The 72,089-nt window shown below is 49.6% G+C and overlaps 2 protein-coding genes and 1 pseudogene across 2 annotated transcripts; 2 read left to right on the plus strand and 1 right to left on the minus strand.

The window, feature by feature from the left end:
* Positions 1-5,716: 5,716 nt before the first annotated feature.
* LOC115329633 (uncharacterized protein K02A2.6-like) lies at positions 5,717-6,451 on the plus strand (the record flags this gene model as incomplete). Its single annotated transcript, XM_040212196.3, has 1 exon — positions 5,717-6,451. A coding segment is annotated over one exon (735 nt), but the record flags the coding sequence as incomplete, so codon positions are not given.
* Positions 6,452-10,125: 3,674 nt separating this feature from the next.
* On the minus strand, positions 10,126-10,968 carry LOC115323288. The gene has a single exon (XM_029983685.2). The coding sequence runs from the start codon at positions 10,966-10,968 to the stop codon at positions 10,126-10,128; it is 843 nt and encodes a 280-aa protein (XP_029839545.2).
* A 22,857-nt stretch (positions 10,969-33,825) lies between these two features.
* Positions 33,826-37,522, plus strand: LOC120837889 (annotated as a pseudogene).
* Positions 37,523-72,089: the final 34,567 nt, after the last annotated feature.

The following is a 72,089-nucleotide window of genomic DNA, read 5'->3' on the forward strand; positions in this document are numbered from 1 at the left end:
GTCGCGACCGGACGTTGAGTTGTTTTTGCGTGATCGAATTGAAAGATGATGCGCAAATATTTCGTGGCTACTGCTCGTTCCCCGAGTAACCCGAACACTAATGAGGAAGTGGCATAAATCGGTCAGAAGCTCAAATGTCGTTAGAGGTCCCTTTTACGCGTTTCAGCAATGTGCTTTTTTCGCTTCTACCTCTACTTCTCCGGTGCACTGCGTATTCCCTATTTTACAAGAACACGGTGTGAAGTAAATAAATGTGTTTGTTTTTTTGTCTTTGTTGTTCTTTTTCAAGAAAAGCAGTTGAGTCGTTACATAGTGACATGTTAGTAGCAGGTTCAAATGTGTCCAAAGACACCCAGATGGCAGCTGCAGGATATGTCACCAAAAAGACAGTATTATATTTGGAGAGATGTGAATGGAAGTATAAGCTTTAACCTACAATAAATATCCTAAACTCGCGAGCCCAAACGCACGCCAGGACCCCCACATCAGGAGAGCATAGCCTACAAGGTCAACTCAAAAATGGCCTCTGTGCGAGGTGCCAAAGTGCGAGGTACCAAACAAATAACAAAAATGAGAATAAATACTTTCAAAGTCTAGCTTATGTAAAGTTTAGATAAATTCTAAAAACTCGAAACACTATTAACTTAAAAAAAAAAAAAGAATCGTTTCACCGAAAACGTTAACAACACTTCATTGTGTGTTGTGTATGTGTGTGTTTGTGATTTGTCTGTATGCATGCGTGAGTGTGTACAGTAGTGTGTTAAAAAAACGCACACCCGGATGCACACGGCGAGTATTTTAAATGCGTTAGCATTTAAAACATTGGCAAAATGTTGCTGAGCGCCCCCTTGTTTAAATGCTTCTCCCGCGTGCATCTCAGCATTCATCCGTGTCTGTTACAGCACCCGCTCACACGATGGCGCTACCATATCCGCTACCAAAGGCGCGGGTCCGAGAGCGCGGATTTTCGAAGGCGCTGTTCGCACGTACATAATCGGAAGGGTGCTTCCCCGGAGCTTAGGGAAGCCACACGCACGCAGTCGTACGTTCGCTGGAACTGAAAACAACCTTCAAATAGACTTGATCTTGATAAAGTTACCTACGTCCGCACGTCACAAGTGCTTGTTATACAAGCGCTATTACCAGGGCGTCATATATGGGCGCTGTGAATGGACGTATTTATAGGAATGATCACAAACATAAAGTGTGGGTAAGGTGTTCTATAGAAGAAACTTTTCTATCAAGTGGAATCAACGCAGAGAGTGAATTTCGCGATAAATTCGACAGTTAAAGGTACACTGCCACCCCGCAAAATGATTTTTGTTTTCATTTTTTGCCAGGTGATTCACTATGGTTGTCGGAAGACTATCCAATTAATATTTCGCAAGAGTCACGTACATTTTTAATAAAGCCAAAAAACGCAACTGCTCGAAACCGAAACCGAAACCCGCGCACGGAAGTTGGAGAAGTGGAGAGGAGAGTGGGGGAGTGGCAGAAATCACGTGGTTACACCCGACCGCACGCTCCCCCCCCCCCCCCCCCCCCGCCAATTTTTTTTTTTATCTTTTTTTTTTTCTTTTTTTTTTTTTGCGTGCGCAGCTGACGACATGCGTGGCGGGAACAGTTTCCAGTACGATTCCTTTGCAGTTACGTTTGTTCCGCTCGCTGTTCTGTACTTCAACATGAGTTCTATATACATTAAATGGTTGGGGATGAGTAGTGAGTGCCCGTGGTGAAGTTCCGTGATCGGCTCCGAAAAGGAAGATGATGCGTGAAGAGCTGCCTCACATGTCCTGCCTCCGAAAAAGAGTGGAATTGTGCGGCAGAGTCTGCACAAGTTCCCGAAAGATCAAAGGGATCGGGACCAATGGCCGGCTGCAATGCCTGTAGAACATTTACGGGCACCTCGGAAAGCGAACGCTACCCGATTTATATGCTCCTTGCATTTTCTGCAAAGTGATTACATTGAGTTCGCAGGTGTCAAAAAGGAAATCCCATACCAATTAGTTCAGCGACATTTCGTCGACAATATATCTGTTTTTAGTGATAATGGTAAAAAAAATGTAGATATCGCAAAATGATTGAAAAAAAAAAGGCACGCCTACATTAGGGATTGCACCTGGGCCCGCTGCGTTTGATGCGGAAATCTTTCCACTGACTGCCGATGAATCCTTCAGTTTTGTGATGTATCTACCGACACACGGCCGGCGGGCAAGTCTGCGAGCGCTGCGCACGAGCGCGTGGGTTTGTCTCGAGAGCTGGCTGCGCTCTCGTGAGCCACATAAAAAGCAATCTCAACCGTTTCGGATGCTTCGAATGTCTGTCTCGTCATTACCCCAGCTAAGGTCGTATACCTAGCTAAGGTTATTCCACACTGGCGACGAGGTAGTGAATGAACGAACACGCATCTTCGGACGTCTCCACGATGCCAGCTACCAAGGGTAAGCTGGAAGAATTCGACGGCGCCGGGTGGTCATCGTGGGCAGAACGACTGAACTTCTACTTTGAAGCAAATGGGGTGACTGTCGTTACGAAGAAGAGGGCACTTCTCCTCACCTTGTGCGGCGCCAACACCTATGAAACGGTGCGAGCATTGGTGGCACCTAAGAAGCCTGGCGAAGTGGCATACGACGACATAATGAGCATGCTGCACACCCATTTCGACCCGCAGCCGTCCGAGCTCTTCAGCAGAAGCAAGTTTCAGCGGAGAGACCAGGAGACAGGCGAGTCCATCAGCGATTATGTTGCGGCACTAAGGAAGCTCGCCGTCGATTGCAACTTTGGAGTTCCGACAACCGCAACTGCCAGCACCAGCGCCACCACCAGCACCAGTGCGAGCGGCGATGAGCCGGTCACCGCATCGTCCACAACAATGCTACCACTGGAGGTGATGCTACGGGATAGGTTCGTATGTGGGATTGCGGATGAACACCTTCAGCAAAGACTATTTGCAGAGCCGGACCTAACATTCCAGAAGGCGTATGATTTCGCATTGAGAGCAGAGAGTGCTGCAAGACAGCAAAAAGACGTCAAAGCTCAAAAGATCACCATTAACGCCGTAACCAAGGGTCGAAAATCAACAGTACGTGAAAACCGGAACCTAGGCAAGCAAAAGAAACAGGACTTCGTATCAAGTGAACAACGATGCCATCGCTGTCACGAACAACACGTCGCAGCTACATGCAGATTCCGCACGGCACGCTGCAATTTTTGCCCAAGGACCGGACACATTGAAAGGGCGTGTTATCAGAAGACTGAAACAAATCAACGGCGGCGATCAACACACGCGGTTAGTCATGATGAGTCGGCACCTTCGAGTGATGACGAGGATACCCAAAACTTATACGAGCTGAACAGCGTAAATTATACCACGTCGGTGAAGAAGTTCATGGTCTCACTCAAAGTCGAAGGACGACCCATGGAGTTCGAAGTGGACACCGGAGCTGCGTGTTCCATCATCAGTGAAGACACATACAGGAAAACCTGGCCTAAGAATGCCTTTTCACTGAACAAAGAACATATCACGCTCCGACCGTGGGCAGGAAAACAACTACAAGTTCTCGGGTCGGCGGAAGTGCGCGTCCGACACAAGTCAAAAGACTATCTGCTCCCGCTAATCGTGGCCTCAGGTTCGGGCTGCAATCTGCTTGGGAGAAACTGGTTCCCGGCACTCAATATCAGAGTCAGCGGGATATACCAGCTTGACCAGGGCAAGACCCTTCATGACGTGTTACTGACACACGAGGAAGTTTTTGATCCAGAGATAAACGGGCACAAGGGCCACGCGGTACATCTGGAGCTGAAGGAAGATGCGACACCGCGCTTTTTAAAGGCTCGACCGGTTCCTTTCGCAATGCGAACCGCAGTGGAGGCAGAACTGCGGATGCTCCAAAACCAAGGCATAATCGAGCCGACGCAGCACTCCGACTGGGCAACACCGGTGGTGATCGTACGAAAGAAGGACGGCACTATACGGATGTGTGGAGACTATAGGAGCACGGTGAACGCGGCTGCAAAACCAACGGTGTATCCAATGCCAACGGTAACGGACCTTCTGGCAAGTGTGCAGGGAGGCACCATATTTTCGACGCTGGATCTCACTCAGGCATATCAACAGCTCCACGTGACAGCAGAGACAGCAGATGTGCTCACCATTAACACTATCAAGGGACTATACAGGGTTAAACGAATGCCTTTTGGAATTTCGGCTGCACCAGCGATTTTCCAACGCTACATGGAGACAATCCTGGCAGGACTACCCGGCGTGGGAGTCTACCTGGATGATGTTATTATCAGCGGAACCACAAAAACAGAGCACCTTGAGCGTCTCGAGGCAGTTTTGAGCAGGTTGGTGAACGCCGGGCTTCGCTTAAAAAGGGCAAAGTGCCATTTCGGTGTTGAAGAAGTGAAGTTTCTGGGACACAAGATAAATGCAACGGGAGTACACACAACAGAAGAAAAACTGAGAGCAATCAAAGAGATGCCGGAACCGACCAGCCGGGCCACGCTTCAGTCTTTTCTAGGACTCCTGGCATTTTATGACCGCTTCATTCAGAACCGAGCATCAATAGCCAAGGTGCTGTACATGCTACTTGAGAAAGACGCTCCATGGCAGTGGGGTGCACGACATCAGCAGGCGTTTCTGCAACTGAAAGAAGCCATCGCGGAACGTACAGTTCTAGCTCATTATGACGACAATAAGCCGCTGGTATTGTCGTGTGACGCATCACCATACGGCATCGGTGCGGTACTGGCGCACCTAGACAAAGACGGAAACGAGTCTCCCGTAGCTTTCGTTTCTAGAACATTGGGAAAGGCCGAGGAAAACTACTCCCAGTTGGACAAGGAGGGTTTAGCTATAGTTTACGCTACAAGCAGGTTCCACCGCTACATTTCCGGTCGACATGTTACCATCACAACGGATCATCAACCACTACTGGGGATTCTAGGTCCACAAAGTCCGGTTCCACCCATTCTTTCGCCACGCATGAAAAGGTGGTGCGTTAAGCTCACGGCCTATAACTACGATCTAGTCTACCGACCAGGGAAACGAAATCAGAATGCAGACGCTTTGAGCAGACTACCTTTACCGGCAAGCGACGACGAGCCACAGCCTCCCGGAGATGTGCTCATGCTGGAAGCGTTGACCAGGCCACCGATTACTGTCGAGAAACTAGCAGACAAGACAAAAGAAGACGCTATTCTTTCCCGTGTGTACGACGCAGTTCAGAGTGGAAATTTCAGGAACCTTAAGGAAGACATCTTTCAATTATTCAGGAACAAGCACACTGAACTAGCGACACAGCGAGGATGTTTGATATGGGGATCACGTGTGGTGATACCAGCGTCTCTGCGGCCTGAGTCCTTGACTCTTGTACACTCAGGACATCGTGGAATCGTGGCCATGAAAGCCTGTGCCAGAAGTTACATGTGGTGGCCAGGAATTGACAAAGATATTGAATTATGTGTGGCGGAATGTGCCCAATGTCAAACAAACCAGAAAACCAAGATAAAAGTACCGATGACAAATTGGGAACGACCATCAACAGCCTGGGATACACTTCACATGGACTTTGCGGGTCCAGTGGAAGGGAAAGTATTCCTGGTCGTTGTAGACGCATACACCAAGTGGCTGGAGGTGCGAGTAGTTAGCAGCATGGCATCAAGCGCTGTAATCAAGGAGCTGCGGGGATTATTCGCCACATTTGGAGTGCCAAAGAAGGTTTGTTCAGACAACGGGGCTGCGTTCATCTCAGAAGAAATTGCAACGTTTTACCGCATGAACAACATCATCGCAGTCACGAGCGCACCTTACCACCCGGCAACCAACGGGCAGGCTGAGCGGATGGTACAGGAGCTCAAACAAGCTGTATCTAAAAAAGGAAGGGAAGACCTGTCGTGCGTGTTGTCACGTTTCCTATTCAAGCAACACACGACAGTGCACGCAACAACGGGCAAGACTCCTGCGTGGATGATGTACGGCCGAGAATTGCCTTCTGCCCTGGATCGACTCAAGTCATCCCTCTTCAAGCAGTTGCCTGAAGAAAACAGCGATATCCACAAATTTACTCGTGGACAACCCGTGTGGATTCGACAGTTCCCGAACGAGCGAAAGTGGATGCCGGGGTCCATCGCACGCCGCGCCGGACCACGATCCTGGATGATTGACACAGAGCGGGGTCAAATCAGACGACATCTAAACCATATTCGACATCGCGCTCCGAATTCGAGCTGCTGGGAGACACAGCCGCCACCACCAGTTTGGGACATGTGCTTACACGATCGACGGGGCACACATTCGGGCGCGAATGGTCCAGAGCAAACAACTAAACAGCACAGCACAGACGACGACGTTCGCCCATTACCAACAGTGGGATCTGCCTTGTCAACCGCGACGCGGGTGAGCTCCCGGGCGTGTCGACCACCGGACAGATACGGTGCCCACGTCTAAGGAGGAAGGGGTGTGATGTATCTACCGACACACGGCCGGCGGGCAAGTCTGCGAGCGCTGCGCACGAGCGCGTGGGTTTGTCTCGAGAGCTGGCTGCGCTCTCGTGAGCCACATAAAAAGCAATCTCAACCGTTTCGGATGCTTCGAATGTCTGTCTCGTCATTACCCCAGCTAAGGTCGTATACCTAGCTAAGGTTATTCCACAAGTTTCACCCACCCGTCACCATTCCACAAATTCTGGCCCCAACTCTTTCGTTAGTAATAATGCAGCCGGTCAACTGTAGGTTGAATAGTTTGCTGCCGATTTTCCTCCAGCAAAAGCCCTCCCGGGTCGAAGTCGGGCAGCACCGCGCATTGGCCACATTCACAACTAGTAAATAAATCGTACGTGTGCATATTCAACTCGAAGTACGCACTTCGCGCTTGACGTTTGCGCGAGCGATGTCTTCAGCCACGAGAAGGGGGTGACGGCTCGGCTACGTCTTCGTGCAAATCAGTTTGGTGGTCCGGCGTGTTGTACGGGATAAATACCAATTATTTTGATCGGTCCAAATTTTTTTTTCTTTTAAAGGAACACAGAATTCGCCAGTACCGCGAACGACAGTTCTGAAGCAAAGGTTCCACGCCCGTCGTCTGCTGCCATCGACGCCCCCCGCGAGTCCCACAATACGCGAAACGACGCCATGTTGAGAATCACGCGGTAAGCGCACAGAATGCTTCCAGTTTTCTGTGCAACTTTGTTTTCAGTCAACCTATTTGCAGCTTCTTGGAAGCCACAAAAAAAAAATGGTTTCATTTTTTTTTTTAATATTTTAATATTGAGTGTGTGCCTCCAATGATCAACGACTTTGATTACATTTGGTGGTTGAATCTAAACCTTAGAAAACGACCCGTGACCACGGAAAAGAGAGTGAGCGAGACTCAAACCGGCCAGTTCTTGATCGGCGGTTTCGGGCGGAAAGAAACCGAACTTCGAGACGCAAATTCTGTTCTGGGTAGTTGGGCTCTCATATGTCACGTAAAACTAAAAACCTCGGCGAGCATTCATACTCTGTCAGTGTCCCTTCAAGGCTAACATGGCATTGGCGCTTTTCTTTTTTTCTATTTTATCGCTTGTAAGAGGTCAGGACGAAAGTCAAATTATACCGCTTGTTGTATAAAATTACCAAGGATGGGCATATTCAGCCATGCTATTCTACTGGTTTTCACCTTGAAAACCGTAGTAAAAAAAAAGTGTGGATCCCTGCGGGGCATTATTAATTTCCCTCTTTACGTAAAGAATTAAGATATATGTAGGTGCATTTTAGGTTAGATGCATGTTATCTTATCAAGATGTACATACGCTTCAAACACCAAAAGCCTCGCTTCTCCCTCCGAGAACCATATCGTAAGAACTACTTCCTGCGGTGCCGGAACAATGCCCAAAACTTGCTCTTCTCTTGAGGTGAAAACGACTAAAGTAGTCACGATGACGTGATGTGTGATGACGAGTGATAATAAAAAGTCACTTTTTGTCCGTGGTTACCGCTTCTGTAACTGTCACGAACGCAAAATAACCATTATTATTATTATTATTATTATTATTATGGCATTATTTAAAACTGAGGATAAACAGAATAATAAAAATTGCAAAGGGCCTGCTGTTTTTTATTATTATCTTCTTAAATTATTCGATTTGATCTCTGTATCACACGTTGACAGTACACCGGACGTGCCCCACTATTTCTCACGTATGTTCTCTGTTCTGGCTGGATTGCTAGCATCATGGAGTGCACTTGTCACCTCGCAGGAGTGCACCGCGCTGAAGCGGCAGCCGCCTAGTAGACGTCGCAGTTTCGCAATTGTGGCTTCACTGCAGCGCACCCGTGTGTTACGGAGAAAGCCCTTTACCAGAGCGGGGCGTTGCACACGCTTTTTGAACAGAACTGCGGCTAGTGTATACGATAGACTGTAATATTTTGACGATATCTTTTTCACCTTCGAGATTCATCGAGAATACTTGAGTGTTGCGAGAAAACTTTTATTAACGGCTCTCTCTCTCTCTTTCTGTCGCTCTGTCTCTCTCTCTCTCTTTCTCTCTCTCTGTATATATATATATATATATATATATATATATATATATATATTGTCAGGTTTCAACGTCTCTTAAACACTTGCTCTAAGACACCCGCAAATCATGGCCGCTCATTCCAACCACCAGAACCAACTGCCCCCGAGCTACCATGCACTTCTTTCTCCTCAACCCGGTGGCTCGGCTGTGCGTGGCAACGGTCGACGAGTCTCGTCGGCCAACCCGATACATTACAATCCTCTTCCCTTAGATTAAATGTTCAGCCGGTCTTCACAAAACTTCAGCAGCTGGTCAGCATGTGCCAGTCCTGCTGGTCGTCCAGTATTGCGGTCCTTCAAGCGATAGTCGTTCAGCCCCACTTTCCCCACCACCACGAATGGCCCCGAGCGTCTCGGTGCCAATTTTGCCGCCACGCCCTTGCTGGCATCGCTTAGAGTGTGTAGATCACGGAGAACTAGATCACCGATCCTAAAGTTACACTGTCGTCGATTTCTGTCGTAGTAGCGGCGCTGCTGCTCTTGAACTCTTCTCTGGTTCTCCAGCGCAAACTCGTGTGCGTCTTGCAGCCTAGATGTCACCTCTGCCACAAAGCCTGGAGCTCGGCTGTCTGGTGTAGGAAGTTGACCGGGGTTTTGTTCCCATGGTTTGCGGAGCTGGCGCCCATAGCACAGAAAAGCTGGCGTGTACCCTGTGGTCACACTTTCGCAAGTTCTCATTGCGAATGAAACTTCAGGGATACGTTGGTCCCAGTCACGATGGTCATGGCAGTATGCCACGAGGCACTGCTTCACTGTTGCGTTATGCCGCTCTACCATCTGCCCTGCAGGGCGGTACGGTACCGTGCGGCGGTCTTTGATGCCGAGGTGCTTCATGACGTTCTTCCACAGCCGAGAAACGAAGACTCTTCCATTGTCACTGGATATGCTTTTTGGGAAGCCATGTCGACAAAACACGTCAATCATTTTTTCCAGGATGGCCTTACTGGTCGGAGTTCGAAGGGGAAATAGTTCAATAAACTTCGTGAACTTGTCGATGACCACGAGAAGATATCTGTGGTGGCGTTTTGATATAGGTAATGGCCCAATTATATCTACGCTCAGGTGTGCCATAGGTTCCTCTGCCCAGGTACTGTCCATTAGTCCCCCCAGCTTTTGACGACGAGGCTTCAAAGTCTGACAGGACGGGCAAGATCGCACATAGCGGGAAACGTCAGACCTCATACCGATCCAAAAATACCTCTCCGCGACCCGCTTCAGAGTCTTGAAGTACCCCAAGTGTCCGCTTAAAGGGTTATCGTGTGACAACTGCAGTACCGTTTGGCGTATTTGTTTTGGAACCCAGATGAGCTTTCTTTCCCCTGAAACCTTTAGTAGCTGTCCGTCATGATCGATTTCACTATCATCAGAAACATGTTGTATTCGACGTGCTTCTGTTTCGTCGGTCGGCAGAGTTCGGTCTTGGAGGTAGCGAATTACCTCGGAGATTTCAGGATCTTTCTGTTGTTCATCAGCCAGCTGGGATGCATTGAGGAACAGTGATATGTCCGTTTCCTCCACTGTGGCATTTTCCTCGAACCGAGGTCGGTGCTCTGGCTCCACCGTCTCTATGGGGAACCACTCATAGAGGGGGTACGTATATGGAGACGTCGCCACACGCGCTCCATTAATCCATCGGCAGCGTCGGCGAGTTCCTTGAGCGTGGCGAAGGTCCTTCCTTCAACGAGATCAAAGAACTGCGGGTGCATCTGTCGGAGTACCCTCTCCACCTTCTGCGCATCTGTCACAGGCTCGCCGATCCTGTCGTAGTAACTGCTGATGACATATATGAACTGCTTCAGGTTTTCCTCGGGGTGTTGAGTTCGTTTCCGCAATTCCTCTTTCAGTCGCTTCTTCTTGTCCACCGGCGCAAACTGACTATGGAACGCGGTGACGAAGCTGCCCCAGCTCGTAAACTCCCCCGCGAAGCGAAACCACAGCTTGGCACTTCCGTCGAGAACTGCGGGTACGACACGGCTGATGCGATCCTCTGGCTTGACACCCTGGATTAGGCAGTAACTCTCGAGCTTCTCTATGAACCCTTCTGGTGACTGTAGATCTCCAAAACCAGAAAACCTGGGAGGCTGGGTGGAGATCCACAGGGCATGCATGGGATCTTGATCGGGCGCTCCGTTGGTCGCAGTGACGGCTGGCGTTACCAACGGAGAGGGTAACAAGGGCTGCAAGGGCTGAAGCGATAAGGGCTGAGGCGACAAGGGCTGAGGTGACAAAGGTTGCAAGGGCTGAGGCAGCTCAGGGTCGAGCTCACCTTCTGCAAGCTCGATGGGCGCGGCAATCAAAAGCTCGCGTATGTGGGCGGCGATCTGTTCCCGATGGAGCGCTGAACCATCCGTTTGCTGCATCATCGTACGGAGAAAGTCTGGCGGCACGAAAAGCGGTCGATGAGACATCTTATTATCCCGGACGAGCCCCCACTTGTCAGGTTTCAACGTCTCTTAAACACTTGCTCTAAGACACCCGCAAATCGTGGCCGCTCATTCCAACCACCAGAACCAACTGCCCCCGAGCTACCATGCACTTCTTTCTCCTCAACCCGGTGGCTCGGCTGTGCGTGGCAACGGTCGACGAGTCTCGTCGGCCAACCCGATACCTTACAATATATATCTTATGTTAAGTTTTGTTTACAGTTTTGCCTTTGTATAGGTTCCGTCCTTTTTGATGGAACAGTAAAAGTAATAAAATAAAAGTAAATTAGCTGAGCAGTAAATGCAAGGTGAAAATAACAACTTCGTCTCTACTGCTGTTGTTTTTGGTTTTAAGAATGCATATTTATTGTTCACGGGCTGATCTTTGTTATGATAAACTTCTGCTTATAAAATTTCATTGATGTCTGTAATCAAATAAAAATACTACAATTTACAAAGATTAATAATTTTAGTTTTATTATAATATTTAAAACGTAAATGAAACGTTTGGCTGCTCACAATCGTTATATTCTAACATTATTTCAGTGGGATATACTATTTGGTTGGCGTTTCATTCAGCGCCTAAAATGACCACGCACAAGACTGTGAACTGTCCTTCATTGGTTATAATCAGGTTAACGTGCCTTGTGCTTCTAAGCTTAATTGAACTGCCGGCTATGGAATCAAACCTGTCGTGCTGTTGATGTCATCGAAAGGATGCACAGAAGCAGCAAGGCAAAGTAACCAAAGACGTAAATCTAAACACGATATTTGCACTGGTATGAATGACAATGAGATGTGGGGTTACGCTCCAAAAGTAGGTTTCGTTGCTCCAAAAGGTGCTCGAAAATGACTCAGTCCAATCACATCAGTGCAATCATGCTTTACCCCAACTTCAAAATTTTGAAAAAGGCGCGAAGATTAGATTTTTACGTGACGTCACAATTTCCCCGCTAAATTGAGCGGCGAAATTCTCCACGTGACGTAACGTGAAGTGACATCGTGACTTCACAATTTAGGCGTTAAATTTAGCAGGGGAAACGCTTCGCGAGACGTCACAGCGTCCTTGCTAAATTTACGGGAGAAACATAAATATCGTTCTAAATCTGGCGTGTAAAGAAAGCGCTTCTCGCATCACTTCCTATTTACTCCCGCTGATACATCTCCGCGCAACTCTTGACGGCCCACAAAGCAGGCGTAGGTGTAAGATACACGCTGAACTATGATATAACTTGCAGGTGAGAAAATGGATGAACACTTAGCCTTTCTATTTCAGTCAAACACTCTTTTTATGCGTTGCAGACAGGATTTTCTTCCATTTAGTTTCGCCTTGCTCGCGCCTTTGTTTTGGCGTCTGCACACTGCAACGCTCCGAGCATGCACATGCACATGCACGCACGCATACGCATACGCACACACGCGTGCGTGTGTGCGTACATACATACATACATACACATACATACATAGTAGATAAACTGTCACGGGATAGGGGCGGAGCAAAACAAATTTTATTCCTGGGAATGCGAGTTTTCAGAGCGCAGCTGGCTCTACAACACTGTGTTTGGGTCTGCCCTGTTTTTCAAGATCCCTGGATATGTGATGATCGATAAGATCGGTAGAAAATAGAGGTACTTTTTTTTTTTATTTCTCCAATTGTGCAATGGAGTGATAAGCACGTTTTGATACTCTTTGCCCGTACCGACATTTAGTTTCCTTGGGGACTTTCTTTTGATACCAATGGGGATGCGATTCGTAGAAGTGTCATGATTTTGAAGCACAATTTTGACGTGCAAACTTGCTATCTTCCGTCTGATTTTGATTGAGTGTGTTTCTCGTACAAATGTATCCTCAACCCCATCCCCCCCCCCCCTTTTCTCACGCTGCAATAATGTGGAGTAACATGTAATTTATACATACATACATATGCTCATTGCGAAATAAACGAGTACAAAAATTAAACAGGCCCGGAAAAGCACGCGCCTGCTTGTGCGCGGGACACGATAAGAAAATCGAAGGACGATGCAAGAAGCGCATGGACATTTTAAGGCACGCCCTGCTTTTTGTAAACTCTCACTCCAGTGTTCCGTCGTCACGTGGTAGGGAGCGACGTGTCTCATACAAAAGATCCCTTCCTCGACCATACGCTATCACTTTACAACCATGCCCTCGCTCCTACTTCCCCGCAGGGCACGTGAAGAGCCAATCGGCGCCGTGTACGGAGAGCTCTCGGCCAACGACACGTCCGAAAACATTTTTCAAACTCGTAAGCACGTAAAGTACCGCCCTCGTATTTTGGCCGATCGACTAATTACACGCGGTGCAAGCGGTTCCACCTCGTGCCTCGCTGCGCAGGAGCGCGCGCTGAGTGACACCTGACGGCGGCGAGGCCCACCCAGAACCAAACGAAGAGCATTTTCTTCGGACGCGTTATTTACGAGTTGCAGTCGTCGTCTGCTTCCGCCAAACGAACAAACGCCCTCGAGCCCGTCTCGACGAGTCACGTTCGCCGACGTTATTTAGCGGCCATTATTTTCGAGAACGCAGCGGGCAGCAGCGCTGTGGTCAGGCGCTGCAGCGACAAGCGTGCACGCCACCTGGCGCCTGCGCAACGCGGGCTCGCGGCAGCGCATTATTTCGCGTGGAAATCGGACTGCCAGAGCGACCACGCCGAGAAGAGCAAGTTGGGAAACGTTGGCTATCAGGAGTACGTAAGCCGTGTCGCGTGCTACAGAGACCCCTATTATCGCTCCCCATGTGAACGAGATTGCGGCCGCTAAGAACGTCGAAGAATTCATAACGAAGCTACAAGTGTAAACGTGCCACATTCTGCGCATTTCTAAAGAGCGACACGCGGTAACGCCTTCGTCGATGCCGCCGAACTTCGCAATCTTTGTCTCTCTTTTGAAGATTGAGCTGGCCACTCTCGCGCCCTTTTGGATTGGTCGGGTCGTACCGCGTGATCGCAGTTCAATTTTTCTTGGGTGCACCTCGGGAACGACCCACGCAGAACGAGTCAAAAGGAAGCATTCAAAAATATATATCCAAAGGGCGAAACAAATATGTAGAGCGTTTCAAGTGCCTTCGGAAAGGACTAGAGCAAATAGACGAGGTAACCAGTTGCATAAGTGGGCGGCTAAGATTCGACCACTCGGTCCCTGAACTTTGCCTCGGTGATTCTCTCGCGTGGGTGTTTTAAAAAAGAGACTTCTTTCCTTCTCTCCTACACTCGTACTCCGTATTTACTTTTTTTTTTTTTTTTTTGCTCTCAAATTATTGGTTTAGATTACCTACCATGGAGGGCTGTCAGGTCTGGATTTGTACTGGTTATAAGTATCAATGCTATTGCATCATGTTACTACGCGTATATATATAGCGTGTCGCAAGTCACCAGGCTCGATCTAAAATTGACTGTAAAAATCGGCGCCTGCACGTAGCAATCCAAACTTTTTGTCAAATCTGTATTTTACAGGTCGGTTTTTTCTTGTAAAATTACAAAGCGTAGCTCTCTTTCTGTAAAAACTAAGGCCAAGAAACTTGCCAGGGTCAACTGCGGACGGCGACGCAGATGACCGAGTCGAGTTGCGGGGTGTGTTTGGCGCGCGTATTGATAAATGGCGTCGGACCCGAAGGTGTAGCCGACCAGCGAAAGAAAGCAGACGACACACAGACGAAATCCGTGGGCAGCAAACGAGACGTTGTTATGCAAAAGCGTTTTTTTTTTTCTTTTTCTAATTTTACTTTTCGTTGTGATTCTATTGCTCGCATTTATTTTTAAACCAAAGGTATATTATACAAAAGGTTATGTCCGTTTTAACACACCACGGTGGTCGCGAGCAGTCTCGATAACTTATCAATACGAGCGCCAAACGCGTCCCGCAACTCTACTTGGTTGTCTGCGTCGCCGCCCGCCTTTCACCCTGGCAAGTTTCTTGGCCCTATTTTTTACAGAAAGAGAGCTACACTTTGTAGTATTGTGCTTTTCCACCTGGTTTTATTAACAGTTTTCTTCATTTGGTACCGAAAGTGTTAAACTTGTATTGTATGAACCTATACATTATTTCTTATTAGAACGAAACTGCGTCCCTAGACACTCCCATGCTGCCTGTGACAATGTTTTATCTGGGGGCGCCCAGCACTATGTTGGAAATAAAAAGTTGATTGAATCGAACATAAATTAAAAGGAAGGGTTTTCAGTTATGCAGCGTAAAATACTGCAAATATATTGCATTATATAGGTTAAGGTGAAATTATGGTTCCCACCAGAGGGACAAAGGACGTTTGCGAAACTCTCAAGTAAGCTTATTTTAAACTTTCATTTTGCGTCTAAACATCGCCAAATATCTTCTTTCTTTCCTTCTTTCTTTCATTCTTTCTTTCCTTCTTCCTTTCTTTCTTTCTTGATTTCTTCTTTCTTTCTTTGTTTCTTTTAAGAGCGTTATACACTGCTGAAGGGCGGGTCACATCGAAGAGCGTGTGCTTTCTTTCTTTACGTCGCCAGGTAAAATTTGGTGCTTGCGGCGCAGGCGAGCAGGCTACGATAACACCTGTTATTGATGGACGAAGAGGGAATTGGTGCGAGTCAGATCTGAAGAGAGAATAAACATGTTAGGCAAGATTGTGTTGCCATTGACTTGCATGCGTATTATTTCTTCAATCCTAATAGTACCTTCTTTGGAGTCGGGTGTCGGGAATATTTATTTAATTATCAATAAAATATAGAACTGAACACTCAATTATTTATCGAAATGAACAGAGTCCTCGCAATCGCTTTTGCACAGAGTAGTTGTAAAGTTTATCACTCTCATTTATGGAGGAAATTCAGCTAAGGACAAGACACTGACGCAGTTTATTCGGTCTGTACTGGCTCATCTCATCAAGAAATACCCTAGCTGTTTGAGGTAAACAGAAAGACCTATATTTTTTTTCTTCGCGTTCAAACTACAGGGCATGCGCACTGCTCACAGCGCTTGCTCATACCGAAATCACACGTATCATAGTAAAAACACCCCGGTGCCTTTTTTCACGTTGTTTCACTACCACCAGCTCGTTTGCGCCCAAACCTTCTGTTCCCACGCATCATTTGCTAAGGCGTGCACTTTGCGGCCGTGTTACAGCTGGCTCGCTTCAGCACGTGCTCAAAAACATAGATTATATACAAGCAGAGATGAACCAAGCCCTTTCGTAGCCACGCCAAGCCGTGACACCGGAACGTGTATTCTACAGGATTCAGGGGGTCACCGCCGCAGATTTTGCAGACGACTTGTGCTGTACAGTGCATGACACAAGATGAGCATCGCCGATATCTGCGCCTATCTACAACTCGGTTTTGTCTACCTCTTTGCGCGTTGACTATGCAGATTAAAGCGAACAGAAAGAAGGTCGCTGGCACCGAGCGGTATGTAGTCCGAGTTGTTTTGTTTGCGGGTAGCGTCGACACGCGTGCATGCCGCCTCGCTTGGCTGGATTCTCCCGTTTTTATCTCGTCCAGACATCCGAGGAAGGACAGCATTCAAGAGAAGGGGAAAGGAGGGGAAGGGGGGAGGATCTCAATTCTCAAGTGAAAATAAGTCTAAAGAATAAGAAGAGTAAAAAGAACGAGGACTCTTTCTTAGGCGTCACGCGTTTAGATTTTACTTCTCATATGTGTTCCTCCGCGGTGCTTACATCTTTTTGTGTGTGTGTGTGTGTCTTCCAACTTTTTTTTGCAACAAAAAAAAATTGTTTGTCTCCTCATTGTTCATATTTTTTTGCGGTTCATTATTTTACAGGGGGATCACGACGCATAGCAACTTTGAGTCAGCTAAAAGCCTGCAGTGTATACACGTTTGCAAGTCCGGTTTCAAGGCGCCGCCATCTTGCTCAGTTGGGGCGCGCTTTAGCGCAGCCATAATCCGATTACGACGCCTGAGGAAGGCTTGGTAATCGGATTATGACGCGTCCAAGCGCACCCCAAACGAGCAAGATGGCGGCGCCCTAAATCCGGAGTTGCAAACGCGTAGAGAAATTATGTTGCGATGGTTTACGAACCTAAACTCTCGCAAGACTTCTCGTCGTGTGAGGCCGCCCTTCGTGTGTGTTTCGCTGCAGAGCACGTAGAAGGCCAATCCCAGTTTGTGGACCCACCAAGCGAAGCATGAGGTATAAATATGCTCGAAAACGGGATCTGCTCGAAAGTCAGCGACCGCGCCCTTTCGCAGAATTGTTTTCTGCCTATGCCAAGATGAGGAAAATGTCGGCCTTATAATTTGCCCCACAGCTTATGCGTGTAACATTTCAAGAATTTGAACACCGCTACTTATGTTAAACACGCACTTACTGGATGGTATCGCCATTCATTCTTGTCGTTCTCTCGCAAACCGGAATTTCCAAGAATAAGAATTTGTTAAGTGTATTTTTATTTAATTTTTGGAAGTCGCATGTTGAAGGCTAAAAAAAAGACAATAGAATATATTTGTCTAAGAACACGGAACGCCTCGCCTGTTCAGGGTGCGTTTACGGAAATGTCCACCCACGCATCGGCGCTCAATGGAAACTCTGATCAGTGGAATGCGCCTCAACTGCATTCTGTTTTCAGTGAAGGCCCAATTCTATCTCGGCGCACAGCGATAAAAACCGGAAGTCGCAACAAAAGCAAACGAAATGTGCGTGTTCAAATACTTTTACTTGCCTAAACTTCGAAACGTTGTCTGTTTCGACGATGCCAAGATAATTTCTAACCGAAACCATTACTTGAATTTTACTGACTAAAAGTTGACTACTCAAAAATAATTAGTAATAGAGTTATCCCAAACGTTTTTAATTATCCTCAATAGGGCCTTTGGCAAGGATTAATACGATGTCAACTTTTTTTTTCTTTTTTTTACATGACCGATTCGGCCTACGTTCTCCGAAACACCCTGTATGTAACGCGCTATCAGGGCTGGCCAGTATCGCGATACAAATGTATCGCGATAGTATCTTAGAGATAGTTTGGAGTATCTGTATTTCTGTATAGAAATACATTTAAAAAAATGTTATTGTATCGCAGTAGTGAAACACATTTGCGGCGTATCGTTTGTATCGCAATACTTTTCCAGACTGTGGGATTCTAGTTTACCCCAAAGTCCTCAGTGAGGCAAATACCCACTACTTAACTCGTCGGTTGCAATAAAGCGGGTTTCGACTTACCTTGCTGATCGCTGTGAGGCAACACCCACTCCGTAGGTCGCTGCTATGGCGGCTACGGCCGGGTCCGTCCGTTGCCTGCCGTTAGGCTCCGATGGACGGGAGATCACACGAAACACAGGGATATCGTAGAAACGTGTTTATTAGGCTTACGCCACACGCTTTGCGCCCATAGGCGGAACAAAAGAGAAATGAGGTTGGCGCTGCCTTAATTGACAGGATCACCAGGAGAAAGGTCCGCGCTGCCTTAACTGGCAGGATCACGGAAAAGGGGGAACAGTAAAATAACGATGAATGCTCCGTTGAGCGTAGCCCCCCCCCTAACCAAGAGCCCCGGCCACAGGTGGGTGGCCGGCTTATGTAGCCTGCGGGAAATAGACGCGCCCGGGGAGGCCGGTAGAAGGTCACTCGAACGGGACGCGTCCATAATCTCTCCCAAGGGTGTGCCGATGGCGCGTTCACCCAAAAGGGCAAGGGAGAACCGGCCCCTTCGGGGAATTCGGCCTCGTGGTTCCTTGTATCCGGGAGGCCGACGCCATTGGTGACGACGACTCCCACGGCCTGCTTGAAGCTAGGCCTAGGTAGGGATAGAGGGAACTCAATGGTTCCCACACTCCCCCCTTCTTAAGGCTTAGGTAGGACTTGAATAAAACAAAATGTCCTACCGGCTCTTAAAAACAAAAAGAACTAAAAAAAAACGACCGCGTCCGGTGCCTACCCCCACATGCCGGGGTTCACAAATACGGTCTGCTTGACGTTCCCGGCGTTCGCTCACCGCTGTGGAGGCGGTTCGTGGAGCCCTTTGGACGGGAACAGCCGGCCCCTGGACAGAGTGTTGTCCGTCGCCGCCAACGACGTAGAGGGGCTTAGAGTGATAAACCGGAAGTTCGGAAGTGGCATCCCCCCGGTTGCCGCCATATTTTACGCAAATGTGACCACTCGTCACATGACCTCCCAAGAGCCGTGACGTCACAGGTAAGATGGCAGCGCCCAGAGCTGGCGGATGCGAGTTTGTTCGGTGCGCGGTAACCGTGATGTGCAGCTGCTTTCCGACGACTTCGGGCTTCTTCGTGCTCGCTGACGCAGGTATAATGTGAAAATATGAAGGAATGATACTTTATACCGTTTTTGCGCAAGATCGCTCTGGATCATCTGGATATTAACGCCTGTGAGACAGCATCAGCTCTGCATCGCCGTACCGGTTCTCGGATTCCGGGATGTGTCCGAGGATCGATAGAACTTTGAGTGCTTTTAACATGAAATTTTCGCATTCTCTTAGCTTTGTTTGAACGTTGAAATATCTGAGAATCTACGCGAAATGTATACGTCGCGTTAGGGCCTAAGGGAAGTTGTTTCAGCCCTCCGTCACCGAACAACCATAGCAACTTTTAGCGAGAAAGCTCCTGCGATTTTAACCTTTTGTGCTAATCCACGATTCTACATTCGATCGCTTTTCTTCCTTTTTTTTTTTGTGTGTGTGTGAGTGCGATGTGCACCCTTATTTTCAGCTACGAGGTTGGCGTTTTATGGAGTATGGGAAAGAATAAATCGTTGCAGGCACCTGCTTCAAAGCTATTCGACTTGCTCTAAGAACAACTGTCTTGGTGCATGCATAGATTAACTGCGCATTTTTTCTGTCTTGTAGGATTTATTGCAGCTATACTCTTTTCCATCAAGTGTGCATTGTATTAGTCGGTCAATTATTTAATTGTTCTAATTACCTGGATAAGATGATTCATATTTTTGTTCATCCCTTGCCTGGAGAGCAGTCTTGTTGAAAAATGTTGACTACCATTCCTTTCGGTCTCTTCAATAGACTCTTTTTAAAAGTGTGGGCTGCCTATACTTCGCATCACCGTAACTTGGAAAAGGCCAACCGCCACAGCCCCCTCGAGCCAATCAGAGAGACGGAGCGAAGGTGTGTGACAAATCTGTGCAGACGAGCACTCTGGTGATATGTTGTCATGTGCCTCTGTCCAATGTGTGTATTGACTCACCGACACTGTAGCCTTTGCCGTCTGCCAAATTCTGATGAAACAAATTACAGTAGCTACTACTGTAATTACCCCAGGCTTTCATACTTTGGGCATTTGTTCGACAAGAATGTTATGTCCGCCATCCCTGTGAATTCGGCTCAGCACCTATTGGACTCGAATGCTGCATTAGCGTTCGACCTGAACTGGGGCCCATTCGTGTGCTTTACGCCGAAAAAAATGGTGACAGTTGTGTTGCTTGATAAGGTTCTGCAAAGGGTCTATTGTGTCATACATATAGGAAGTGTCATGCTATATAACAATGCATCAACACATACTATTAAACTATATGCTCAGAGTTGTGTTTGTTTTTCCAATTAACAAGTTACAGCAGTGTGCTTTAATGCTATTATCATGTGTGTAGTTTTAAGTATCCTCTCTGCAATGCCTACGAAGGCCCCTGGAAGGAATAAATTAATAAATAACATTTTCACATCACTGGAGTTGGTTTTCGGATGCACCACATGTTCAGGAAAGGTTGAACGAGTGCAGCCCCTTGCAAGAAGTCTGCCAGTCTGGTATGTCCCATTAATTAATATTAAGGGGTCAGAGATGCGAGTGTCCTCGAAAGGTCCAGCACGTGCGGTGAGCGCAATTCTGTGTATAGACCCTGAAGGCGTAAAGGCAAGCGGAAATATTTTTATTTGGTTAGTGTATCAAATATGTTTATTTTCACTTGATTACATAATTATTGATTCTTAGTGAATGGTTCTATAACGAATTCTTTCTGCGACAGTCTTGTGTCAGGCGTTCAGTCGTAGTACCTGTGGACCTTCTGGTCGGATGACGCTCCTGGCATGTCGGTGTTCAGTTTGGTCGAGTGGCAACTTTGACCGACTGATGCGGTCTTGTAATCATACGTCATGTGCGGCCACTGACGTCTGATGCACTGAAGCTGCAGGGCTGGCTTCTATTCCCAAAAATTTTCCTGGTAGTTTTCGGCATCAATGTAGCAAGCTCGGGCATGTATTGCTTACGTGTCTGTGCCTTTTGATGTACCGTTGACTTGAAAGCTGGCAACAATTTTTGTTTGCTATCCAAGTCTGGTGACGCTTGCAGTTCACTTTTGAGAGCAACCAACCATTCTAGTCCTTCAAGTCACTCAGGGGCATTCTCCCTCAAAGTTGGAAATTGCGTGCTTCGTGGGGTGGACACAGAAAATTGGTGTCAGCAAATTTTTAGGTATTGTCCTTGGACGACAACCGACACCAAATCCACTGTCACTGCATCGCCGCTCACCTGCCTTGTCGTGCTTACCTCTTGTTGAGGTGATATACATGAGCAGCTTTGGGGTAATCAGGGATTAAGAATCTTCGATTCAGCACCTTCGGCATCAGGGACAAAGTTCGCCGAAGGTAATCCTTAATCTCCCGTGGTCGCTCCTCGAGACGTAATCGAGGGTCGTTTGGCACGAACCCTTGCCGACCAATTCATTGGTACGGGCTGCTTTGGTAGACATGGTCGGCTTCATGCAGTGGTAGCAAAGTGGTTTTCGGTCGCACATTCGCATCACCTATGTTTTCCTCAGTGTACTTTGTTGAGCACAGACCTACACACGATGTCGGGAATGCTTTGGCGTTAGAGTGTCTCATTGAATTGCCATTGAATACTAAGGGGCAGCCTGTGGCGGTCGCCGTGCCATTGTGGCGTAAGTTGCCCTTGGTTTGTCAGATGCCGCTTCGCTCGCAGAAGTCTCGGTTGAAATACCTGTCAAACTTGTTCCGAAACAATCTCGGCAATCAAAATAAAAGCCCGGCAACTGATGGCAGGAAGTAGCTTCCCGATCTCCTCCCAGACAACGTCGTGGATGCCTGGGAGGCTGGCGTCGAAGTAGTAGCTGGACAACTCGAGTGTCGAGACGCCGGGAAGTTGTTCATAGTGGCAGGCTCGGGCATGCAGTGCACATTCCATGTTGGAAGCCTCAGTGATACGAACACTTCGACTGTCGTTGGGGGGTTGCGGACAAGGCTGCCGAAGGTGTTGTCCCTCACGTGAGGGGCATGGGATTCTTAGGTTCTTGTCTCCTGTAGCATCAAGGCCGGCGTGGGCGTGGGCGCTCGATCAAGCGCAAAACATCCTCCACGAGTGCGGTGGCGCTCTCATTGGGGCAGTGTCCTGGACAGAATCAAGAATGCCGCTCTCTCTCGTTGATGTTGGCTGACGAATGCGCGCTTCAGCTCGGTGTTGCAAACTTCCCGTGACGTTAAGGAGGATCCATGGTTCTCAGACCAGCGCCGGCAGTTTCTTCCACGAGAAGTATAGGTTCTGCAGGAGCTGGTTGTCTGTCCACCCAATGTGGCGGGCGACACTGTCATATTGTTCAATCCAGTCCTTGACGTCTTCATACACCTTGCGTGAAAAAGCGTCGGAGTGTGATTTGCGACGGGCATGCAAACGATGGTGGGAGGGGACACGGTTTGCTGCTACAGGTTTGTCATTGTTGGCTTAGTCAGCTTCGGATTTTCTGACAGGAGACCGAATTCCGGTGGTTTTTCCTGGTAGCAGCAACTGGCTCGGATTTCAGGTGCTTCGTGGTGTATTTCCGAGGTTACTCCTTGTGGTACTCGGTCGTCTTGCGGTTGTTCTGCCAGGCTCGGGTCAGGACTTTGCTTACGGCTCGACAGGGGTATAAGACGCAGCCGTGTCTTATACCCGCCGTGTCCCATTATCGGGTAACTCGGCTGAAGAGCCGCCGGGTTCACACAGAGTGAAGGGCTATGGGTAAAGTGCCCAGCACCTCCACCTGAACATACGATTACAGCTGAGCATGACTTGCAGTGTCCCAGAATAGTGAATATTGATAGAAGATAGGACTGGAACAAGGATCCGTGACAGTATAACAAAACTCGCAGAAGAGAATCTATCCTGACTACTGAAGAAGCTGCATTGCTTTAGTGGCATTCTGTCCGAATAAATCCTCTCCTTCGGGGTTTGGCGACTGCCGTGGACGAACTGAACTGAAATGGATGTGGGACCACTTTTGTGGTAATGAGCCACTGCAGACTATTGCCACAAAGCGGCGTGAGCTGGGTACGTAACACGCGCGATGAAATGTCCGGACAGCTTGCAATTCGCGTTACGAGTGTGGATGAAACGTTTGTGTTGACGAAACGTGCGACAGAACAGCGGGATGAATACCAACTGCAACACCTGTGCTCCGTGAAAGTGCACGTCTACGCCGGAACAATTTCGGAAGCAGCACAGCATCACCTAAAGCATGGCACAGGAACTACCAGCTAGAAGGCAGCTCTTCGGTGCGCCGCACACCTGTGCTCCGTGAAAGTGCACTTCTACGCCGGAACAATTTGTAAGCAGCACAGCATCATTCAGCACGGCACGGGAACTACCAGCTTCAAGGCAGCCTTCCGGTGCGCCGCACAACCGAAGTAAGCCCTCGGTCATTTCAACGAAGCTGCACCACGATTGCACACTGCCAAGCACGACTCACGCAATTTCCGTCGCTAAACTGTGTACCCAAATTTACTGCAGATCTCGAGGGTTCCGATGGTCAACGAGAGCACAAAAACGTCGCATTAAAATTTATCCTAGCGGTGTCCGAATCAATCCGAGGTCCGAGCAACGTAAGGCCGATTGTCTCCTTCGTGGCAATATCCCCGTCGGTCACTAGCGAAATGCACACCGTTCCTCCGTATTTTCGCGTTATACCTACGTCAGGCACCACGCTGAACTCTGAAGTCGCTTTCGATCGGCCTCATATGACGGCTTTCGTGTCTGAAATCAGCTCGCCGAGACGAACGACAACCAACAAAGCATCCGACAAGCTCCGGCCCAGCTGGGGCCAGCCGCTGCATGGGCGCTGCAACTTTCCTGTGACGTCACGTATTTGGTTTGGTCATGTGACGTGTGGTCAAATTTGCGTACAATGGCAGCCGCCTTATGGGGGTCACTTTCGAGTGCAGACCGGAACCCCGGTTTATCGCTCTAAGCCCCTCTACCTCGTTGGTCGCCGCGCGGGTCCCGAAGTCGAAGGGCGGGCAGGACCCCGCGCAGCTGTCGGTCCCGGTGGCGCGCGTAGCCGGCGGGCCGCTGGTTCGGTCCCCTGGTCCGCTGGCGTCGCGGGGCTGCTCGAAGAATCGCCAGCACCCGTGGACCAAGAACGCCGTCGAAAACTCCGGAGCCAGGAAACAGGCTGACGCAGCCCCCGAACGGCCCGAAGCACCGTCCTGGCTGGAGATCCTCTTCGTGGATGTTACTGTGGAGTCGTACTGCGGCAGAATGACATCACGGTCTCACCGCTTGTGACGACTGCTCTCGCCGTGCCCCTACGATGACGTAGTGACACACGTGAGCCTGGGCGGCAGTAACTGACCAATGGGCGTTACGCCTACCCTTTCCCTCAGATGCCGTATGTAGGGGAATCCCCGTACGGGATGATCCGGAAGCGAACGTTGAGGTGGCCTTGTATTTAGGTCACGGCTTGCCAACAATGGTGGCTGACGCGTTCGCGAAGGCAGCTGGTGCATTCTTTGCCCTTGCACTTCCCTTAGTGTGACATTTCGCCACCTATTGGGACTGCCTTTGCGAAACTCCGGATATTAGTTTCTCCGAGTTCGCAGATTGTAGCGGGGCGCCTCGTTTTTGGCGTCGTCTCGCGTATCGCGTGCATTCTTGCGCAAGAGTGGCTTTGGGTTTTGCTCCTCGTTTTCCCTTCTGTGGTAGGGTTTGAGATCGCAAATATGCACTGGCCCTCCGACTTTTCGTGACTCTTGGTCAGTCAGCTTGTACACGAGCGGTCAAAGTATTTCTTGCACTTCGTACGGGCCCAGCCACTTTGGTGCCAGCGAAGCAGAAAAGCCTTTGCTGGCATCGCTCAAAACGTGGTTTCGTCTGAGCACGAGATCGCCTACTTTGTAGCGGAGATCTCGGCGAGAGCGATCGTACTGAGCCTTTTGTTTAGCTCGCGCTACCCCGAGATTGTGACGGGCCTCCGAGAAGGCTTCCGTCATCCGAGTTTGTAGCGAGCGCGCGTGTTCAGTCTGTGTCGACTGCGCGTCGTTTGCCCCGGCGTTCGCCCTTAGGACACGGTCCATGGGATTCGCCAACTCTCTTCCGAATGTGAGGAAGGCGGGGGTGAAGCCTGTCGAACGATTGACAGTGGAACGGAGAGCAAACCCAATTTCAGGAATGTATGCGTCCCAGTCGCGGTGCTTTTCGGCAAATGCTGCCAGCATGGGTTTGATGTTTCTGTTACATCGCTCCGTGATGTTCGCCTGCGGGTGGTAGGGTGTGGTTGTTTTGTGCTTGATACCCAGGGCTTTGCAAGCGTCCACAAATACCTTCCCGACGAAGTAGCTTGCTCGATCTGTTAGGAGAGCTTCCGGGAACCCGCATCGGGTGAATACCTCCATGAGCTTCTCCATGATCGCTCGGGCTGTCAGCTTTCGTAGTGGGAAAAGTTCTACCCATTTGCTGAAGTGATCCGTGACAACCAACAAATATTGGTGTCCTTTGGGGCTCCTCGGCAAAGGGCCGACCACGTCGCAAGCCCCCAAAGACCATGGTTCTTGGCTGTGGGTCGGCTGCATTAGGCCCGGAGGTTTGCCGCCTCTTGGTTTGAAGCTTTGGCAAGTGTGGCACGTGCGGGCGTAGCGGAATACGTCCCTTTTCATGCCCGGCCAGGTTGCGATGTGACATAACTTTGTGTAAGTCTTGGAGCCGCTCGCATGTCCAGCCAAGTGCGAGTCGTGATAGTAACGCATTACTGCGCACCTCAGACTTTTTGGCACTACCACCTTGAACACATTATCTGTGTCCTTCTCAGATAGGATATACTTCAGCAGGAGCCCATCGGCGTTCAGCAGAAATTGATCCAGCGTGTCAGTACCAGTACCAGATACATCCCGACACTCGGCGTTAACTGCAATACCAGCAGTCGTACGCCCGGCGGACGCACCGCCCGACTCCACGAAGTCCAACTCACTCGAAAGTCCGTCGATCACCTTTCGACAAAACGGATCATTCTGCTGAGCTTTCAGTAGCTCTTCTTTGCTGAACACGATCCCCACTGCGCTCACTGCGTCGACGTGGTTCACGCTCTAGTCCGAGGAGGTCAGTGGTGCTGCCTCCTTTTGGGATTGAATTTCGGCTTCGCCGGGCATTGCATGTGCCGTTGGCTCGGCCAGGCTCCCCGCGGAAAGATTTGCGCAGTCTATGGGGGCTCGCGACAGTGCGTCGGCCACAACGTTTGTGCTGCCTTTCCGGTACCGCACGACATAGTCGTATTTTTGCAGTAGCAAAGCCCATCTCGCCAACCGCCCTGCGGGTTCGCGAAGTCTTGACAGCCATATTAGGCTCTGGTGATCTGTTTCGATCGTGAATGTGGTCCCGTCGACATAAATGTCGAAGCGCTTTAAGGCAAATACAATCGCCAAGCACTCTTGTTCGCAGGTGCTGCAGTTCACCTCTGCCGGCACGAGCGAACGGCTAGCGAAAGCCACGGGACGAAGCACACCTTCGTGCTCTTGGAGCAGGACCGCTCCCAAGCCCAGTTTGCTCGCGTCCGTTTGGATCACGAAAGGCTTGTTCAAGTCGGGAAGCTTTAGAGTTCCGCGGTGTCCGCGAGTGCTTTCGAAGTGCAGCGGAAAGCTGCCTCCTGCTCGGGACCCCAACTCCAGCTCACGGCTTTTCTGAGAAGCCGCGTTATTGGCGCTTGGAGGGAGGCGCAGTTCGGGATGAATTGGCGATAAAAATTCACCATTCCCAAATAGCGACGGAGTGAGCTTACGTCCGTTGGTGCGGGGAACTCCCGGATAGCTTCTAGCTTCTCGGCGTTTGGCGCAATGCGTCCGCAATCGAGTGTGAAGCCGAGCAAGTTGATTCGGGTTTCGGCTATTTGAGCCTTTTCCGGGTTCAGCGTGATTCCCGCGGATTTTAGCCGGTCGAACACATCCTTCAGGTCTCTGAGATGATCTTCGAAGGTGTTCGAGTAGACGACAATCTCGTCGAGATAGGCCATTGCATGTTTCCATTTGGCTTCTCCCAGTATGCGGTCGATCAACCGCTGGAACGTCATGGGCGCTCCGCACAGACCGAAGGGCATTCGTGTGAATTCGAAAAGCCCGCGGTGACAAACAAAGGCCGTTTTCGCCTCGTCACCCCTCTCCATTTGAACTTGGAGGTAGCCTCGGCTGGCGTCTAAGGTTGTAAAATACCGTGCGCTGCCGAGGTTGGACAGGATCGAGTAAATGCTCGGTAGCGGATATGCGTCTTTCCGCGTGACGTCATTTAGACGGCGATAGTCGATGCACAGGCGTGAAGTGCCGTCCTTCTTTGGGACCAACACGACGGGGAATCCCCAGGGACTGTTTGACCGCCGGACAACTCCAGTGTCGATCATTTCGTCCAGTGCAACGTCAACGGCTTTTCGTTTAGCCAAACTAACGGGTCGTGCATTTTGCCTCCGAGGGTGCGCATCGCCCGTGTCGATCCGGTGTCGCACTACATTGGTGCACCCGGGTCGATCTGTGAACATCTTGTCATAATGTCGGAACAATGCCGACAGACGGGCTTTTTCTTGCCCTGACACGCTGCATGACTCAGTCAGCAGGGGGTGCGTTATCTCCGACGCTACGGCGCTCGCTTGCAACCGCGTCGGAGAGGGTTCACCTTGGGAGGCTGTTGCCTCGTTTCGGCTGCTGCTGCCTGCCCCATTAACCAGCGGTTTTTCTGGAGTTGGGGGTTCGCAGAAGGGTTTCAGAGGTGCGAATGTGCCCTCTCGGTAGCCACCGCTACTCACGTCGATCACGATCCCTGTTTTGGCGAGAAAATCTCTGCCCAGGATGATCGGAACGGAAAGACTGGGGAGATGAACGAAGCGTTGCCGTCTTGCTCGATTCTCCCATCTCGCAACCAACCGGACGGTACCGCTTGAATGTGCGGTGCCGCACGCGAGTCGAAAGGTCGTGCTTCCCTCCCTCATTCGGACAGAGTTTTGCCGGAGGTGGGTCAACACTTCGTCACCGAAAAGCGATGCGCTTGCGCCCGTGTCGAGCAGCGCCTTGAACGTCCGACCAACGATCGTCAACGCTATGAATGGCGTTGGCGTGCCCGTCGGAAAGCCTATTCTGAAGGCGGACGGCAAAAGAGTATCTTGCTCCGTGCCGTTTTGAGCCACCGGGTTGGTTATCGGCGGCCTTGCTCGTTTCCAGACTGTTGGAAACCGGGGTTCTGCCGTTCTGGGCACTGTTTAACTAGGTGGTCGGCGCTGTTGCAGCGAAAGCAGCGTGGTTGCGCAACCCTTCTCGAGTCGCGTCGCACGTTCTGCTGCGCGCCGGACCTTTCGTCCTGTGCATTTGGACGCATTGGCCACGTTTGCTCCCGGGGCGTCGGTAACTCTTGTCTGTTCCGATCTCGCCTTTGCCACTGCGGCGCGGGTTCTGCTGTTCGCCTCTCGTAAGAGTATGGGTCGAGCGCACGATCGGAGATGTCGTACGTGTTTCGACCCGGTCCGTCGGCGTAGTGGGCGGCTTCGTGCCTCCTGTTCCGGGCCGCCGTTTCCCCATTCCATGCGCAGCGCGGCTCAAGTGCCGATGACGCAGGCGGCGGAGGTCGGTACGCTCGGGCGGCTAGAATGTCTCCCTGGATCCGCCGAGCTTCCGAGGCTAGTTCGTTCAGGTCGCGGAAGCGACTGCCTCGGAGGTACGCCGCAAAAGTCGGGTGCGCCTGTCGAATGACGCGCTCTACCCGCTCTGCATGTGGCGCGGAGGGTTCTGCTAGCTCGAAGAGCTCTTGCATCGCCCTTACGAACTGACTCGTCTGGGTGCTGGGTCCGTTGCTCGAGCTCTCTCCTCATCCTGCGCTCGTAGTCAGCGGGGAGGAATTCCTGGCGAAAAGCCTTTCGGAACTGCTCGATAGTCAGCAGCTGGTTTCCGGTTAGACGGAACCATCGCGCTGCTTGGTCCACCAACGAGATTGGCAGGATGCGTTCCAGTATCTCGTTGTCCGACATTCCCATGGCCTTTTGATAACTTTTCAGGTCCTCGAGGAAGTCCGTGGCGCTCATTCGGTCTCCGTATCCTCGGTATGTCGGGATAGGAATTCTGACCGGTGGCCGCGTGGGCGGCGGGGGCCTCGTCGCTGTTTGCAGCGCTCCCGTCAAACTCCCGATAACTCGTGCTGCGTTATCTAGCAGTGGCTGGTACGAGTTTAGCGCATTTTCTCTTTGATGAGATACGCTTTCGGCTGGCGAGCTGTACACTGGCTGTGGGCCGCCGCGTGCCGCCGTGTGTCCCGTTGCGCATAAAGCCGCTGAGCTGGGCCATTGCTCGCAGACGGCGGCAGTGTCTTCCGTTTGTGCGGAAGCTGCAGGCCAGTCTGGGGTCAGAAGGTCATCGCAGTACGAGGCTGTAGTTGCCTGTTGCGTCGCCGCGCTTTGTGCGAGCGCGGAGTTGACCTCGACAAGCGCAGGTGCGCTTCGCTCAGCAGAGTGGGCTGGCGCGTCGCGGAGGGGGATGCCTCGGGCGCATTCCGGACATGTTGGGTCGCCTCCGCTTAGAAGCAAGCTCGGCTCAAAAGACACTGCATGGTGTCCGTGCGTGGCTGACGTGGCCACTAAGCCGTTGGGTGGCGTCGGGTTTCGGGCGTTCGCCTCTCCCTCCGTCCACGAAGTCCAAGGCCGGAAATTGGCCTGGTTCGCTGTCATTGCGAACGTGCTGCTTTGTTTGCAGACGTCGGACGGGCCGCACGTTGGGGCGCCAGTTGTGGGATTCTAGTTTACCCCAAAGTCCTCAGTGAGGCAAATACCCACTACTTAACTCGTCGGTTGCAATAAAGCTGGTTTCGACTTACCTTGCTGATCGCTGTGAGGCAACACCCACTCCGTAGGTCGCTGCTATGGCGGCTACGGCCGGGTCCGTCCGTTGCCTGCCGTTAGGCTCCGATGGACGGGAGACCACACGAAACACAGGGATATCGTAGAAAAGTGTTTATTAGGCTTACGCCACACGCTTTGCGCCCATAGGCGGAACAAAAGAGAAATGAGGTAGGCGCTGCCTTAATTGACAGGATCACCAGGAGAAAGGTCCGCGCTGCCTTAACTGGCAGATCACGGAAAAGGGGGAACAGTAAAATAACGATGAATGCTCCGTCGAGCGTAGCCCCCCCCCCCCCCCCCCCCCCCCCCCTAACCAAGAGCTTCGGCCACAGGTGGGTGGCCGGCTTATGTAGCCTGCGGGAAATAGACGCGCCCGGGGAGGCCGGTAGAAGGTCCCTCGAAAGCGGGACGCGTCCATAATCACTCCCAAGGGTGTGCCGATGGCGCGTTCACCCAAAAGGGCAAGGGAGAACCGGCCCCTTCGGGGAATTCGGCCTCGTGGTTCCTTGTATCCGGGAGGCCGACGCCATTGGTGACGACGACTCCCACGGCCTGCTTGAAGCTAGGCCTAGATAGGGATAGAGGGAACCCAATGGTTCCCACAAGACTGAGCTATCTCGTCACATTTGTTGCCGTTTTTACGATGAAATTAAAAGATAGAAACATCCGCTTGGTGCAAGGTGCCTCACAACTTATAACATGAACCCGCCCTATGCTTCTCCACAGTCACCAACGTTAAAATAAAAAAAAAGAATTGTGGTGTAAAAACGTTACTTGCAAGAATAACATAATAATCTCTTCTGAGAACACCCTCCACTCTTTCCAATCTAGCAGAGAGAACGCTGTAAAGGAGTTGAGTGAAGAAAAAGCAAGGTCCTGCTGTCCAATATACCCACAGTATGAGTGACACAGAAGCGTATAATACGACAGTTTGAGATGCGCCCTCATGGCAAAACAGGGTTCATTTCAGGCAGACGCTTTTTGTCAAGCATGGCACACAGCCTTTACTATTCGGTAACTACGTAATTCACCAGGGGTTATATTTTTCTTAGAGGCATTTTTGATAAATAATAAGTTTGAGGTAAGGGTAACGCATAAAATTACGCAAAAAGAGGAGAGCAAGCCTAAATTACCATTTGCATTCGCTACGCCTGCTCCAAGTAGTACCGATCAGGAACAATTGTATTTCTATACGTATCTGTATCTGCATCCCAGAATTTTTTTCTTCCGTTTTTGAAGAAGTATTTCAGGGATATCCCGTTGCATAAAAGACAAATGTATCTTAGTATCTGTATTTTTGGGCCTTAAAATATGTGTACCTAAGTATCCGTAGTCCCAAATATTTTTTGGAGCATCTATCCACATTCCCACCGAGAGAAACATGCATAGTCGCTGTGATGTGGGCACACGCACATGCTCCGATATTCCGGAGCCGAGAGCTAGTGCGCATGCGCAGAACTCGTCCCACAACCCAGCAGAGAAAGACGGAAGCGCGCAGAGGACGATTGTTGGAATGGTCTGTTAACGTCGAGAAGTCTTCGAGTCCCGGGTCATTTGTCGAAAATCCGGACTCCCCAAGTCCCCGACACTTTCATGAGCAACTGCGCCAATTGTGCAAAGTTTCGACGTGGACGAAAAGTCTTCTACATCTTGCGCCAAAAATGCCTTTTTTCTAGAGGAATTCCGTCACATCTGCGCAGATATCGGGGTCTACCAGGATATTTAGAGTGGATGGAAGGAAAATGGTTTCAAATTTATATTTTCCTGCGCTTCGAATCGAGATGAAACAAAGTATAAGGATTGACCATCAACCGCGCTGGCCACGGCATCGTCTGAACCTTCAGACGATGTCGGCAAAATGAAAAACTTATATAAAGTCGTGAAAAAAAAAAACTATCAAAATACTGGTATGGCGGTTACTGTGATTAGACGCAACCAAGGGCTTTTACTCCTTACGATATCGCGTGATAGTGTGTCTGGCACGTGTCTGTATGTCTTGGCTGCAAAGTGTACCGTACAGTTGGGACGCTCCCTCGCGCCAACCCTCATTGCTTTGCGTAGTCGCGTGTGCTTCGAGCTTCACTGCTCCGCACCGGTGTGCTAGGAGGAGCGGCTAACACGGGGGAGCGCCAGGCTTGGCGCGAGGGGCAGGGAAATTATGCTCGATACCATCACGGGTCGGCCTCCATGGGTCATGGCTGTAAGGTAGTATTTTTTTTTATTTAACTGTGAAAGGATATAAAAACGACGAAGAAATCTCGGATTTTTGTTTACTTTATAATCAAGGTGAAAGGGCAGCAAACTCTGGCTCAACTCTGACGCCAACGCTACTACAGCGCAGTGTTACTATTAGAGCGCAGCAGTAGATTTTTATGATATTTCAAGGTGGTTGTTTTTTTGTTTTTTGTTTTTTTGCAGTGTATAATATTACAATCCTGAGTTTTGTAGGTTCATAAAACATGGGACGATATGTTATCATTTACGAATGTTTAGCGGGTGTTCTGGTGTTTGCCGGCAATTGACAGAAGAAAAACAAATATTTACACGCCTAAATAAACTACAAGAGCAGAAAAGCTGAGGGGGAGAGATGCTTGGTTTCAACCGAACTGTTGCGTTATGATTAATCTTTCGAGTATATTTTTAGGACTATGCAATTTATAGATTAATGGATGAATCGCAATTCAATTTTTTTAACCCGATAATCGGAAGTATTTTGACGAACCAAAAGAAAGTAAACATTAAACGATTTCACAAGACACACCTGTACGAGGACGCCTGTATAAAGGGCAAACTTTAGGCGAAATCTTAACCTAAAGTAAATTGTAGGAGCAAAATATGTAACTCCAGACAAGTGCCGAAGGTTGCACGTATCCCGGCCACTTCAACGCCCTGCGAGCGTCCGTTCAGCGTAGCACGGACTATTGTGAACAATCAAAGGAAGTCGCTCTTACCGGAGAATACTAACGAACCACTTTGCCTCAAGCCGCTGAAGTAATAATATGTGAGTGTGAGTGTCTTTGAACCCGTCTCAGCTACACACCGAGGTTGATTCAATCAATATTGTATATTGTGTTGATTATTACATTATCGGCAAAGGAAAAAGAATTAATAATTTGGCTTTTAAAAATGTAATGTAGAAAAATGAACGAGACCGATTACCCGAATAATAATCGATTAAATGGGGCTGTAAGGTCTGGCGTCATTGTTTATCGCTTTCTCGGCGTGCTCTATGTGTTGCCGGGCGCCGCCACCTTCGCATTCGTGACTAATGCATCCCCGTAAAGAGATTGCCCTTTGCGGGAAGCTGGCCGGGGTGTCATGTTTCCTCTCCGTGCTCCGATGGATGGACGAGCAGCATTGCATTCCGGAGTGCCAAGGTTGTATGAGAGTTGCGCAAGACCTGACATCAGAACCGACGAATGGCAAAGCCTCTGAAGGAGTGATGTCAGTTTTGGCAAATAGCAAAGCGTCTGAAGAAATGATGTCAGTTTTGACGAATGGCGCTGGAGAAAAGTGATGTCAGTGTTCGGAGTGTTTTTTTTATGTTCTTTCACTTGGGGGGATTGTAAGCAGCGCGTATCCGCTGGTATTTAAGCGTGGTCTTGACTGGAAAAGGGGTTCTTGTCTGGAGCTAGGTGGGCAGGCCTCACCTCGAGTAGCCGCGGAGAGGGTCCGCGGGGCGGCCAGAAAGTTCCCTTCCTGCTTCGTAAAAGCTGTTGTATCGTGATTCCCTGTATATAAAGTATACCTACTCCATACCAAACCTCATCGAGCCTTCTCGCTGATGACATCGGGAGAGTCCGTGGTGCATCGAGAAGAACAAAGAACCATCTACTGGCGCAGTCGACAGCACGAAGCACCACGGAGGAATCGACGACGGCAACAAGACGACAGGAAACCCTCGCAGGACGTCAAAGGCGGCGTTTCAGCAGTGGACAAGAAAAGACAGATCATCGAGTTTCCTTCACTGGCCGTCCGCAGGAACGACACGAGGTCAAGACTGGGACAAGAAAGGCTACGAAGGAGAGATCTGCGACGTTTCCGGAACGAAGAGGACGCCATGCAGTAACCGTCGACGCACAGACGAGGAGCGACCGCTGGCAGGCCACCGGGAAGAAAACATCAACCCGACACGCGGTCACGCACCGCCACTGTCGTGCCTCAGAGACCAAGAATTGGGCGCGGAGAGCACCATCAGACTTCTGCAGCGAGGACGTCGGCTTCAGGCGACGAGCGACCAGGCGCACACACAAACATCCGAGTGAGTCCCTTGGTTCACATTCCTCTGTTATGTGTTGTGTTGCTCGAGCCGGCCCAATTATATGAATACCAGATTTCCGCACCTAAACGCGGATAAAAGTCGGAGAGACATGAACGAGAGCGGGAAAGGCGGCGGGGATGGTAGTAACGTGCCAGACTCATCTCTCTCGGAAAAAGAAATGGAGTATAACCTCAAGCTTGCAGAAGAGCGCCGACGCGCTCTAGAACTTGAACTCGAGCTCGCTCGGGTTCGACTGGACACCGCGACGCAGAGGCGTGACCAGGCGAGCGAGGCAGAACCTTCGAGCGGCCAGATGGGACTCAGATATTACTCCAAGTTTCTAGCAGGTGCCTTCCCGAAATCCCCAACCGACGGCGAGGTGCCTATTTGGTTCGAGTCAGTGGAGAGCTCACTGGGTGCGTACTACGTTCCCAAGGCGCTATGGGGGCAGATCGTCTTCCCGATGATCGCTGAGCGGGTTGCATACTTGTTGACGTGACTAACCCCTGCGGAACACAGGGATTACGATATACTCAAGGGAGTAGTTCTCGACGAGTTGAAGCTGTCAGCGGCCGAATACCAAAGGCGGTTTCTTGCCGCGACCAAGCGAAAGGGGGAGACCTGGAAAACGTTTGCAACTCCTCTACAGAGTTACATTAACTTCTATGTGGAGGCCCGCGGCGTCTCCTCCTTTAAGAATCTTCTCGAACTGTTAGTCGCCGACCAGTTGAAGTCGGGTTTAGCAGAAGAAGCCGCCAAGTACGTTAAGCTGCGGGAGGGGGAAGAATGGTTAAAAGCAGACGAACTGGCTCGGCTGCTGCAGACCTATGAGGAAGCGGCGGGCGAGGGCAGTGCGTGCGCGAAAATAAACCTCGCTAAAAGGGCAGAGTCAAAGGGCACCAACCAAGGGGTAATACCGAGCGCATCAAAAACAACCGGGAGCGTTACAGCTCGGGCAGAGAAACCCGAGACGACCAGGCCGCCCTCGGTTGTTAAGAAAGCGTCTCGGCCGGGCGAATGCTTCCAGTGCGGAAGCACGAGCCACTACGTGGCTCAATGCCCGTTCGCTCGGGAAGCGAGGGGGGTAAAAAGTGACGAACGACCACGCGGAGAGAGATTAACGGCACGTATCGCAGCTGAAAGCCGCAGCTTGGCACATCCAAAGCTTGGGAGCGTCAAAGTTAGCTGCCGAGGCAAGGTAATTGATGCAATTGTCGACACCGGAGCAGACATCACAGTAGTCCGTGAAAGCAGCGTGCCAGAGGAGCTGCTAAAGCCGCATGGGAGTATAGAACTCGTGTCCGCATTCGGCGAGAAGGTAGAAGCTAAGCTCGCCGTGGTACCACTCGCACTTTACCGCGGGGCATCCTTGATTCACGACGTGGGTGACGCGACGCAGGTCGTGTGCGCTCTTACGGATCGGCTCACACACACTGACTGCCTGATCTCCGCGGAAACATGGGAACAGTTGCACACGCATAATGAGGGGGATGACGAGGTTCACATACAAGCAGTGGGAAAACGGGGCCAGCAGGGAGAGCAGGGACAAGAACGGGAGAACCTGTTCGAGCCATCGAATTCCAACACGGATTCAACCGATGTTCCTCCACCGCCTGATATCTCCGGAGAGGAGCGAGAGGAGCCGAATCTTGAGACTGAGGTGATGCAAACCAGTGACGCGCGAAAGTTCCGTAATGAACAGCGAGATGACGAGTCATTACGACGGGCTTGGCAAATTGCAAAAGGTGGCAAGGCGGGCATGTCAATAGTAGACGGATTGCTGTACCATAAAGATCAAGTACTTGGTCAGAAAGTGCTGCAGTTATTACTGCCCGAGTCGCGCCGCAGCACTGTGCTTCGCCTGGCCCATGAGTCCTACTGGGGCGGTCATCTCGGCTTCCGCAAAACAAAAGCGCGCATTAAGTACAGTTTTTACTGGCCAGGCATGGAGAACGACATTCGCGACCATTGCAACGGATGTCACAGTTGTCAGGTTCGATCAGACAGACGGCAGTCCGATAGGGTGCCGATAGCACCGCTCACGCGCCCGAAGTTCCCATTTCAGAAAGTCAACATTGACGTGATCGGCCCTATCGACCCACCTTCAGCCAGAGGGCACCGCTATGCATTGTGTGTCATAGACTTGTGCACACGCTGGCCAGAGGTGGTTTGCCTAAAGTCACTGTCAGCCAAAGCGACATGTGATGCGCTGCTGACCGTGTTCACCAGGACAGGAGTACCAGAAGTAGTGTGTTCGGACTGCGGAACGAATTTCACAGCTGCACTTACTAGCGAGTTTCTCGCGAGACTGGGTTGCACCCCACGGTTCTCGACCCCTGACCACCCGGAAAGTAACGGGTCCGTGGAAAGGTGGAACCGTGTATTCAAAAATATGTTGTTTCACGTAATCGAGAGAGACGCCCGAGACTGGGATCGATTCGTCCCCTTCTTGCTGTGGGCCTACCGAGAGGTCCCCCACGACACAACGGGAGTGTCGCCTTTCCGGATGCTTTACGGTAGAGACCCGGTCGGGCCTCTCGCTATCCTCGGGAGAAGCTGGGCGGGTGATATTGAGATCCCAGCGGAGTTAGCGGACGCTCCCGCGGACTACTTAGAGAAATTGAAAACGCAACTAGAGCTCGCAGCTGACACCGCGGAGCTCACCACAAGCAAGCAACAGGAGGCGTACGCGTCGCACTACAACAAACGCGCCATGTTAAAGGTGTTTAACGAGGGCGACGCGGTCCTCGTCTTTGACACAAACCGCGCAGGGAAAATGTACCCGAAGTGGCTGGGGCCGTGCACAGTAACGGAAAGGTATCGTGAGCACTCGTACTACGTGCAGACGCGCGATGGCCGCCGCATGCTAGTGCACGCGAACAAACTGCGCCCCTACGTTTGCGAAGTTGCATCGGTGAGCGTTATGTTCCACGATGACTGTGACTTCGGGGAGGTAGAATACACTCCGCGAGCAGCCGAGCCTGGCCAGGCGCGTCCAATTCTCGATCATGAAAAGACCGCGCACATCGATGAAGAAACAGCTGCCCGTATAGGTGCTGCGTTCGACCAGCACCATGCGCTCTTCTCGGGCCAGCCGGGTATCGCGCGAGTGGGGGAACACCGTGTGAAGCTAATCGAAGGCGCTAGCCCAAAGCGCGGCCGCCCCTATAGGATTCCTGACGCCTTAAAGGGGGAGGTTACTGAACAGATCAGAGAGCTGCTGGAGCTAGGTTTGATATACCGATGTGAAAGCGCCTTCGCACACCCGATCGTATGCGTGCCAAAGAAAGATGGGTCGGTGCGCTTGTGCATCGATTACCGCGCGCTTAATGCAGTGTCGAAAACAGATGCCTTCCCAATGGGACACCCACAGGAGCTCATCATGCGCGTGGGGGCGGCCAAGTTCATCACGCTCATAGACCTGCGACGCGGTTACTGGCAGGTGCCATTGGCCGAGGATTCTCAGCTTTGTACGGCGTTCATCTCGCACTGTGGTCAGTTTGCAAGGAGGGTGATGCCCTTCGGCCTCAAAAACGCGGCGGCGACTTTCCAGAGAAATATGAATCTCGTGCTGGCAGGTCACGAAGACTACGCGTGCGCCTATCTAGACGACATAGCTGTGTTCAGTACGTCGCTAGAACAACACGTTGAGCACCTACAGAGGGTGTTCACAGCATTACAGGCGGCAGGCTTGCATGCAAACCTTGAAAAGTGTCAGGTGGCTAGGCCTTCTATTCGCTATTTGGGGCATATTGTAGGTTCTGGGAGGCATGGTCCAGATCCCGAGAAAGTGGCGGCCATTGAGGGACTCCAGGTGCCCCAGACAAAGAAAGAGCTGAGGAGCGCTCTCGGCCTCTGTGGCTATTACCGTAGCTACGTTCCTAACTTTGCAGAGATAGCTCGGCCGCTGACGCAGCTCACTGGGAAAGGGGTGCCTACTCAGATACCTTGGCCTCCTGAAGCCCACGAGGCATTTAAAGCCCTCAAGCAAGCCCTCTGCGAAGCCGTGTCGCTGGCTACCCCTGACCCTGGGAAGCCGTATGTGCTCCACACTGATGCCTCGATGGTGGCCGTCGGTGCCTGTTTAGCACAGATAGCCGCCGACGGCTCCGAAATTCCGATCGCCTTCGCAAGTCACCGGTTCACGCCAACGCAGACGCGGTGGGCCACGATCGAACGCGAAGCATTCGGGGTGATTTGGGGATTAAAGAAGTTTGAGACGTGGGTCTTCGGCACCCAGGTAACCGTCGCTACCGACCGTAACCCGCTCTCGTACCTTACAAGCAGCGTGCCCCAGGGCGCAAAACTCACACGTTGGGCCTTAGCGCTACAGCGTTACGACGTGATAATCCGTCACCGCAAGGGCAGCACCCATACAAATGCGGATGCCCTATCTAGGCTCCCTAACGGTTGCTGGGAAGCATTGCCGGCTCGAGCACCATAGCAAGCAGGCGTGGAATGTGGCCTCGTGGACCACACGAAAAGTGCTGTGACTTTTGTGTGCCAATACGAACTCCCGCGGAGGGAATGAACCATTTGTCTCGTGGACTCGTTGAGTGTTCAATGGTGTTTTCATACCCCTATATTTCGCGTAACCCTTGAAGTGTGCATGACTTAATTTTGTGGTGTTGTAATGACGCCGGACTTCGTTTTGTGTTTGTAGTCCAATTAATCTTGGTTTAGATTAATGGATCTTGGAAGGGAGGTGTAAGGTCTGGCGTCATTGTTTATCGCTTTCTCGGCGTGCTCTATGTGTTGCCGGGCGCCGCCACCTTCGCATTCGTGACTAATGCATCCCCGTAAAGAGATTGCCCTTTGCGGGAAGCTGGCCGGGGTGTCATGTTTCCTCTCCGTGCTCCGATGGATGGACGAGCAGCATTGCATTCCGGAGTGCCAAGGTTGTATGAGAGTTGCGCAAGACCTGACATCAGAACCGACGAATGGCAAAGCCTCTGAAGGAGTGATGTCAGTTTTGGCAAATAGCAAAGCGTCTGAAGAAATGATGTCAGTTTTGACGAATGGCGCTGGAGAAAAGTGATGTCAGTGTTCGGAGTGTTTTTTCTATGTTCTTTCACTTGGGGGGATTGTAAGCAGCGCGTATCCGCTGGTATTTAAAGGGGCCCTGCAATGACTTTTTGACTGGTTTTTAATTTGCACTGAACCTGAGCGTACTGAACGTAGTAACTTAATCCAACTTTTCTTTTCTCAAATTTCGCTTTATTTTAAAAGTTATAGGCAAATTAGAATTACAAAAACAAGCAAAAAATACCCTCCTTCATGACGTTGTAGGTCCTGGCTTGAGTGGCCTTGAACTAGGGGAGGAGTAGTGAGCTGAGTGAGCTCATCGAGCGCACACGGCTGCCGCACTCCGTGTCGACGGCTCGAGAGGGCGCCACTAAAACACGTGTTGGATACGCTGTATGAAGCGGGCGGCCAGGGCAGGTTGCATTGCATTTGCTGCGCGACTAATCACTAATTCGGCATAACACTTCATTGGCCACAAACGACAGCAAACACGGGGTAAAGATCAGTTCAGAACGGGAGCCACTTCGCGCTGACGCACCGCCAAATGGCCAAATCGCCAGCAGGGCCCGCGCCGAAGGCCTTCGGAACGCTCGGAACCGGTCGGATTCTTGAGCCGGTATACGACCACAGCGCCGCCGCGTACATCCGGGACCTTTCTACGCTCCTCGTTCGACGTATCCTCATCCCACTAGCCTTTTCTAGTATGCGCCGTTTTTCTCCGCCGCTTGGTGGCGGGTATGTCGACGGGTCATTTCTCGTTTCCGTACTTTCTAAACTGCATTTGTTTCTTTTCTGGTCTAAAATAGTGAACAAAAACTACTTTCATACATAATTGAAACGGTTCGCGACACTTTTATTTTGTATCTCGACTAAAAAAAAGCTCTTAGCGGCTTTGACCAGTGGCAAGCCCAGGACCAAAGACGTCACATTTTGCGCGCTTTCAGTACCGTGGGTCGCCCTCGTCGGTGGAGGAGGTTTCCGCGTCGTCCGGTTAAAATATGACGCACTGATATTTAGTTACTCTCTCCGTGCCCGCTGGCTCGCCCGACCCCCAAGAGACGTGGAAACCGCAAAAAAGGTAGATGCTTAAATATGATTGCAGGGCCCCTTTAAGCGTGGTCTTGACTGGAAAAGGGGTTCTTGTCTGGAGCTAGGTGGGCAGGCCTCACCTCGAGTAGCCGCGGAGAGGGTCCGCGGGGCGGCCAGAAAGTTCCCTTCCTGCTTCGTAAAAGCTGTTGTATCGTGATTCCCTGTATATAAAGTATACCTACTCCATACCAAACCTCATCGAGCCTTCTCGCTGATGACATCGGGAGAGTCCGTGGTGCATCGAGAAGAACAAAGAACCATCTACTGGGGCGATTAATGGGGTTAAACTTTTTAATCAACGCCCACCCCTACTTTTTTTTCCTTAGTACCCTTTGTAAACAGAACCTACTCCGATCTGAGGTTTATTTCTAAAAAGAAAGTTTTGTTTTCCGTTGGCGTCATATGCATGTTTATTGCACGAGTAATGAGTTATGCTTCAGTATCAAGGAGGAATTTTCTATTATGATCAAAAATAAACTAGTATAGAGATGCATCGTTCTCTATTATGATCAAAAATAAACTAATATAGAGATTTATCTTTTTTTTTATTTAATGGTATGCTACTAGATGTTCGTATCGGTTCCAAAATGCTTAGTCGCTGTTCCAAACCAATACTTTTAGAGCGCAGCTCTTAGGGGCCCGTTTCCGGCTTGAGCGGCGTCGGCGTCGCCGTCGCCGTCGCCGTCGCCGTCAGCGTAACCGCGCGGTGCATCATGGGAAATATCCCATAATGCACCGCGCGAGCCCCCCACCGGGGTCACGTGACTTCGTGGGGAGGCACGTGACCCCCCCCCCCCGAGGTCACGTGACCCCCCGAAGTCACGTGACTCCCCTGATGTCACGTGACCCCCTCCCCGAGGTCACGTGACTCCCCGAGGTCACGTGACCCCCCTCCTCGAGGTCACGTGACCCCCCGAGGTCACGTGACCCCCGCCGATGTCGCGTGACCCCCGATGACGTCATCAGTGATGATGACGATGACGATGTGGATGCCGGTGACGTCATCAGTGATGATGACATCAATGATGATGACGTCATCAGCGACGATGACGATGTGGATGCCGGTGACGTCATCAGTGATGATGACGATGACGATGTGGATGCCGGTGACGTCATCAGTGATGATGACGTCATCAGTGATGATGACGATGACGATGCGGATGCCGGTGACGTCATCAGTGATGATGACGATGACGATGTGGATGCCGGTGACGTCATCAGTGATGATGACGATGACGATGTGGATGCCGGTGACGTCATCAGTGATGATGACGATGACGATGTGGATGCCGGTGACGTTACCGACATCCGCATCGTCATCGTCATCATCACTGATGACGTCATCAGTGACGTCACTGATGTCGTCACCGGCATCCGCATCGTCATCGTCATCAGCACTGATGACGTCGTCAGCGACGTCACTGATGACGTCACCGACATTCGCATCGTCATCGTCATCATCACTGGTGAAGTCATCAGTGACGTCACTAATGACGTCATCAGTGACGTCAGTGATGACATTATCGGCATTGGGGGTCACGTGACCCCCCAAGGTCACGTGACCCTCCCCCTGGTTAGTCTAACCCCCCCCCCCCCCAGCGCCCTTCCCTCCTCCTCCTCAAGAGCTGCGCTCCAATTCGGCGTTACAGGGAGTTGTAAGCGGCTTTCACTTTTTTATGCTACAAGAATTGTTATGCACAAAACCTGAAATGCCGCTTCCATCACTGCCTGCGCCGAGTATCTCCGTCCGTGGCGGGTTTATAAAGCGCATAACATAACGGCGATAGTAATTACGCGACCTTACGTCGATAGTGATTAAATGGGAATAAAGAGGATGGGGCCAAATTTGGAACGCGGCACTTTTTTGGCCATAACGTGAGAAAAAAGGGACGCTCTATGGCCATGTCGGGTCAACAAGACAATATAGTTATTATAGTGTAGGCTAAAAGTTCAACTGGCGCAGATTATGGTACAAAAAAAAGCATTCTCTACTGGATGTCTGATGTCGAGTATGTGCGCTTAACTGCGGCACGGGTTGCGAGAAAAACGGTTTTCCGATGTCACGAATGACTCCTTCTTCGCGCCTGTTTTCCTCAGGGCGCTCGTTTACCAGGTCGTCATCTCGGCGGCCTCTGCCTTGGTGACTGTGACGAATCGGGCGTATCCACGAGTGGTTAAGTGGTTGAGTCTCTTCCCGAAGAAGGCCCACTTGTCAAGATCACACGGGGAATCCGTGGGGTATTGTCGTTGCGGGAAGTTCTTTTACTCAGAGACTTCCTTGCGGAATGGGTGACAAAAAGGGCCTGTGAGCAACACGAGAACCAGAGATTAATGCGAGGGGCGGGTACAACAAGGCACATACAGTGCAGGTAGTTGAGTCTTGCTCCGTTCTTTGTGTACGTGCCCGAAATGCGTGACCACATACGAAGGTTGTAGAAGCCATTGGTTTTGATCTAAAGCCCACAAAGTTTTACTTGAGTACGTCGCGTAAAAAGAAAGCCTGTGTGTACACCAGGAGCTGGAGTGTAGAACGTCTAGGCGTGGTCTCTCCAGCACGCGATTAGCTGTGAACAGTAGCTGCTTCGACTCTCATCGTGGTATTGGCGACTCAAGCGAAATCGACGGCACCTAGCAGCTAGAACAGAAAGCTGTGGCGGCAGGTTCCCTCGCCAGCCTTGTCGAGAAAATTGGATATTCACAGCCCTTGGCAGTCTGAAGATGAAGCCGTGAAAGGTGGCTTTAGGACACGTGATGAAAATCGCCAGTAAACCGTCAACTGTCTCGTGGGATTGTGTCAGAAATTTGAAAGCGTGGACCCAAACAAGTCATCGTCGTGATTATTTTTTTTTCTTTTGCTGATTGAAGCTTTCTCATTAAAATTACCCGTGTGCTGGAACGTACTTATCGCGGGGCTTCAACTTAGACCAGGAGTTGAACTTCCTTCACAGCCTGCCTAAACCAGCGGAAGAAAAAAGAGCTGATGAGGTGTTCGTGCAAGCACGCAGTGTGCTTGTGGTCCCAAACAGCCTATTGCTTCGCGTACAATGAAATAAAGTCAGTCATTTTCAGTCACAGACCGATTTCTGTCTTACTGCCCGAACCGCAGCTGCAGTGCTTTGACGTTTATATAGGATGGCGGTACCAACACCAGGTACGAAATGCCCAACCGTGATTCCGTATCTCTCCATTACTGACAGGAAGAGACCGTTTTACGTACAACCACGGGTATAGATGCATAGTAGAAGTGGAGTTGTTATAACAAATGATTTGCGTTTTTTTTTTTACAGGAGCGTTTCTTTTTTTTAGCATTTAGCAGGTGTGCTGGCCTCTAGCTCTGCGAGCTGACGTCATCAAATGTTTCACTGTGTTTGAATGCAAAGAGGGGCGCACCAGCAGCCCCAGGAAATCGATCGCGTCCAGAGTAGCGTAATGAAAATGTAGCAAGAACGTGCGCTTTCGACATGGGAAGACTGATGAATACACGTCACGTATCGAATAATAAGAATCGACACCAAGGACGACAGCCGCCACCAAGATATCTTTTTGATGAGAGCCTTTCGATGTCTTCCTGGTCCCAAGAATGAATCACGGAGGGGGCGACGTGCGGAGTCTAGCTGATTTCTTGATCGCATCACCGAATCAACGAGGTTTTCGGCAGGGGCCCACGGGCGGCGTCTATATTGGTCTTTCGGGGTCGCTGCCAGCCAAACGGGCACGCGAGCGGTCGGCAAACGGAGCGTAAAGCTGCCCTCGATGCTATGTTGAAAACCCCGTGAATAAACCCCATAAATAAAATGTAAAAAACCAACAACGCATACACACGCGGAAATTAGCTTTGTTTCGCCTGTTAGAGTACCAGCGGTTGCGACCTTCGCAGCGTACACTTTTGGTTTCATCTTCTTAGTGTTGCAGACGAGTTCTAAGGACAGCAGCAGGACACGAGGCCTACAGAACGGTGGAGTGTGCTAAGGTTTTATGAGGGAAAAGCATGCAATGAATAGAGCGATGGCCAAGAGCTTACTTTTTGTAGGATACCTACTCGCCCAGAGGTCAATCTACCTTGATCTGCGGCTGGAAAAGAAACTTCGTGGAAGCCTCACGGCTGCAGACGATGTTTCGTAAAGGAACTTATACTCCTTGTAAAACGTCGGCTCCTAATCTGAGCCAGGCTTTCAATAGGTTCCTTTTCAACATACTTATACCAGTTTCGAATACAATCGTGTTTGGTTCCGACATCATTCTCGGGGACTGGCGTCACATTTGTGCAGAAGCAATGAGGTCAGTGCAGCAGGAAGTATGCAGTGATTACATGGATCCACTCCCTTACTTACAAGAACCGTTGATTTGGGAATCGACAAAAATGTGGAACTGAACTCATAATGCCTCGGTAGGGAGTGGAGTGTAAGAAAGTGACGCTGTACCTCACCTAGGATGGTATACGCACTTCACTGGCCGGTGCAGAGGTGGTAACTCCGCAGTCAACACTGAACACATATTCTCTCATTGTTCCTTGTTACTCGGCGCAGAAAAATACTCCGTTTTTTTTGCGTCTTGTGCTCTCAAACTGCGGTACTGTCCGTAAATTTTGTCCTTGAACACTGGGAGAAACACAGTGAAGGACATGAGACGAACAAAACACTCATCTGTTTGTCTTTTGAACTCCAATCTAGAAAGCGTGTTGTAAACAATATGGTGCGAAGTCCACTAGCCTTTTCTTTTTATTGTTTCTACCACTTTTCCGATCGCGAAGTAGCCAACCCGCTACGTTCGGCGAGATGCCCTCTTCGCCTTTTCCGGTTAAAGTTTAAAGAAGTGACAGACAGTGTGATAATTCAATCAGATATGAGATGTGTCATTGAGCGGCCGAGCTCAGATTACACAGATCAAGCGCTTGACGACGTCAAGAGACACGGCCGGCTGAGGGATCAGTGCCGATTCCCAAAGCCCGGATGATTCCAAGGGAGGAAAGCAATTCTTCAAAAGAAGGCGGACAAGTTCAAGGCTCCAAACGACGCTGAGCCAAGAGACATCTTAAGATGTGTGATCGAGACCATCGGGAAGACAGAAGCCGTGTGCGTGACGAATTTAGCTAGACGCATTCTGCCAAGACCCGTGCTGTGCGCGGAGAAACGAGCACGCCTGAGAGGTCTTTATTTGTTGCCCTAATATGTTCAAAGGCCTCGCAAGATGCGAGACGACCGAGACGACATAGCTCAACTCCGACATCTGTCCTTCAAAGCGTTAGCTCAGAAATCACTAGCAATCTCTAGCCCAATGCTTCACCCAGATGGAACGCAAAGCATCTTAAAGGGACCATGAAATGACTTTTTTACTTTTTCCAGATAACTTTTACATTAAACCGTCAATGTTCACTGAAGGCCGAACAGGCATCCGTTTTCGTCTCGGTTTATTAACTTCTACACAAAAAATTAATGAAATATCGACTTTTTCTTGACCGCAAAACAAGCCGTGACGTACGCTATTTCCGGAACCGGAACTTCTCTCGGCAGTAGGGGATGGGAGCATTAGCGGCGACGAGTTGAGGTGCGCCGGTAGGTTTTACTGCGCCGATGTCACCGATGTATTTTCTGAATCGGCGCCTCTCATCGCCGCATCGCAGCTGAGCGAAATTCAACGAGATATGTTGCGCTACAGCGACAGCATGGGACTAGTCCCATACACCAGTATGCCTGTTGGGAAGTGCAGCGAGTCTTCCGGTGAAGACTCCAGAAGTCAACCCAACTGTCATTGTTGGCAAAAGGCGGCCAGTGTCCGTCGTTTGCAAAGCGACGTAGATGGAAACAAATTGCCGCGGCGTTTTTCGCGGTCTCGGAGATGCAGGACCGAGCCGACGTTAAAAAAGATACGTTTGAACTACGAGTGTCAGCAAGAGCCACGTAAATACCTGTTAACACTCGGAGCGGACGCGCGCGTTTGATGGAAGTGCTGTATTCGCGCTGTTGGTAAGCGCTTCGGAACCGATCTTTTACGGTTGCAACTCGATACTGACGCGACACTCGGCAAAGAAAGGTTGGACCGGTATTGCACGTATACCTCTCACGAACTGTTACAGCTTGACAGTGACGTGCAGTCTGTCAGGATAAAAATGGCATACCAATAACAAAGTGTACATACCGTGTTACGAAGGTAATCCATACAGCGTTTATTTCAGCTCTATATCACACAAAACAAGAAGAGAGAATCGACGAGGGTCCCTTTTCGACGAGTGTTCGTCAACACTGCCTCGGAAAACAAGGGGAAGAGATTGACCTCACCTCTTAACGTAAAATTGAGGTCAGCGATCAAACTATTATACGGGAAGGGTCCACAAGGGTACCCCACAAGGGTAGCGCGGGCATATTCCATTCAGCACGCCAGCCGGTCGCAGGCAGACAGACGGTCTTGCGACGAAGCAACGCTGCGCCGAGTCGGAGTGCCTGCTAGGCCTATATTCTGAGAGCTTCGTCGGAGCGCGATTCGCGGCTGTTGTCGCTCTTCTCGGGTGTTTGTGGATCCAGCGTTCTTGTTCGTCGTGGTCTGTTTTAAGTACATTTTTTTCTTGCTGCTTGAAGTCGGCACGCGCGAGATGAACACGTAGAAAAATAAACGTTCAGTCAGTCAGAGTTTTGAGAGGAAGGAAACCAGAGGAAATAACCGTTCTCAAGTCGGCCCTGCCAGCCCTACCCTACTGCGCACGCGCAGTAGTTGCTTCGTTTACCACACGATAGATGGCGCTTGACTCTCAGCATTATCAAATTTGGCAATTTTCGCCACACATCTCTAATTATGCTACAAAATGTGGGTCTGAATATTATTTAACAAAACTTTTAGGAAACATTCGCCGGCTATTTATTGTTTACGATCGCGGTGCTGGTGAGGTAGGCTCTTACCCAATAGGCGACGTGGATTCGGCTGACGTGCTCCATTTCTGCGGATGCGTCGTAGTGAAAAGGTAGAGCTTTCGAAGGAAAGAAGTCGCAAAAGAGTCCAGTTTTCTTTTAAAAGTTCTAGAGCAAATAATTTTTTTTGGCTCCCTAGTTTTGTGTTTTTGTGTTTCTTTTCACACCTTTTACGACGTGCGGTGGATGAAATTAGATTTTAAAATCATTTCATGGTCCCTTTAAGGCGTCGGAGGTCTCTCTCCTGATGAATGCAATTAACGCCCATTGTTTGGCGAGAGTTAGATACAGAAAGCAGCGAAAAGGGAGAAGGGCTGACGACGGTGAAGAGCTTGTTTTGCATATGAATAGCGTTACTCGTGCGGTGGCCCTTGATTACTCCCTGTGCACACTTGTCCATCCCTAATTGGTGCCCCCTTGTGTCGCTATACTTAACTGCTCTTCATGTGGCGATAGCGGTGTTGTCCTTCTCGCTTCCTGGCGTTTGAGTTCCTCTCGTGACGTCACTGTGTAACGAAGCGAAAATGTTTGGGGAGAGGAGTAGCTAATGGAGTGGGAGAGGAGGGCAACAAGTGGCGATCTCAGCAAGGGCAGGCCAAGGACGATGATGCCAACTATGTTTATATGTCTGTAGCGGACTCTGCTTAGCCCGCATGTTGTTTGTTTAATGTCACATGAAAGGGGGGCGGAGCAGGAAGGCGTCTTTGCAGCGATGCAAGCTCTCGGAAGTGATAAAGGAGGTAGTTGCGCAAATCCGCTCTGATTCTCTTTCTGGCTTCACGCTTTGTTTTCCTTGGCGACCGTTGCGTTTGGTATGTTTCGTTGCTTGGAGCCCGACATCAAAATGTTATGACGTCGCTGATTGCGGAGATTTGGAATTCTGTCTTACGTCGTCTTGCCCTTTGTAGCGTTCTTGTTGCTTTTGATGCTAATGGTGCCAACCTGATGGCTACATTGACGTTCTACGTGCACTTATAATTATTAAGATGCCTTTGTTATCTCTGGCAGCAAGCAATATTCTGATGGCGTAAAATGCACGTGCGCAAGTGTTCTTGAAGTTCGTCGTCAGGAAAAGTGCAGGTACATACGCGTGCTTCGTGCGCCTAGATGTAACTCTGGCAGACTCTCAACTCCATGTGCTTGCCCCGATGAGCTATCAGACGTGGTGGCGGCAGGAGGTGGAACCGGCGCCATTTCGTCTGCGATTCTGTAGGTTTATCTGCCATCCGATTTTTCTCCAACACAGATATAGAAGTATTAAATAACCGATAACAAGCTCTCAGTTATGTTACATTGGGGTGTGCGATCCATTTGCATTAATACAAAAAAAAAAAAGGATGGCGACAAATTTTCTCCAAAAATGATTGTGTGCGATTTGTTAGGGCTACTGACTGCAGCCAGAAAGACAAATATACCGCTTTGAATGTAGGCCTGCAGTGCTTGATGAAGTGAGGGAATATATATATATAGTCATCGGAGCGTTCATCTTTCGGGTGTTCTATGCAGGATACGCTGCGAGACCGCAACACGCAAAGTGTTTGACAACTGAGACGCTGGAAAGAATAAACGCATAAGATTGCAGACAGACAAATCTTTGCTCTTGCGTGAGATATCTATGCTACTTCATCGGCGCTGGCGTGTTTGCTCACTTCGATGTCTCTATACAATAAGTCTTCACGCTGCTGCCGACTTGCAGCGCGGCTGCCTAATTGACAGCCAGTCGTATTTCATACGGTTTTCCGGCAAACATCGGAGCCATTAGTAAATATATAAAGTCTTGGTTTTGCGTGACGGCTTCCTGGGGAAACGCGCACGTTGTGTCAGTTTAGTGCTTACATTAAAGTCACCGAGGAGCGAAGTTCGAACGCTACTGTCACCTGACACAAATTTATGCGAAAAATAAATATTCCCTCTTCGCCAAACGCCAATGGAATAAGCTTGTCCTTGGGCCTGCAAAGAAAGATAAAGAAGGTACTAAACGCAATCGATATAAATCCAGGAAAATATAAATGATGGTAGCCAGCAAGATATGTAATTGCAATTTCTTTCTTTCTTTTTTCACCACCAAGAGTAGAAGAATGAATTCTTGAGATTGACATCTGCTCTCACGCACACTTGAGAATTTAGCAATCTTTCTTCTTTTTTTCTAGCGTGTCCTAAGCGGATCTTTCGCTCTAAAACGAGCCGGATAAATCACCGCTCACACGTAGGAAGTTCAAACTTTCACCAAATGAGCACTGAATAGGACAGTGCTACCGCGTAAAATTTGAAGGTGCAATTCTTTTGTAAAAAATAAAAAAAAAAAAAGATTAGAGCAAAATACTTGCCAAAGTCAACTTTACGCGCGTTCGCGGACGACCGAATTATCGACGCTTTTAACTTGTGACGCCTTTTCCGATAGGCGCAGCGAGCGGACAGCAGAGTGCATCGTCTACTCGCTGCACCTATAGGGAGATGGTGCCACAAGTAAATAGCGTCGGTGACTGGGTCGTCTGCGAACACGCCAACACGCCTACCGCGGGCTTTGGCAAGTTTATTGCTCTAATTTTTTTTTTTTTTTTTTACAGGAAGAAAATTACGCTTTGAAATTTTATTCAGTAAATCTGACCTGATTAGTCCGCATTCAGTGAAAGTTTGAGCTTTATATGTGTAGGCGCCGACTTTTTTCGGCTCGTTTCACAGCGGGAGGTCTACTTGGGACACTTAATATAAATAAACCTAAACGAACAAGGTAAACTTTTTCGCACTTGAAGATAGATGCAGCAATGTATAAGGGCGAGTGGATGTTATCTAACCTCACGTTGGAGTGTAAACAAACCTTTAACATTCAGCTAACGTGCTTGAATGCTCGCTGACGTTAGGTTTAAATTCGAGAGGACATTTTGTTAACGTGTTTCCAGCTCGAAATAGAAACCAAAGATTGGCTTCGATTCGCTGTAGAACACTTGCCGGAAGCCGCCAGCTATCTGGGGAGATTGCGCAAGAACCGCCGCAACCATAAGAGCCTTTCCAAAGGTCGCACCCGTCAGGGTGACAGCAGGGTCGCTAAACTCGTGAAACTCAAAGTTGGGGCCAAAGTTAACGGAGCGCACCAATTGGCCTATCACGAGGATGACTTTGCGCTTTTTTCGCCGACGTCCAATCGGTGTGCTCCGCAAACCTCTGGCTCAAACTTTGTGTTTCACGAGTTTAGGGCCCCAGGAGGAATAGGACCACTCGCGCCTTCAGCTGTCGGAGACAAGTGCCGTGAGAGAGGAACACCCCTTCGTTGCACCCTTGGCACTGGGGCACAACTCCGCTGCTTAGTTGGGTCTCTGTGTTTTTGGCGATTGTTTATACGTATCGCTTACTTTCATCGTTGTTCTTGTTCTGTACACCCCTCACCTTCTGCATTTAGATCCCCCCCCCCCACACACACACACCTTTCCGGGCTTCGCTAATCTAATATACAAACAAACCACCGACGAAAGCAAGAGGCTTATGCTGACACGGGTGTAAATATAGGGCGGAAACAAAACAATTATGGCGGCAAACGTTTATATGTTGCTACGGATGGCCTTGACATTCATTAATGCCTCGTCCTTTGCCGAGCACCCTCGTTAGATCGCAGCAATGGCTCTGAAGTGCTGTGTGGAAAAGCAGACGCACCAGATTTCTTAGTAGACGAGTTTTCTGTACGCCGCAGCAGCTCACGTGAACGTCGAATGCCAATATTCCGCGCGCCATTACGGCGGCAGTGCAACGTCATTAGCAGCGCCCTCAGAAGTTGACGGTGGCTTCTGGTTATGCAAGATTTTCGGAAGTTGGAACATCGCCCAATAAGCCGCCTTCGACCTAGTAAACGTTGGTGCTTAAGGGGGTTGCAGCGGTGAGCATAGAGTGAGACACCGACTATTGCAGGTGTTCTGCAGGCAAACTGACCGCGATAGAACACGATAAAAATGGCGTCCGTTCCGAGGTTGGTGAGGCGGAGGAGGAGGAGGTCCTTACGTTCGCGTTTACACGAGGAAAACGGAAAGTGCGTCTTATACAGCACTGATTGACCCCGGAGGGGATTTTGACAAAGTACGCCCGAGTCAAATCGAAGTTAAGATGTCGCATATTCACCCCGGAAATGAATGGCACACTTGGGAGCGCAACATAAGTTACCATGTTGTTCAAGCGTCAAATCTTTAAGCCATTAACTCTGCATAAAATACCACTACGTAATACATTCGAATAAAAAGCAAAGCAAAACGTCCCATTCTTCAAGGCCAGCCATGGGCCCAACATGATTCTGATCTTCCACTTTGGTAACGCGTCTCGTTTTTGCGTTCTGAACATTGTACTTTTTTGTGCATGTTCTAACACTAAGCCTATCCCCTCCGTAACGCCCTCTGGGCCATTATGGTATCGAAATTAATAAATTAATAAATTCATCGGAACATCGAGCGCTCGCTGGAAGTTCCAGTATTCCCTTTGGATCCGACAATCTCGCCATGAGGAGTTCAGTCATGCCACACTTTTGAATACTAAGTCAACATGTGATACACGAGAATGTTCAGCATAGGTTTTCTCTAACTCAATTTCCTCGGCACTGAAATAGGTACACGGAGCGAACTGGCGTACAAAACGTTTCTTTACAACTGGCAAATATTCAAACCGGGCAAACATGAATTAACGTTAACTATATGCGTCCCGTTCTAACAACACGCGACTCTCTACTAAAACTTCGGAAAGAAACTTCGGCATAACCTGCGCCGGATTTCGCAATCAACTCATCACCACAACCGCGCATACCAGTTACGTAAAAGCAAAAAGATCAAGAAAAAAGAAAAAGAAACCACGAAATTGCTTTAATTCACAAACTCGCGCAACTCCCTTTTTTTTTATTTTTGCACTTTGTGGGTTTGCGATAGTGTGTCTTCTAAAGCGAATGGGTGGAGGTGATGTTACGAGTCGTGTAGCCACGTGTAATTTCTTGGAGCGCCGAGCGGCATACCAAAGCAGTCGCCACTACGCCACTGGAACGCGGCAGGTCCGCCCCGGGGAGCCTATATTTAAGAGAGCCTAGCAACTCAAAACCATAGACAGTGTTTGCAGTTGAATGGCGGACGCCTTCGGCGCCGATTGGTTGCAGCTCGCAACATTGTACGCATCCGTTGCGCCGTCCGTTAGCAAGGAGAGGAGCAGGCGGCGACGCTGGCATGCAGACGATGAACGCTTTAGTCACCTCCGGGCGCCTCGTATTGCAAAAGCGTCCCATCAAACCCGTGACCCCCCAACGAGCAGTGGGCAACACTACAGACCACCCCTTTGAACAACTCTCCTCGAGCCTGCAGTATTATAGTGGCCGGTCATCCCCAACACTCTCACTCTCTCCATCTCACTCTCTTCATTCCCCTCTCCCCCGGCGTTCGACAAAAACAAAAACAACTTAACCCGGGATACAATAACGCTTTCAGGTTAATTACCTTTAAAAATCTCCGCCCTTTCGTTCGACGGCCATGTTGCTCTTCACCGGCAAAAAAGGCTCCGGCTTGCTTTCTTCGTGTTCGTCGGCTAGTTCCGTGCCAGGAATCGCCGGCTTACACAGGTTTGTCTGCTATTCTTTTCGTGCGAAGGGATGGTCTGCTGGTACACACGTTCGTTTGCTATTTCGCATCCAACGCCTGTATGGACGCGCTCGGCAGGTGGTCTTCGTGAAGGGTTTCTTTTGTTTTCTTTTCCCCTAGTACTCTACTATACAATCTGTCCTTCCAGCTATGTCTTTTTTTTTTTTTATCGGGTTAGTCCTAAAGGATACGTTGCCCCCTGCTCTCGTTTGCTAGGCGCAAGCACGTCTGCTCGGAAAGAACGCTGTAACCTTGAACTTGAATGGACGTCATCCCACACCCGCATCAATTTTCTTCTTTATTTCTTATGGCTACGCATTTTTATGTCTTTCTACATATGATCATCCATCTCTGTCATTCTATTATATTTTCGTGTTTTTTTTTTTTTCGTTTCTTTTTAACGCTATACTTTTGCTTGAATTAGCAATGTGAGTGTTCACTTCCGTTTGTCTGAGGGGCAGATTGTTAGGACTAAAGATTCTAACTACGCTACGCTTTAGAGTACCGACAATTCAGCCATCTTGGTGCTTAAAATCGTGGATGTAAGTTGTCTGAGGCTTTTATTTAAAATCCAGGAAACGTTTTTTCCATCCTCCAGATACGTGAAAACAGGCCACGACAGAACAAAAACGATATTGCCTGAGCTTTCCTAGAGTATTTAAAGTTCGGGAAGTCACATTTCCGGGAATCGCAATGGTCGCCAAAAAGTACTTTAACTTTCCGGTTTTTTTTTTTTTTTTTTGCCTTTTAAAGAGATTTTTAACAACATTGGTGGTCGCTTTTTCTTAGAACCGCGTAAGCGTGCCATTGAATCCCAGTCCTCGCTGAAGGTTGACGCAGCCGCTCGTTTTCAACACGAGCTTAGCCCAGTGCACGCCGAACGCTGACGCTGCTCTCGTGTTCAATGCGAGCTCAGGGTACGTCCCATACATTGCTGGACTCGAATGATTGGTGCACCAACTTATAGAAGGCGCGCACTTGAGCGCGCTCACCAACGCGCTTGTCAGTACGCGTTGGTGAACAAACTATTGGTCGCGCTTCCGATTATGGGTGCTTCGCGGCACCACGTATCTGCATTGCGCCGATGCTAACTTTCTCCGTCAAAGTCTCACCGGCTTCATGCTTCTGTAGCCATCACTTTGTGCTAACATCAAAAAAAAACAGAGAGCCCATTTGTTTGGTATAGATTTTAATGCCGCTCTAAATGCGTAGCACTTAAAGGTACTTCGTGACGTCACGGCGTTACCTTATCACGGCGTTACGTGACGTCCGGTCACGGCACACCACGACGCCGCAGTGTCACGTGACATCACGCCGTCTCATGACGTCGCAGCGCCATGCGACGTAAGGGTGTATGTCGCCGAGCGATCGGACAAGAGCGCCGCGTCCCAGTTCGAAACGGCGCTCGGAGATTCGAGCACGAGATCGGGTCCAACGATCGCGACCACGGGCCGTCTCGGAGTTTTGCGTGAATTCCCCTTTAAGACAGCGCCACATGTGAAACCAAATTTCACTGCCCTTTCCAGCGTCTATCACCTATAGACCGTTCCATTAGGGTCATAGCCGAGAGGGTAAAAGAAAAAAAAAAGCACTCCCCCTCTCACCCCGTATCTCGTCCGCTCCGCCGAGTGGGCTGTAGCTAGCGTCCGGCTGGCGTGGAAACTGTTTAAAATCGCGTCATTTTGGAACTTTCAAGAGCAGATGCCCAGATTTTGGTATGCCAGTTGTCGTGTAATATTATGCTAGATAAAAAGACCCACCGGGTCCAATTGCGCTGTTACCTGCGTGCAAATAAAAAAAAACTAAAAAAAGCAGGGAAAATTGTGTCAGATTGGCCGGTCTCTGGCGAAGAGTAAATCCGGTTGCTGTACCTTTTTTACTATACAAAAGTTCGTACTGGTGTGGGCCTTTAGCGACCATGAGTGGAAGTCTGAAATAATAACTAAAACGTGCTCTCCTGCCGCAATACAAGCAGTAGTTGAGGGTAGTACTGCCGGCTGACTCAACTGCTATTTAAGTAGCGGAAAAAATATATGCCAGTTGGTCATTTAGCAAAATAGAACAACAGAGAGCTATAGGATCATTTTGGAGTAGCCACAACTATTCTAAGAATGCGAACCACTTCACAACGGCAGCTACGAGCGAGAGTTCGATGTTCGGTAGAGCCCGCCGATACAGCCCGAAGATGGAGAACGGCAACCTCCCGGTTTGTCGTCTGCTAGCGGAGTCGGGCGCGTGCCCTCTCTCTCGTTTTACCCCGCCGAACCCGCTGAACTTCCCGGATGTGTGGAGAGGGCGCTACGGTCGAGCAAAATGGTGCCGCCCAGAGAACACGCGGCCCTGACGTCACGCAGCTGCGGTGGCGCTGTCGACGGCACTGCGCATGCGCAGACGCGACGCTTCACGTGAATTCGGTTTCTGCGCACGCGCAGTGCCCACACCTAGTGTGGGCAAACGCGGGCTTGTTTGTAAACAGCGTGTCGGTCTATAGTGGGTGACAGGTCAAAAATGAAATGTAAGCTTCTCCCACCTCTTTCCACTTTAGCAGAGCGAATTCTGGAGAGGAGGTCACCTCCTCTCTAGCGTTCGCTCTGCTAAAGTTGAAAGGGGTGGGAGAAGCTTACACTTCCTCTTTGACCTGTCACCCACTATAAGCGCAAAATGACGAGTCACTGGGCTGTGGACGCTTGCGCAGCGTCTCATATTTCGTGGGAGAGAGCTACTTGGCTAAGATGCCAGCGCGCAGAAGACGAACGTTGGAAAGGTCTCTACGACCGAGTCACTCAAAGCAGCACCAAGAGGGCATCATGACGGCGATCCTTTTCTTTTAGGGTTTGCCATCAGCGGTTGAACCAATCACGCAGATAAAAACGCGCAGGATCACGCCACATTCACTGTGCGTGATTGGTTTAGTCGGTGACAGGAAACCCAAAAAGGAACTTTTGAGGACAGCGCCTTCAGGGAGTGTGGCGGTGCGCCGCACAGACCGCCCTAGCTCGCTGGTGACTGCTGCGCCGCTGGCTGCGGCAGCGGCGGGAGTGCGAAACTCGGCGCGGCGCGTGCTGTAATCACGTGTCCTCTCATCATCATCATAATCGCCCTAGCTGCGGGCAACGGTTGACGACGTTAAGCCTCAAAACGTAACGTTAGGCCTAACGTCAGGTCAGCGCATATCCGCGTCACCCCCCTCCCCATTTCACGTCAAACAGCTGCGCGTACCGGTTGTCGACGTTAGACCCCAAAGCTTAGCGATAGGCCTAACGTTAGGCCTAACATCAGGCCAGCGCATACCCGCGTCCCTCCTCCCGCTGCGCCGCCAGACAGACCGGCCTCCGCACGCGTCATCACATGTCAGATCGATCGAGGCGTGAGATTGGGCACGAGTGCTGTGTAAGTGTTCGGCCGAGGCTCGTGTCCAATCAGCGCTTCGAAGGTCGGGCTCGGGCCCAATAGCCGAGATAGCGCGATCCGACTCTGATGCCGTTTCATAGAGGGAGAGGATACCATGCGGAAGCCTTCTATCTAGGTTGTGTTCCAGCAGTTCGGCTGGCCTCTCAGCAACGATGACGCCGTTGCTATGGAGCCACATGAAGCGTCACAGCCAATGGGAATTTAGGTGCCGTTTTTCTGCTACAGTCGGCTAGAGACAAGGCCGGCTTCGCTCCATGGGACCCCAGTTAGTCCTTTCGCATTAAAAACCAGCGCCGTGACGAGGCACTCTTGGCATTACTTGATTGGCTAATCGGATCGTATATTTGGCTGCAATCGAACTTAAAGTGAAACGGAGTGTCCCGACTTCGGGGAGTGTAGTATCATAGCTTCTTTTATTCTAAAAAGCCTGGCCATTCCACGAGCCAGCCATCGAGCGCGCGGCCGCCGGGAAAGGGCGAGCTTACCTATTTGGTAGCGCAGAGCAGGGTGTAAGATAGACAGGTGGGGAAACGAGAGCCAAATGAGCGACCGGATTGTGTCCCCCTCGGTTTTCTCTTTTTCTGTGGCGCCATCTATGTGGAGCACCGCGAACTCTCACTCCGGGTGGGCGAACGGTGGCGACCGGCTAAACTGACGGAGAAGGTTTCTCGTGGATTTTTAATGAAGGACTGTCGTTCTCTCGGTTTATTTTGCGCACTCTCCCATAAAGTTCTATGCAAATTCGATTCCAATTTTTTTCTTCTCGCCGCAGCGCCATCTGTCGCAAATCGGGGGTACCCGCAAGCAGACGAGTACACAATCCGGTCACGGCGCTGCGGTAGGTTTGTATGGGCCGTTTCCCCACCTGTCTATCTTACACCCTGGCGCAGAGCCACTTCTTGGGTAACTAACTCTTCAGCCAGCGCCTATCAATACGCGCCGTGGCTTCTGCGAGAAAACAAACCGCAACGGAGAAAAAAAAAAGGATGCTATTGGCGCGTGGAGAAACGGGAGAGGGGCGGTTTAGAGGAGGGTCGACGCAAAATGTCCTTCTTTACTAAGGAGAAGGAGAAGGAGGGATAAACTTTATTATGGCGAGCGTAAGAAAAAAAAAAAGAGGTCTAGAAGTTTTTGTAGTTGGGCTAGTTGGTGGACGTTATGAAGCATCGTGTAAGACGCAAAAAACAACGGACACAAGGAAGAAGACACACAGACAGGCGCCTGTGTGTGCCTTCTTCCTTGTGTCCGCTGTTTTTTGCGCCTTATACACCAACCTCCATTAAAAAGGAGCGCAACAAGGCATGAATTTTGGATATTCGGTGTATTATGAAAACATGAAAACTGCGCGAAATACGCGAAGGAAAAGACCGAGAAGTGAACGAACACAACCTTGAATGGAAACTGAAGTTTACTTCTGCAAGGAACAGAAAGGAAAACATAAAAGAAGCAAGAGAGATAAAAGGAGCGCAATCGCGTTTCCGGATTTTACCGCTGGGGCATTGTTTGGCGCTGCCCGAGAGAGCCACTGCGGGCTGCCTCTTCTCTGATCTCCTTTTCCTTTTTACAGCGGCCACGTTCTTTCGCGGTTTGGCAGGCTTTCTAAAATAAAGAGAGGCTATGGTATCTGCCTATGATGATGATGTCAGAACGCCGAGCTCTTATTGACTGATTGAAAAAAAAATAGTGGGTAAACCTCGAGGCATCTAGCATTCAGGCCTACCTACTACCCTTACAATCGAAGCAAATCAGAACTCGGCGTCGTACTGACGTCACCGCTACCCCTTCGCAAGAAGCAGACGACTTCCTCTCCGAATAGCACGCGGCGAGGCCGGACGCGTCGGGCGCTTTGCGGCATCTCTCTTCGAGCTGGCGGCGTGTGTTTTGCCGCTTGGGGGCGGGTCGCGAGACACGCTAACGATCACGTCATGCGCGGCCTTTGTCTTCTATAGCTGGTATTGGCTGATGATTCCGAGTCAAAATATCAAACGCGTCAAAACATCCATCGAGTCAAAACATCCATTCGTGGATGATCTGACTCGTTGGACGTTTTTGACTTTTTTGGATGTTTGGGCTCGAGTGGATGTTTCGACGCGTTGGATGTTTTGACTCTCGTTTCACGTGACCTAATGGATGTTTTGACTCGTTGGATGTTATGACCCGTTGGATGTTTTGACCATAAGCGTTGGTGGATGCCCGGCGACAGTAACCGCGTGCACAGGCACGGGAGACCGGTCGCTTCAACGGTCCATGCTGCGCGGGAATGCATTCCACTTTTCGGCCCACTTAGCCGCCCGCCGCCACCACACAACGAAACGAATAAAGAACAGATAGAAAGACGAAAAGTTCAAGACAGAAAAGTAGACATACAAAGACAAAAGCTAGACAGAGAATCAGAAATACAAAGTGAAAAAAATGACAAAACGTAGACGGAATATCAGACATACAACGACAAACAAGGCAAAAAGTAGACAGAAAGTCAGACATACAAAGATAAAAATTAGACAAGGAAATCGGACATATAAATACAAAAAAGCCAAAGTGTAGACGGAATATCAGACATATAAAGACAAAAAGTAAACAGAATTGAACTCAGAAAAAGAAGGCACCACACATATTCCTTATTCTTTGTTTGTTTGTTTGTTTTGCTGCGGCGTCTTGCACCAATCTCGCACTGCGCTAGTGCCGGCTAGGCTTCTTCTTGTATGTTGGGTTTCTCGTTCCGTAAAGGATGAGGGCAAAGGTGGCAGAGAGGCCCAGATTACTCCAGTTTTTCCTCACTTGTCTTTCTTTCTTTACTTCTTTCTTTTTTTTTTATTTTCTTGCTGCAACGTGTGCGGTGCGAATTGGGATCGGCTGATAGGTGCTTCTTTTTTTCACGCTGCAAGTCCAGAAGCTTCGAAATCAATTTCCAGGCCGCATTTATATTATCGTCCGCACACCATGGAAAAACCAGGAACAGGCTGCGCAGACAGCACGGTCGCGACAGACGCCATAAATAATTGGGGAAAAAAAAACACAGAAGAAAAAAATCTACGAAATAGCTGGTTCAGTAGGCCATACATCCTCAATGTGTGGTCTATCGCGTTTTTTTTTTCTTTTTTCATGTTGTTTTTTGTTTTGTTTTGCTGTTTTTTTTATTTCTGTCTTGAAAAGGGTCGCGATTTTCTTTGCTGGTTTCGTTTTCATTTCCCTTCTCCCATGGAGCAGGATACGGCCAGGGAGCGTTTAAGGAGCTTCCCCGGTGGTATACGGACCTTCTTCTCGCTCAATCTCATACCGAAATCTCGCACGGGGCGTGAAATTTCTAATCTGTACCGCTCACGCGCAGCGAAGCGGGTAACATCAATACCACTATGTGAGGTGCCGCGAACTTGCAGAGTTCGAGGTCGATTAGGTTCGACTTTTCCGAACTTCTACCACAAAGTTCGACGAAGGTTCGTCCAGAGTTCGAAGTTTGCAAGCGTGCGTGGAAATTTGAAAACGAGCTGACGCCACTCGGCGAAGAAGGAGTGCAGCCTTCGTTGACGTAAACGAACTACCAATTAGAGCCATAAAGAGTACACATAATTACTTTCACTCAGACTAAAGATGCGTAATCGTTTCATAAAATATAAAATAAACTACTTCATACCTTACTTCTTTCCAAAAAATTTCAGTTTGTGCGTGTGTTTCTAGAAGTCGGGCAACACTGTCCGTAAGTCGAACTTTGCCTGGTGATAGTTACGAAAATGCAGAGGGTAAGCAAATTGGCGAACGAAAGAAATACTTTTGGTTCTTAATTTCTAGGCTAGGTGGCGCGAGCTACCGCTCGTTATAAAGGATACACGGGTTAGCTTCCATCCATTCATTTTTCGTCGAATTTCGCTAAACGTTCGAATGTTCCCTGAATTCGAACCCCGAGGTTCGACAAAGGTTCGCGGCACCCCTAACCACTACAGAAGACAAGGCCCTGGTGGTTTTGGTAACATAAACGCGCTGGGTGAATGCGGCGAGATTTTGCTCCCCCCCTTTTCGTCTGCTTCGGCAAACTGTTCTGGGAAATCTGATGGAGGTTATAACGCCGTATCTAATCTGCTTGGCCGAGCGCAACCAAGACAATCCGATGTAGCCAATCAAGCAGCAACGAAAGTGCATCGTCACTGCGCTTGTCGTCTTTGTGCGTTTGCTATATATCACCGGCTAACCAATCACGCAGTGGTGAATGCGTCGCGATCCTACGCTTTGTCTGTCTGTGATTAGCCAGCTGTGCGGAGCGCAAGTTCGTCTGCTTGTTGCGCAGGAGTTGTGGTGACGTCAGAAAGGTGCCGAGCTCTGGTTGGCTCTGATTGGAAGGATCGTGGGTACACCTCAAGGCATGCTTGCCTTGAGGTCTACCCACTATCCTTCGATCAGAGCCAGTCAGGGCTCTGCGTCTTTCTGATGTCACCGCAGCTCCTGTGCAAGAAGCAGTCGACTTGCTCTCCGTACAACAAACGTAAAAGGACGACAAAGCGCTGTGACGTGCATTTTAGAGCGCAGCTCTTACGCGCCCGTTTCCGGCTTGAGCGGCGTCAGCGTCGCCGTCGGCGTAACCGCGAGGTCACGTGACCCCCCGAGGTCACGTGACTCCCAGAGGTCACGCGACTCCCCAAGTCACGTAACCCCTTTCCCCCCAGGTCACGTGACCCCCTCCCCCCCGAGGTCAGGTGACCACCCCGGAGCACATTCAAGTATGAGGGGAGGGGGAGGAGGGGTCTACCGTCCCCTCAGTACCCTTTCCTCCTCCTCCTCAAGAGCTGCGCTCCAATTCGGCGTTACAGGGAGTTGTAAATGGCTTTCACTTTTTCTTTTTTATTTGCTGCTCGAGTGGCTCCATTCATCGCAGCGTCGGTTAACAGTGCTCGGACTTGGTGTGAAACGGTATATAGGAAAGTTCCCGTGAAGTCGCGCTTTCTCGGGACATGCCTTGCACGCGACGTCACGCTATAGGGAAAGACGGGGCCCCGCGCACCATGATTGTGGGTGACTGCACACCGCAGGGATGCGCTTACTGAGGCGTGCAATACTGCTAATTGTCCGCACATGCGCTGACATGCACCGTATTTTCGACAAAGTTCAGCCAGTACTAGCTGAAATTTTCGGCGTTTTGGCGATTGCGCTGAGAACAGAGAGTATCGACAGGCCGCCGGCGAAGTCTTGACGAGATGAACCGTGGTGTCGAGCGAAGCAATCCTTTGTTCCTTGCCAACCAATTTTTTGAGGAGCAGCTCTAGGAGCCGCTCATATTAACTTTGTCGCGATTTCGCGAAGTACTGGTAAACAACGCAAGGTCCCCGCGTCGCGGACAGCACAAGCCGACGCCCCTGTGGTGGCGTTTCGGCGAGCCTGTGCTTGGGGGCCGCCGCCGACTGATCGCTACTTGGCCGGGCTCGCGGCGCGACACGCTCGTCCGTATTTGGCATGGGAGCCCCGAAGCTGCTCTCGAAGCATGGAAACGGCGTGATGAAGCGAAGGGCAAAGGGAATCTACATCGCGAACGGGCGAAGACGATGCAAGGATGTGCGCGAACATAAGAACGGGAAACAGAAGGACAGGACAACACAAATCTCCAATGTCCCTGTCCTTCTGTTTCCCAACTCTCAAGAGTTGAAAAAGCTCAGTTCACAGCTGGTTTACATCCTTGCATTAAGTTAGAAAAGTGCGGCCACTAGTCGCTACGAAATGTGTCCTGCCAACTCAGTAATGTGCGGCCGCATCCCTTCCCTGTCACTCGTACTTTCTCCCACTTGCAGCTACTCTTTCGCGGGGCGTGCCGATGAAACGATCGTCGGGATACGTTGCAGTTGCTACAGCCGAACGCGGCCCATTTGGCCTCAACCACCAGTATAGGTGTCGCCGGTTTCTCACGTCATCATGTGACGTAAATGCAAGACGCACGCGTATAGATTCAAATAAACGCAGAATGGTCTCAGAATGTCAACTCGATTGATGTACACTACACCATAGCAAGCTCGTATGTATAGGCCTGTCACCCGTGCATCCTCAGTCCTGCAAAAGGAATCCTCACCCATGATTTTGTCACGTTCCTCAAGTATCGGTTGGTCGAGTGATAAATGATGATGACCCACATCATCACCTCCCAATGACAAGGCCGAAATGTTGGATATTTGACGTCATCCATCGCAGGCAACTAGTGTTCAATCGTTGGAAGCACGCGACGCAGCCGAACGCAAGCACGGCAACCCTACGTTGGCCTTCGGTAGATGACGCAAAAAATTCAGCACTATTCCCGGCTATCTATACCCGTATTCGCTCGAAGAACCGTTGTAAAATGAGGTCCGGCTCCACGCAGAACGCAACTAATTTCCTCCCTCGTGCATTGAGTTGAGATATGTGTAGGTGCATCTTGGATTAGTTTTATGTTATTAATCCGAAAGCATTAACTATCCCATGGAGCAGAGCCGGCGGCGTCTGTACCGCAAAAAAAAAACGCGAAAGAAATGCCCATTCTCCCATTGGCTGAGCAAAACGGCTCCAAGATAGCCATTGGTGGCCGCCTCACGAGAGCGCGCGCGCTCGGCCGCCGCTCTCGTGTCAGGCGTTCCCGGACGGGTGTAAGGGGCTGCGGCCGCTTCTGCTGTTCTTGGCGCGGGAGAGCATGGCGGTGCCTGAGGCATCTATATCGTCAGCGGCTGCAACGTCGGCAGTAGCGAAACGTGACCGTCCACGCCAGTACAGCGCAGACGAACTAAGCGAGCGGAAGAACGACATCCATGCTTTCGCATTCACAACTCATAAGAAGTGTTTAGGTGTCCTCGGAATTTTTTTTATCATGGCGTACACGTTTCAAATGCAAAAAAGGCCTCCTTACTTCCTTCGACAACCAGATGTTCTAGGAACTACTTCCAGCGGCGCATTAATGATGCGCAAAACTTCATTTCATCTTCTTGGGTGGCCAACCCCCCCCCCCCTCCTTTTCTCTCTTTCCTCCCTCCAACCTCTCCTCTTGGTCATCCCATTTTCTTATATTTCTCGTTGGCGATTATTGGATGGCTGCTGCTGTTATTGTTGCATCTGAATTGGGCACGACGAATGGGTGATTGGAGTAGCCGCGTTTACGGAATAATGATAACAATAATAACCGTTCTAATAAGGATGTAATGACGATACTTCTCGGCCTATCTATTCTCCGTTGTGGTTATAGTTTCCTCGTATTCGTTTCTCTCGTGTGTGCGTGGCGTTTGTCTCCTGTTTTGATTAGACGTTGTGGGAGGGGAACGTTGTTATTTCTGGGTTGAGGGATGGGCGAAGCAGACTTTCGCGCTTGGAACGGTGTTTACGGATTGGTGACGGTGGAAAGATAATGTTTTCTTCGTCCTTAAAGGGGAGGGGGGGGGGGTCTTATTGCGTGGATCACGATTGGCATATTGAGAAAGCGGAGATACAGGTTTTATACGCTGCGAATGGATACGCCATCAGAGTGCTTGAGATAACCTGCGAGATGCGACATCTCATCTATGCCTTGATGTAATCGCTAAATCTTTATGAATTAAAGCATTTGTTTGGGATTGTGTACGCACGTATGTGTGTGAAAGCATGCGTGCGTGCATGTGTGTGTTCGCGTTCATATGTGGAAACGTGTGTGTGTGCGCGCACATGTGTATACCTATATTCGCGTGCGTGTGTGTTTGTTCGTGTGCTTGGGTATATGTCAAAGGACTCCAGATAAAGACAGCCATCACCCCGGCGCGGCAGGCAAAGTTCTACCGTCCAAGCGGTTCGGACGATCCGGGACCCGACCCCAAATGCACGCACAGCGGGATCCAAGCCACGTGTTCCCACCTCGTGTGTGACTGCAGCAAGGTCGCATAGCACTGACAAGAAGCTCTCGGCGAGCTCCCGCAATAGGCAGGAGTAGCGTCGTGCAAAGCCTGTACCAACCCTTGCCTCGAGCACGCTCGCAGAAAACAAATCCTCGGCTCCCATAGCAATACAATCGACAGTAGTCGTGAGGCACATCTGGTCACCCCTTCCCGTACACGCTTTTACCCCACCCGCATCACAAATGGGTGATTTTCATCGAGATGTCGCAATGTGACCCTTCGGATGATTCTTCGGAAGACCCTTTCGTTGACATCTGAACAATAACAACTTTACTGAAACAACACTTAGTTGGCTTTTCCTCTGCTTCCCTTCTCTGAGTGGAGAAAAATAAAGAATTTGAATTTGAATTTGAAGCATGGGCAGCATAGGACGCTAAACACACCAGTCGGAGACGCGTTCCAGGCGTCGTAACTTAATTTGGGCAGTCGTGTTTACGACGACCAGAGCGACGCTTCTGGCCACCAATAAAAGCCGTCCTTAGCGTCATTGAACTCCAACAGCCGCAGTCGCACCATCGCCATCGCGGCGACCCCTGCGGCGCCCTCTAGCATCGAAAGCGTGAACTAATGGCTTCGTAAAGCACCTTTTTCTCAGGGCGTAGTTCCCATCTTTGAGTGGTGGGCGTCGCACTACACTCTGCTCACCCCTAAGCTGAGACTGCGCTGGAAGTTGCGAGAGCGCTGTATCAGTCGTACGCCGATCCTTTGCCACGTGATCGCGCTCCCTCTCACATACTTGCGCGGAGAGTTGGGTCAAGCGATGAAAGAGAGGAAGTTCGATTGGTCCGGCGGGAGCATAGCTCCCACCGCAGTCTCAGCTTAGGGGCGAACGGAGCATAGGTGTGACTCTAGGCGTTACTCCAAGGCGTGACTCGAGGCGTGACCGCCAAACCCTTTCGCTTTGGGTCCGTAGCGGCGTGACCATTCGGTTCACGCTGCGCCGCAATTGATAAGTGGAGACGCCACCGTTGGCAAGATTTTGTTGTTTCTGAAAGTGCTGCGACCGCCAAATTGCTTCTTTTTTTTCTGTTTTGCGTGCTTTCTCCATTTTGTTTTTATCTGGCCGAAGGAGTGCTGTGGAAAAAGGTGGGTGACCACAAAGGGTTTGTCCCGGGCTGACCACTGGGCGAGTCACATCGGCGCTGGGGATCATCGCGACACGAGCGATGCTTAGCGGTGGCACACATTTAAAATAGTGTTCTTGCGCATCATCGATTATTGGAGCTCGAATGTAAGGACGTCTCACCAAAGCGACAAACAGCCAACACTGCTCACAGACGTCCCCCAGTTTTTCCCATAAACTACAGTTTTTTTATGCGTTTCTTTTTTGTAGTTTCTACGAGTTTTTCTTGTAGCTGCTACAAACTTTATTTCAGTTGCTATAAGAAACATTTATAGTTGCTACGAACCTTTTTGTACACATAACCGTTACCAGCTGACCACAGAACATGCTTACGCTCGAGCATGGGCTCAAGGATTTCCGTTGCGTAGCGCTCGTAGAAGCGCCAAGCAGCGCAAGACATTCGGGGCTATACAGTCGGTGCTAACCCTGTTTGTTTTTTGTTTGTTTCTTACACAATATACTATATCAGATGCCATGCTCTGACAACCGTGTGCGGAAAACACTTTGTTAGGGCACCAGTTAGGCAACCATGGGTACGCCTTGACAAGGCTTGACTATACGGTTGACTATCAGACGATCTACACAGCCCAGAATTAAGATGGCCCCCGGCACCCAGAGCCCTTACTTACAAACATCTAGAGAGATGGGAAGTAAAGACGTAAGATCGTTTCACACGCTGGCGAAAATAGTGTGAAGAGCAGCGGCGCAATTCTTCTTTTGTAATTTATCCTTCGCAGATCTCTCACCGAGTAATGAACACTTTGATAATGAACACAAAGTCCTTCTTTTCATGCCGGTCTTTACCAATAACAGTAAGTGAATATCGTCCCGTGTCATAATCCTTGCACCGTCCAACCCACAAGCGCTTCGCAGAAATTACATGCTATTGACACTATCCGGTACAAAAACGTCAAAGAAATACGAGTAACATGACTGGGTTTTCGCATGCATTCGCAGCTCAATATGACAAGATGTTGTCCGAATCATCAAAAAACAAGTTTGCGAAGCACGCATGGTTTCTAGGCGACAGCACCATGATGTTTCCCGACATTTAGTTTCGGTAGTGCTAGAAAGAAACCGAAAACGTGGTTCCCCTGAACTCACAGAGAGAATTGGCAAATGGTTTCCTGAATGCGCGGTACCGCCTTTAGTGTTGAAGAATACTCCAAAAGCAAGATTCCGCCAGTTCCGTGCACATCCTATGACAGGATGACGGGTCTACGAAAAAAAAAGGAGTAGGGTCATCATCCTTTCAATACCTGGAGACATGGCATATCTCCCCGTCATCCTGAAGCCTTCCATTCTGTTTTTTGGGAAGGTCGCTTTCAAGGGGTCAAGAGGGCTTTTCATTCTAGAAGCTTGTGGAACACGCAAGACAGCTGACGAAGTGAATTAGAGGGAGAGGAGGCGCACGGCGTCAAGAGTCCGAACACCGGACAGACGGTGCTGAGAGGAAGAGGACCATCAGGGTCTTGCATCCAACACCATCCAGCGACGTCGCTCCTTCTGTTCGAGACGGCGGCGGAAGGAATTCCCTCGGAACCGTTGCATGGTTTCCAGCCGCCGGCGGCAGATTAACAAATCCTCCTTTTCGGCTTAATTTGCTCATTTGCTCCTCTTGCCCGCAGGAGAAGGAACGAGGAGAATGGTGCGCTGACCAACAAGGATTTCTGCGATACGCCGCATCACTTCGTTATACCTCACTCGTATATATGTTAGAGAAAGATAACTTGCTCAGATGCTCAACACCGAAAGAAGCGTTGAAGCCGGCTACCTTATTTGGTATATGTAGGATACAGGTATTACAGGGGAAATAGTCACCGTAGAGACAAGACACTACGAGTTAATAAGCACCGTCTTCGACGTTCCAAGGTCTCCGCCTCTTCCAATATGAATAAGAATCGTACCGGCATGGCGTAATGACCATATTCCTTAAATCTTACCATGCCTAAAGCGTGCGTAACGCAAGATCACCATATCTAAACAGAACAACAGTCTCAGACAGTCGAAGATACCTAGAGTGTCCTGTTAACGCTCCGCAAGCAGGGAGACCACGGCGGATAAGAATACTGAAGAACGAACCATGTCAATGTAATAAGTCATACCCTGTATTTTTTAAGTTGTGTGTGACTGTATATATCCAAAAACTATTGTCACGAATAACAGTAGAAGTCGAACGCCAAACTGAAAATAAAAGCTTAATGAGACGAGCTTGTGAGGACCCGCTTTTTGCGTCAGCGATGGAGGGGCGACCGTCCTGCAGCCCGTCACCGCTGCTCTTATGCACGTTGTGAGTTCAGGAGTGTGCCGAGCGAGAGCACACGATGACGGCCAAGAATGAGCCGGAACTTTGCAAAAAAATACAGTATTATAGAAGAGAGTACCGAAGTGAGTGTGGTTCGGACCCAGTTCCTTATTGTGACAGCCGCGTGCGTTGACAACTCCTCCCACGCACGCGGCAATATTTGTCTGTACATGGCAGCAGTGGCATAACCAAAAGAGAAACTTGACGGCAACCAAAACAGTGCGGGTATTCTCACTGCGCGACATGTAGAGTTCGCCTTTCGTGAGCTACCCTGCATACGCCGACATCTTTCGATTGCTCAATACACCTCTGAAAGCCGCAGTAACACTGGGAATGCATCATGCAAACGACAGTTTGAAGACGCTGCATGGTTGAGAGTTTTTTTTTTCTTCGTATGACGCATCTGTCACATTGGTCCTATGACAACTGTCTGCCGACATGATCGCAGCATGTAAGAAGCAAACATGCTTGGAGCAAGCCTGAGACCTGTCTTGCGAATACTTCTCTTATAATGACTGCCGCGAACACCGTGTTTTTCTATGATGCGTGAGATGAGAAACCCCTGTCTGCCATCACCTCATTCAGTGCTTCGCGCCTGGCGAACGCCTGGCTGCACACCCTGGACTTTCCCCACGAGACCACACTAGCTATCAACAAAACCGAATGAAAAAACTATAAATCTCGTGTTTAAACTGGTTACCGAGCCGGTTAGCACGTAAACCCTAGTAGGCGACTAGGGGGACGTGTAATTAAGGCGGCACGAGAAATACTTTCTCTCGAGATAGCGAGAGTAAGCGAGCCAAGGTCGTTCAAGGTCATCGGCGCTCCTCGTGCCCGCGGTACCTCCTCATTGCCTATGCAGACAGGGAGGGGACTTTAGGGCCGAGACACGACGGATAAGAACGACCTGTCGAACACATCGACGCCGGCAACACACATTATGTCGGGTGACATACGATGCGCCGCTATTACGTTCGGAGCTGAAGAACCGCACTTAATCAACGTCGACGGCCGGGTGCTTGTAGCGAGCATGACGCCGTGCGCTTCTTCTTTTAACATGTTTAGTTTCTTTTTCCCCTTCCAATGTCGGGGGAGATCTCTCTCTGTATAGGCTCGCTCGCTCGTATCAATTGCGAGTAGAGGACTACCAGTTAAAGCAACCAAAACAGCAGCTTCTAACTGAACTTTCTGTGTGCAAAGGAAAAATAAATGATTGATTGTCGCTGGACGCAGCCATTATTAGAAGGAACCGGTCGCGACCGGAAAATAATATCGTTATTCCTTGCGTCGCCTGCACTCCTAAAACTCCAGTGCGTCTAATTTCCCTAGAAGCACTTAGGGAAGCCAATAACTGCAATATGTTTGTATGTGCAAGTGTGTGAGTTTGTTTCGGGGGAGCGTATGGGTGACGCTTGGTCATGTGCACACGGGAATAGGCGCTCGTGTCTACGGGCACACGCATGCATATTGGTATTTTTACGTGTGTGCACTAGGCATGTACAAGTGTGTGCGTGCACGCGTGGGACGCACAATATGGTGCTTACCTTTACGTTACTTGTTGATATTAATATTATAATTTGCCTGCTTCATATATGCAAGATTTTTCTTCAGCGCGTTTGTATCGTTTCGGAGTAATTTTCCCTGCAATGACAAGAAATGCTTATAGCGCCAACTGTCCACTATATTCTTTTGTCACGTGTTGCTCTTCTCGTTTATCGGTTTTCACGCATCTGGAGGGTTGCTTTCTTTTTCCGAAAGGGTGCCCTACTGCTAGCATAAAAATATATTATATCATTCATGTAATAATTGAAACACGTGTTTGTGTGACGAGTTAAAAAAAAAACTAAAAACAAGCAAATACGCTCATAAAACAAGATTCTGTCACTGCAGTTATCGTCTATCAAATGGCGAACAAGGAATTGGCAGGCTTTAAAATGATGCATACAAAGATATGGCATGCCCTTTGAAAAATGGCGCCATGCGCTTGCGCGCTGACCTCAGGTCATGTGACCAAGCGCACTATTTTACGAAGAACAAAACGATTTTATTCAAGGTTGCAAAACACGGTGTAAAAATGCCGAAGCCGCAATTGTTAATTACGCGTTGCCTTGTCCATCTTCGACGTCGCCAATCCATTATTATACTTTATAACGAGGTGTCGACTACACGCTACTCTACGGTGTTCTCTAGAACTCGGAGAAACAGACGACACGCGTATCTCGTTTTTAATTATCGGGCCGTTTCTTTGTTTTGTCTGTTGAAAACCGAATGGTAGAGACGTATTATTACTCGAAGAAACAGTCGAGGAAGGTTCGTTTGAAACGCGACTGTAGCTGTCTACAGCCGGCATGAAAGCAAAAAGCAACATCAAAATGTTCATCTTTCGAGCAACTCGTTTCGACGGTGACTGCGACGCACGGTTTGCACCGACCTTGACTTTTTTTCCTAATTATTTTACTCTCCTTTTTGTATTCTTAACCTCATCGAAGCCGACGCTGACGTTGCCGTCTTCCGCATTTCGACTCGACCTCCTGCCGTTTAAAAATAGTTATAGGCCGTTTTCTTGTATTCTTAGTGCTACTGCAGCTTTAAAATAACCTGGCGAGTCAGTTATCGTGTGACGATGAAAGTTCGAAGCATTCGCGGTTTGTGCAAAACTCGAGCATTAGATGGTTAACATAAAAAATGAGGTGACAACTGACAACTGGATGACGTCCTTCCTGTTTAGGTGCTCGCGTTTGGGACCACAACTTCCGGTTTAAAGGTCGTTTCATGGAGCCACTACCAAAGTTTTTGATCGATTTTGAAAACTGTTTTGTTACAAAGCGCTGGTCATGACAAGTGGGTTTACGAATTCGCGGAATTTTATCTTCGCTTAAAAAAATTATGTGCCTTAGGAAATCGCCCAACACCTTTTCAGAAAGATGTTGACGTAAAAATATACGCACTCTAGCTTCTGGAATCTCTTCGCAATAGACTGAGTGCACGGTATCCTAGTCAATGTAATTTAAGTTTTAAGCCGAACGACCCAAAAATTCGTTTGAACAGATTTATGGAGCTCTGGCACCAATGGGTGTCTTCGTTGACGTTGTTTTTCTTGTTTGTTTGTTTTTTTGTTTTTTTTTATCTTTCGTGGAAGCAATATAATATATATAATGAGTATAGTAAAAAAAAACGTGGTGGCATCATACCTTGTTTTACGAGTGTATTTTTTTATTCCGCTTCGTTCTTTAAATTCAGTTACAATATTTGTGAATTCCGTAGGTTTTAGCTTGCTGTATCATCGGAAAATCTGAGAAGCTTGACAGCTAAAAACACCTCATTCTTGAAAAAAAAAATACACACCTCATACATCGTACAAAACGCAATTTCTCTCTCTCTCTCTCTCTCTCGGCTGTAGACAGGATGGCACAAGTATCTCTGGAAGCACCTCAAACATATTGGAAGCATATTTGAAACATGTACGCGGACAGGTTCTTTGTGAAAGGATCGTCATATAAAGAAGGAACGCGCATCAAGCGGCGTCTGCGAACTGTTTTTTGTACGATGTATCAGCTGGGTGACCGCGTGCTTTTAAAGAAATAAGAGATAACATGCAGATGAGCTGGGGAACTTTAATAAGCCTCTTAAATCTTTTTTTTTCCTGGGCATTCCTTAAAATAAAATAGCAATTGTATATCCAGAGTGGCCTCGGAAGGGGAACCGAAAGTTCATTAAAAGAAAGCCGCGAAGTCGGGCGCCCCATGTGGGCAAAGTGCGCAAGAGCCGCGTCGGTAAGCCTAACTGGCAGTGATTGAAAGCCTCGGTTTTAGATTCCTCGGTTCGCTCGTTCGCCACTTGGCGGAAGAGCCGCCCGCGTGGCGTCTTCCCCGCAGGGCCGAGTCCCGGGCGTCGTAAACAGGAGCCGGGGACTTCCCGACCCACTGACTTCCTTTTCTCCTAACTCTTTCGAGGTTGGCGGTTGCCAGAGAGAAAAGAAAAAAGAAAGAAAGAGGTGAACCGTCGGAAGATAGCTGGTTTTAGAAACAGTTGGCGAAAAGCTAATCCTGTCGTAGGTAAACTAAACATAAATTGAGCAACACCTTTTCGAGACGTAAATTTAAAAAAAACAACAATGGAGTGTGTGTGTGTTGGGGGGGGGAGGGGGGGGGGAGGGGGAGTGGAAAGAAGGTGTTAGGGGAGGCGTTCAAACAAAGAAATGTTTGTGCCTGCTGGGACTAAAAGTCAGTGGAGAGGAAGCAAAAAAAAAAAAAAAAATAGCGCGCAAAAAAAAAACGGACAAAGTACAAGTGCACGCAGGACAAGCGCAGACTCTTAACTAAGCTTTATTATAAAACACAATCAGCAGCACCGAATGCATCACGGGGTGGTCAATCAACACGCGTCTAAAAAATGCTGTCACTGTGGTGCGTAAATTCAGCGACGTCTGACTGAAGCATTTCGTACCTTCGATTTTAATCACATAGGGTTCTAAGACTTTTCCTAGTCATTCGGTCTCTGCCCTTGCC

Source organism: Ixodes scapularis, unplaced genomic scaffold, assembly GCF_016920785.2.
Source record: "Ixodes scapularis isolate PalLabHiFi unplaced genomic scaffold, ASM1692078v2 PGA_scaffold10__122_contigs__length_95168666, whole genome shotgun sequence".
NCBI lineage: Eukaryota > Metazoa > Arthropoda > Arachnida > Ixodida > Ixodidae > Ixodes > Ixodes scapularis.

What these genes read in the sequence shown, in the direction of transcription:
- LOC115323288 (XM_029983685.2), bottom strand. Translation starts at nt 10,968, where the DNA reads ATGTCTCATCGACCGCTTTTCGTGCCGCCAGACTTTCTCCGTACGATG.